The sequence below is a fragment of the Acinonyx jubatus genome, chromosome A1, assembly GCF_027475565.1.
Source record: "Acinonyx jubatus isolate Ajub_Pintada_27869175 chromosome A1, VMU_Ajub_asm_v1.0, whole genome shotgun sequence".
Classification (NCBI taxonomy): domain Eukaryota; kingdom Metazoa; phylum Chordata; class Mammalia; order Carnivora; family Felidae; genus Acinonyx; species Acinonyx jubatus.
In genome coordinates, this window is record NC_069380.1 from 153593384 (window position 1) to 153665472 (window position 72089).

General features: G+C 43.4%; 1 protein-coding gene and 1 pseudogene across 1 annotated transcript; one reads left to right on the forward strand and one right to left on the reverse strand.

Moving 5' to 3' along the window:
- Positions 1–371: 371 nt before the first annotated feature.
- LOC113593461 (ATP synthase subunit d, mitochondrial-like) lies at positions 372–39727 on the reverse strand (annotated as a pseudogene).
- Positions 39728–42596: 2869 nt separating this feature from the next.
- Positions 42597–52424, forward strand: NR2F1 (nuclear receptor subfamily 2 group F member 1). The gene is made up of 3 exons (XM_027038103.2): positions 42597–43328; positions 45754–46281; positions 51360–52424. Exons 1-3 carry the CDS (start codon positions 42866–42868, stop codon positions 51638–51640), a joined length of 1272 nt encoding a protein of 423 aa, XP_026893904.1. The 5' UTR covers positions 42597–42865; the 3' UTR covers positions 51641–52424.
- Positions 52425–72089: the final 19665 nt, after the last annotated feature.

Sequence of the window (72089 nt, forward strand, 5' to 3'; positions counted from 1 at the left end):
TTGACCAAGTCTCTGATTACCATTCTGGCCCAGTGAAGGAGACAAAATTAATCATCATGACGATCCAAAGACAGCAAGAACAGAGAGAAAAACAGAAAAGACATGTCAAATAGAAGATGTAAAGACAGCAAAGTCTACCATGTCAGTAAATACAATAAATGTAAACTTAAATTCTACTTAGAATCTGCTACATGTCTAAGAGAAAATATATTAATTCAATCCACTCCTTCACCAGCATCTACTCTGTGTTATCTATGTTTTAGGTACTTGGACACATCAATGAACAGAACAAAACAATCAGATTACACAATAATAAATAAATGTCTTACATTCGTTTTTGTCTATCTAGAATATTTAAAAGACTGTGGTGATTTAGAACTTAAGATATTTGTATATAACAGGTTAACTTAAAAGTAAAGGAAGAGCTCAGTAATTAAACGAACAAACCATAGGGCATGATTACATGCGGTACCACAGACAAGGAAATTACTGGAAGTATTATGAGCTTATGGGCAGCCAAAACAAAAAGGGCAAAAGTTACATAATTTTAATTATTTGGCAAAAGCTTCATACTCTATGGAAGACAGAAACCTTTATTAGCCCTAAATTACAATGAAAACTAACATGGATCCTTCTATATTAGGGGATACCTAAATATATAGGCTGTCCCAAAAGATCCAGTAGCCTTGCTAAGTTTCCTACAAAGACAAGCAGATTCAAAGAGAATCTAAATTAAGTCTGAATCCTGTTCCATCACTTACTGTTTGTACAACCACGGGCAAGTTCCTTAACCTCTCTGAACATGGGTTTCCTCATCTCTAAAATAGATCTATGATTGATGGAGTTAGAGAGAAGTTTCATAAAGTATCATGAAGTTTCATAAAGTAATTTTAAAAGAATTTTTGTTATTACTATGGCACATAATCAATAAACATAACAGCAATATAAACTGATACAGACTAGAGTTTCTGCTTCTAGATTATAAGACATGGTGCTTTATTTTTTGTTACCATATAATTATTTTTAATGTCCAGCATTTATAATATAAGGGTCAGAGTTTTCTTCGCAACTCAAGTTTATAAATTTTCGATTGTCTTGTGAGGCGAATAGGGATACTTCTTCTTGTCTAATCTGCTTTCTGGGAAGACTTCATTCAGGTCCTCAATGGTCATCTGATCAAATGCAATTGTGTTCTTCATCTTCTCCCGCTCTTTTTCATATTCCTCAATCCTGGCCTTTGAGAGAGACAAAAACTCAGCACAACTTTTCACATCTTCTTCTTCTTCAGCATCCACCTAAATGGTATATTTATCCTCTGGCACAGGTATCTTCAGAGCATTAAACTTCTTAAAATCATCTACCTACCCAGCCTTCACCACACTGGCCTTATAGTAAGCCCTGTTGAGAGCAGGTAGATTCTCAGGGAGAAGAGCCCACCTGGAGGTGAGGGTCTCATTCCAGGATGTCAGGGAGTTAACAATGGCCTTCGTGTCAGGGTATGATCTCCCCAAAACCTACTCAGTATATGGCTTTTAAAGCAAGTTTTTTCCCAGCCATCTTGAGATCCTTCACTGAACCCCATTGGCCCACCAAGACACAATGCTTTAAAAACAGTTCCACAGAACCAGTGAACTAAAATATGAAAAATTTCCAAAAGTGTTCTTAGAAATCTCTAAAAAAACAGTATCAAATATAAATTATTTAACTAAAGAGATAATTGACAATTTTAGATATTGAGATATAAGGTTTATGTACTAAAAATTTGCATAAGGCAAATTAGTAAAGTTGGGCTTTTGTTAAATAGGTTTGTCTTTGAGTTAACAACCACTTCGTCTCTTTCCTAAGCATCAACAATAATCATTATACGTGAAAGTAGAGTCCATTTGTGGTTTTGAATGCCATTCTTTTGCAATACTAGCACATAGAGAGCACTCAATTAATAATTCTTAATGAGCAAATGGCTATTGGCTATTATCTCTGGAATTAATAGTTTTCACTTCAAGGCAGTTGCCTAATATGTTCTGTGGTGACAGTTTGATAGCTTGACCCCAGGCATTTTTGTGACTTGTGACATAAATACTTTTTAAAAAGGCCAACTGTGATGATTAATTTTATTCATCAACTTGGTTATAATTTATGTAGTACCCAATTATTTAACAAAACACTAATCTATGTGTTGCTCTAAAAGTATTCTGTAGATGTCGCTACTATCTATAATCAGTTGACTTTAAAGAACGGGCATTATCCTCAATAATGTGGGTGGACCTCATCTGATAAGTTGAAGACTTTAAGAAGAAAAATTGATGATCCTAGACAAGAAGGTATTTTGCCTCCAGACTGCAGCATTATCTCCTCAGTTTCCAGCCTGCCAGCCTGCCCTAAAGATTTTAGACTTGCAGCCTGTACAAGTCTGTGAGCCACTTTCTTAAAATAAATCATAAACATATATGTGTATATGTATATGTTATATGTATCTTATCAGTTCTATTTCTCTGGGGAACCCTCAGTGATACACCAATAAAAGTGAATGATGTTTTTTAGGCTGTAAAGTACTACATAGACATCAAAAGTAGAACACACCAAATGATACTATATATTGGCTTCAACCTTTTATCTTAATTAAAACAAAATGTTTTTTCTTTGAAATCAATCCTAGATTACAGATACCAACCAGCATCTATCACCTTTAATATTCATGTCCCTTGAGTCTTCTTGCATAATAATAGTGATTTCTCAGAATCAAAACCATACATCATTAAATCCAATTAAAAGGAGATTCTAAAACAATTCTTTTAAAGATTATCCAACACATCAACAACACAGACAACTGAAATCATACAGAATGCATTTATACTATATCAGTATTCATGTAATAAAAAGATACCATAATTGTGTACCACATACCTATTAATCTGTAGTTCTACCCTTTAGCATACACCTAAGGAAGATAAATAAAGACCTTATCAAATCTAGGCCCATGAAGGATTAACCAAAAATACTCAGTACTATTTATTTATTTATTTGTTTGTTTGTTTGTTTATTTATTTATAAAGATTTTATTTTTAAGTAATCTCTACACCCAATATGGGGCTCAAACTCACAACCTCAAGATCAAGAGTCACATGCTCTACTGACTCAGCCTGCCAGGTACGCCCCGCCCAATGCTATTTAACAAGTCAGTTTATATCACCAAAATAGAAAATGTCACTTTTAACATAAAAACTAGAATAGGTACACCAACATAATGTTGATCTCGAGAAATGCAACATATTTAATTACATAATCTGAGACACTGGACCATGTTACAAAAGTGCACATTTTATTGTCTTGTACATTTTGTGGGATAAGGAAAGCAGAATAAATATCAAGGATTAAAGTATAAACTGGAACACAAGTCTTTGGCAGATTTTCTTTATACTGGACATCCTGACCCCCTTTATACTCTTACCAAGAAAGACAAATACCAGAAATTCCTTCTTGAATATTTTCTTTCAGTTTCCCTATAATCTCCAGATACTCCCATTCTCTCTCCCAATGATTGTCCTAATGCTAAATTATTCAAAGGAAGCAATTAATTGAAAAGCAATCATGTTGTACATCACAAAATGGAAACAATCTAGCAATCTATTTTATTTAATCAACATAAACAAATGATCAAAATAATTCAGCCCACTTCTGGGGCCTGAAAACATATTTTTTGTCTCCTCCTTTCCACCCCACTCTTCTTCTATTTCCAAGTCCTATGGCCAGGTCACAGCAGCAAAAGCCCACTTTATCATATACTGCTTACCTCAATCTACATGAAGAAGTACAATGATGCTGCTAGATTCCAAATGTACAGCTATGTCAAAGTAAAAACCATCAAACCAGGCTTGAAAATGGCAGTATTCTATTACCTCAGTGGAGCTTATGGTCATTCTACAAAATCTACTGAAGTTATAAAACACTTAAAGTTTTTTCTATAATTAATAAATTGATCCTCTGTCTCTCCATTTCTAATTCCTTAATTCCAATACCCAGATGGCTTATATTGTTAAAAACATCTATGGAGGATTAATCTTTTGGTCATAATTTTTAAATGGATGCAATAATTGATTATATATATAATTCACTGCCTAATCAGAAATAAAACTGTAATCTCATAAAAGATGTTTAATAGCAATTTTAACTACTAGGCACATAATTAATGGTTAGGGTATTAAAAATTAAACTTCAAGGTGGCTAAAGCATAAATTTAAAAACTTTAGACAATTTCAAAGAAAACAAAACATTAAAATAAAAAGTGCATAATTGTGTTTCTAAAAGTATGTGTAATAATACATTGCTATTCTACATTTTCATATAAATTAATAGTAGATAGATATTATTCACCAAAAAAATTTTGTAAAATATTTTTAAAGACAATGGAATAGCAATAAAACATTTTTTAAATAACTGAATAGCAATAAAACCATTTTTAGTTATAAAGAAATCTTACATATAAAAGAGAGCAAAGAAAGTAAGTTAAAGGCAATGGAATGCTGCAACACTAATTGCTCTGTTTTTATATAAGGGAAAATATGGCAGCACAATTGGGTGATTGTTATATATGCAAAGCTTCCACTAACGTTGATGATGTCGTCCTCATAAGAAATACACAACTACCTTACCATATGTAATTTTTTTTTATTAGTAAGGGGATCCATAACAACACCGTTACATAATTGGGGCCCTACATTCCCATGCCTGACAATTGTCAATGAACAAACCTCACTAAGGCAATGACTGAATTTTGTGCAAGATTCTCAAATTCTAAATATATCACATTAAGGAACACCCATTTTATTTTCAATTGCTTGAGTGGATGGGATTAAAGCAAATGCAGTTGTACTATAGGAATTTTCTGCCACTCAACTGCCAGTGAAGTAATGCATGAAGAATTCTTATTAAGTCAAAAGAGAAGAGAATGCATTTGAAAGCATAATTTACCCCCTTGATTAAGTTTTACGAATGGAAAGATTCAAGATTCAAGGCACTATGGACCCTTTTCCCAACTCAGAAAGAGACCCTTTTTATTAATAACCATTAAAATGCTCCACATTTTAAAGTATGCAACATCATGGCCTCATTACAAATTAGGTATTTAGGGAAAACCGCATTTCCTTCAAAGGAAAATGTTAACAACATACAATTCCTTCATCATGCATTTTTAAATACTAAGGAAAGTTATGCAACTGTTTTCACAACCAAGGCTCAGGCAACTGCCCAAGAAGCCTATAGAATTGATATCAATAGGAGTTTTATGCCTGATGGAAAACCAGTCTACAGATTTTTTTAATCTGAAAAATAATGTCATCACTGTGAATTCCACTTTGGAATACAAAAGCAAGGATTACACTGCGTTGTTAAAATGTTAACAACTGCATTTCATTCTTTGAAAAGGCTATATAATTTTCCTAAAATAAAGAGTTGATTGTATCTCTTATTACTGTTACAAGAATTTGATATATCACAAGGTTTAAGAGTTACAGCATGTGCCAACTATCAACCAGAAAAAATGAACCTGATTCATAATTCACTTTGAAATGTCTAGTTAGTCAATCAAGTGATTTGTAATCATGAAGACTGCCAGAAATGTAGTGAATAATGAGCTACAGTAAAATCCCTGGGTTTTTTTTAGTATTCTTTTTCATTATGTGACTTTTGTTGCCATTTTTGATCACTGTTTCTCAGCAGCACACATATTTACTTACAAGTTTTTGACTATTAAATAGGTTAAAGGATATACAAGTTGAATGACCAGAGTATTTAATGTCTTCCCACAAAATTAAAAGTCTTACTGTTTGGGGTGCCTGGGTGGCTCAGTCAGTTAAGTGTCCGACTCTTGGTTTTAGCTCAGGTCATGATCTCACGGCTCATGGGATCGAGCTTTGTTTCAGGCTCTTCACTGTCAGCATGGAGCTTGCTTCAGATTCTCTCTCTCCTACTCTCTCTGTCCCTCCCCCACACACTCTCTCTCACTAAATAAATAAACATTTTTTAAAAAGTCTTACTGTTTATAGCTTGAGCAAAGAAAATTACATTCCATCCAACTCCCTTCACGCACACCTCATTTTATTTATTTAGTGAATATGCTGTTTCAGCATAGCAAATTTTAATTCAGTACATTTTCATAAGTTGTTTCTATATAGCCTAAAACAAATAAAATCACTTAACATAATATAGTTAATATCAGAAGCCATAAGCTTCCTTTTACTATCTTCATTGTATAACATTCCCTTAGTTAAAACTAATGTAAGCTGATGGCCAAAGAACATTTAACCTCTAACTAATATAATCTTATTAAATTATAAATATACAAAATATAAATCAACCCAAAGTTCGGCATATAACTAAAAAGGTAATATGATAAATTAGTGTTTTTCTAAATGTAAAACTACTAACCTATGTTAGAATCTGTCATTCTGATAATACTGGCCATCATAACCATTTTAATCAGGATTACATGACATAAGAATTACAGTTTTAAAGCAAATAGAACTTTAGGGGTGCCTAGACAATGGCTCAGTCGGTTAAGTGTCCAACTCTTGATTCTGGCTCAGGTCATGATCTCACAGTTGGTGAGACGGAGCTCTGTACTGAGAGCACTAAGACCACTTGGGATTCTCTCGCTCTCTCTCTCTCTCTGTCTCTCTCTCTCTGCCATTCCCCCACTTGTGCGCTCGCTCACACTCTCTCTCAAAATAAATAAACATTTAAAAAAAAAAACCTCTGAAGCAAATGAAACTTTATTTTTTTAATGTTTATTTATTTTTTGAGAGAGACACACAGAATGTAAGCATGGGAGAGGTACAGAGAGGGAGACACAGAATCTGAAGCAGGCTCCAGGCTCTGAGCTGTCAGCACACAGCCCAACAAGGGGCTCAAACTCACAAATGGTGAGATCATGACCTGAGCCGAAGTCAGACACTTAATCGACTGAGCCACCCAGGCATCCCATGAAACTTTAAATGTGATAAAAAATAGGTTCATTCTTTCACTTATTTTTCATCATTTTCAAACAGAAGGATCCTTTTCCAACTTTAGACTGATCATTATACCAAAGCACATGTGGATCTCCTTAAGGGAATTAATAGAGTCCTTAAGTCAAGATGTATTACACTTATTATTAAAATATATTATTTCAGAAAAAATTCAACTATTGAAATTTTATGGGTAAATTTCCAATAAGTGGTTAGTTGTTCAAGATAACAAAATTGCAGACATACACTATACTGCCTCAAGGAAGCTAGTATGACTATGGTGAGACTTCAGGAACAATACTGTTTACAACACTGAATATCCCAGAAAAGTGTAGTAGCACTCCACCTTGGAATTCATTTTATCTCCATTATCACACCAACTGTGAGGAAAATCTTTTCTTTCCTTGTAGGTTACCCATCTGTTTAATTCATTCACTTAACAAATGCTTATTAAGCATCTATATGTACCAGGAATTGTACTAAACCCTGGGGATATAAAAATGAATTAAACACATAGCCTTTGCGCTTGCCATTAAGATATGTAACAGTCTAGGGGCGCCTGAGTAGTTCAGTTGATTAAGCTTCTGACGCTTGATTTTGGCTGAGGTCATGATGTCATGGTTCTGGAGTTTGGAGCTCTGTGCTGACAGTGCAGAGCCTGCTTGGGATTCGCTCTCTCTATCTCCCTCTCTCTGCCCTTCCCCTGCTTATGCGCTCTCTCTCTCTCTCTCGCTCTCTCTCAAAACAGATAAATAAATCAATAAATAATCCTTAAAAAAGAAAGAAATCTATAGTCTAGAGAGATATAATAAGTGCAATAAAATATAAAGGTATATAAATATAAAATATAAGGTTCTCGGTTTAACTGAGGTAGACATGTAAGGAGTATACATGACATGCGGGAGTAAGGAAGAGGGCTGCCGGAGGCAAGCTTGAGACAACATGGAATGGACCACTAACAGAAAACCTTGTATGTATGCTAAAGAGAACACAATCTGTACCTTAAAATCCTTCAATGGTTTCTCTTGTTTGTGGAGGGAAAAATCATGGGATCATAGGTTTCCAGAATGTCTATTCAATTTATGTAATATGGCTTTCCTCAACAATGGTCACACTAACATTTCATATTGCATTATACACCTGTTAGAGAACTAATATCACCATTTTAGCCTATCTGCTTTATATCAACATGTAAATAATCTCCCAGAACAAGGATCTCTAGCTCTAGCAAACTTGCAAATTAAACAACAATTTTACTACCTGAAGAGCGGGGCAGACACTAAAGTTATAGCAAGTTTTCCAAGAAAGCATTATCAAGAATCCATACATGTGATAACATGCACGCAGCATACGCACAACATGAAGTATACACAATATACTGGCAGACTGTCCAACACTGTGTCTACATAAAGTCACAGAAGCAAATGTTTCAGCCAGATACATTGTGGTATACCTCAGTCCGTCGTACAAAATCACTGTGAACTGGCCAGACTGTGCCTCAAAAGTGAAACAGCGCATTCTCAAGTTGCGTAAGTAAACCTTTCAAGCAGCTTAACACAGCACTTATAAATAGGAGCTCTGGGCAGAAGTTCTGAGGCCACATAGTTCAGGACTGAAATCCTTGGTCATTCACTGACCTTACGCAAATTATTGAACTCTGGCTCTAAGTTTTCTCGTCTATAAACCTGAGATAATTATTCCTACCCCACATAACTGTTGTAAAAATATAATAAAATATAAAAAGCGCTTAGAGTGGAACAAATTACATCAGTTTTAATAACAGTTATATAATTATAATTATTAATTATTCAAAAAGTAGTATCACATCACTACACCTGCAATAGAAATTATTCTAGTAAAGACAAACTCAAGTTTATACACTAAATAAGTTTAACTTCCACTATAATGTTAAAGAAATTTCCAAAGTCTAGTCCAACCGAAAATGTTTGAGCTAGGCCTAATGAGAAAACAATAATACTGAGACAATCGTCTTAAAATAATGCTTTCAAGAAATGAGACTTTTGAAAACGCAATGAGTTATACTTAATAACTACTTATAAGGCATGGGAAGGGAAAGCCCAATCTTCCTACAAAAATATTGAGTGCCTTTTTGAGGAAAAGAAAACTATGCAATCAAACCTTTTCTCCAAATATAGTGCCATGTTATTCCTTTTTATATTTTGTGGCCTTTTACAAGCCATTTAATATAGATGATAAGGCTGGTTATAATCATGGAACATCATGTACCTGTAAAGATCCTCTCCCTACAGAGAGACCTGTTTTTTGAAGTCAGTGAACATCAGTCCTACCAGTCTTTGATTTGGGATTTGTTTATATCCCAAAAGAAGAAAAATTAAAAGGGAACAGTGACAACAAAAAAGATAGAATAGTACTAAAGCAGAACTGTAAAAGAAAATTTACTCTGACAACCTGACATTGGTGATGATTCAAGTGAAAACAACTTGAGTAAAGAGGGCCAAAGCAACATCGGTAACTGTCATCAAGTTACTTACATACAATGTTACACACATGCAGACACACACACAAACATCATGGTTAGGAAGGATTAGGTCAAATCACAAATGTAATTCGTAAAGTGAAGTAATGATTAATGAATACGCATTAAATAATAATGACCTGAATTACAGATTGCTATTAGATACACTACTACCGCTTGTAATATTAAACATATATGGTCATCCACTGTATATCTAGGAAAGAAAGCCTGTGGCAAGCATCAACAATGGCTACCAGTTGAAAGACCAAATAATGTATTTGAAAACAGACGAGAATCTTTACATTGATACTGCAGTTATCTGAAATTTCCTGAAATTAGTAATATATTTTATTTTTTATATAAATTTTTTAATGTTTATTTATTCTTAAGAGAGCAGAAAGAGACAGAGCATGAGTTGGGGGAGGGCCAGAGAGAGAGGAAGACACAAAATTCAAAGCAGCCTCCAGGCTCCAAGCTGTCAGCACAGAGCCCAATGCGGGGTTCAAACCCACAAACCACAAGATCATGACCTGAGCCGAAGTTGGATGCTTAACCAACTGAGCCACCCAGGAGCCCCTGAAATCAGTAATATATTTTAAAATAAATAAGTAACATATGTGATTCTGTTCTAGCCAATATTCATTCAAATAAAAGTCAAGAATTATAAGTTAGCTAGCATGTGTTATATGGAAATAAGAATGGAGGTGAGAAAGAGTACTCAAATTGGGGCACCTGGCTGGCTCACTTGGGAGCATGTGACTCTTGATCTTGAGGTCAAGTTCGAGCCCCACACTGGACATGGAGATTATCCTTAAAAATAAATAAACTTTAAAAAATAAAAGAAAGAAAAGAAAGAGTACCCCTACTACTTTTAGGTATATTCATAAACACCAAACTGTCACTTCCACCCCTTTTCATTGTCAGGTTGTTTTCTGTGTGAATCTTCACTACACTCTAGTAATAAAGCATGATGGTTTAACATCCCATAAAATAAAGTTTAAACCAAACTATCGCTTGATAATGCTGAAAACATCAAATAACACTAGTGTGATCTTTCCTGTGTGAAGATGACACTGACTCACCTTCAACAGAGATGAGCTTCAAGTTGTTTTTCCCCAAGGGAGATGAACTCGCTGATCTGGCCAATTCTCTTGCCAAAGCTCCCTGGTGAACAACAGCTTATATCTGCAAGATGAGTGTTACCAGTGGTCACAGAAAATAACAAAATAAAATTATTAACATAGAAATGAAACCTATGCCTTGGTCCCAAACCACTATGTTTTAATGAACTAAAAACAAAGTCAGAGAAATACATATATTTTATAATACTTACATACAAAATTGTACATGTATTTACTCTCATTCATTTTATTTGATCTTTCCCTGACCTAAAAATACAAACAGTCAAAGGCTGACCTCTATTCCTGAGTAAAAATGTTCTCAGCTGTCTTACCTAAAACAAAGATTGCTTCTGACATGTAAAATCAAAAGTGTATAATGAAAATGCTCAAAACATGAAAGCATGCCAACTTTACATCCCTCATCACCAGTAGCAATAACTGAGGAAATTACAGAATATTTTTGTTAATGTTAGCAACATTTTCAATAGCATTAAATTCAGTATGACTACAGCCAAAATTACTGTGACATTTCCTAAAATCCTGAAAAATACTTCCATTTTTTATGAAGAAAAAATACTTTCATTACTAGCTATAGTGTTTATTCATGTTAAAACAGAAGTTTGTAATTAAATATTCCTGATATGGAATTTTATTAGTTACCAGATGAATCTCCTTCATAAGAGTTAAGAAGTTGGTTCAACATTACCTGAAGACATAGTTTTTAAGTATAAGTAAAGTTGATGTTATGTGCTTCTTTATTATTGAAAGGAATAAAAATTAGATTAGCATCTGTTAATAATCAATAAGGAGCTACTTACAACTAGATACAATTCAAACAAAAATACAATGCTAAGCATCTACAATGAGCAAGGCACTCACTATTTGGGGTTTCTGTGAACAGGTATAAGAATAACAAAGCATAATACACAACCTCAAGGAAATCACAATATCAGTATTATTAAAACATTCCACTTCCAGTTCTACATAACTGTTTGCAATAACAAACAGCGAGAACATAAAGGGTGAAATAGAAAGCACAGCATCATACCAGAGAATGGTAGCTACCACAGGGATGAGGCTCCTGGGCTCCTCTTGCAAGTGGATATAAGGAAGTCTCAATAGAAATGTTGAGAACATCTGCTACAACCTGTGATGCAGGCCCAATGCCACCTGTAACCAAATAAACTTTGTTAATTTAAAGTCACTGTACAACCGTTTCCACTCACAATTCTATTTCAGTGGGTCGGTCCCCTTAACCAGTCTTCACTGTATTTCTTACCATGATTCCCCACCCACTCACCAAAACTGAAGTTCTCCACTAGGCTGCAAACTCTTAAAGTTCTTCTTCATTATATTTTTTTTTCATTTTTTTAACATTTATTCATTTTCGAGAGATGGAGAGAAACAGAGTGTCAGTGGGGGAGGGGCAGAAAGAGAGGGAGACACAGATCTGAAGCAGGCTCCAGGCTCTGAGCTATCAACACAGAGCCCCATGCAGGGCTCAAACTCATGAACTGTGAAATCATGACCTGAGCCGAGGTCGGACACCCAACTCAATGAGCCACCCAGGTGCCCCTAAAATTCTCCTTCACTTTAGTTTCCCATTTCCACAATGCCCAGCAGAATTCCTCACAAACTGTAAATGCCTAATAATTGCTTGATAACTTGAAATGAACTAGTCATCTTATTCCCTTATCAAAATACCACTTATTCTGGCTATAGTTCTATTCCTGGCAAGGCAGTATTAGATGAAAACACAAGATTGTTTACTTATTCAGCAAACATTTTGCTCCTACTAGGTACAATGCTAAGTGCTATATATACTAACATAACTAGCACATGACTCTTGCTCTTAAGTAATTCAGTCTAGTAAAAAAGATAAAGATGGTAGACTCTGAAAACTATAAAAACACTGATTAAAGAAATTAAAGATGATGGGTGGCTCAGTTGGTTAAGCGCCTGACTCTTGATCTCAGTTCAGGTCATGATCTCATGGTTCGTAAGTTCAAGCCCTGAGTCAGGCTCTGCGCTGACAGTGCAGAGCTTGCTTGGCATTCTCTCTCTCCCCTCTCTCTCTCTGCCCCCAACCCGCTTGCTCTCTCTCAAAATAAATAAACTTTAAAAATATTTAACAAATATTGTTAAAATGTCTATACTACCCAAAGCAATCTACACATTTAATGCAGCCACCAAAATAATAACAGCATTTTTCACAGAGCTAGAACAAACAATCCTGAAATTTGTATGGAACCACAAAAGACCCAAATAGCCAAAGCAATCTTGAAAAAGAAAAAGCAAAGTTGGAACCATCACAATTCCAGACTTCAAGGTATATTACAAAGCTGTAATCATCAAGACTGTATGGTACTGGCATAAAAACAGACACACAGATCAACAGAACAGAATAGAAAACCCAGAAATGGACCCACAACTATATTCTCAACTAATCTTTGACAAAGCAGGAAAGAATATCCAAAGGAAAAAAGTCTCTTCAACAAATGGTGTTGAGAAAACTGGACAGCGACATGCAAAGAATGAAACTGGACCACTTTCTTACACCCTACACAAAAATAAATTCAAAAGGGATGAAAGACCTAAATGTGAGACATGAAACTATAAAAATCATAGAGGAGAACACAGGTGGCAACTTCTTTGACATTAGCCACAGCAACTTCTTACTAGATATGTCTCCTGAGGCAAAAGAAACAAAAGCAAACATGAACTAAAGGGACTTCATCAAGATAAAAAGCTTCTGCACAGCAAGGGAAACAATCAACAAAACTGAAAGACAACGTTCAGAATGGCAGAAGATAATTGCAAATGACACATCTAATAGATCCAAAATCTATAAAGAACTTATTAGTAAACTCAACACCCAAAAAAAAAAACAAATAATTCAATGAAGAAATGGGCAGAAGACATGAATAGGCATTTTCCAAAGAAGACATTCAGATGGTTAACGGACACATGAAAAGATGCTCAACATCACTCATCATCAGAGAAATGCAAATCAAAACTACAATGAGATATCACTTCACACCTGTAAAATGGCTAAAATTAATAACAAAGGAAACTACAGATGTTGGCAAGGATGCAGAGAAAGGGGAACCCTCTTACATGGTTGGTGGGAATGCAAACTGGTGTAGCCACTCTGGAAAACAGTGTGGAGGTTCCTCAAAAAAGTAAAAATAGAACTACACTATGATCCAGCAGTTGCACTACTAGGTATTTACCCAAAGGATACAAAAATACTGATTTGAAGGAACACACCCAACTCGATGTTTAAAGCAGCATCATCAACAATAGCCAAATTATGGAAACAGCCCAAATGTCCATCGACTGATGAATGGATAAAGAAGTTGTGGTGCATATATACAATAGAATATTACTCACCATCAAAAAGGATGACATCTTGCCATTTGCAATGATGTGGATGAAGCTAGAATGTATTATGCTAAATGAAATATGTCAGAGAAAGACAAATACTATATGATTTCACTCATATGTGGAATTTACAAAACCAAACAGATGAACATGGGTCGGGGAGGTGGTGGGAGAGGCAAACCATAAAACAGACTCCTAACCATAGAAAACAAACTGAGGGTTGCTGAAGGTGAAGTGGGTGATGGAATGGGTTAAAAGGGCGATGAATATTAAGGAAGGCACTTGCTGTGATGAGTGCTGGGTGTCATATGTAAGTGATGAATCACTAAATCCTTTTCCTGAAACGAACACTGGAACTTAAAGCCTGTAACACTGTAACTAGTATTTAAGGCTTGAAACTAAAAAAAGAAAAAAGATGTGGTATACACACACACACACACACAATGGAATATTAGTCATGAAAAATAAATGAAATCTTGCCATTTACAACAACATGGATAGAATAGAGGATTATGCTAAGCAAAATAAGTCAGTCAGCAAAAGACAAATACCATATGATTTCACTCATATGTGGAATTTAATTAAAAAAACAAACAAGCAAAGGAGAAAATGAGAGAGAAGCAAACCAAGAAACATACCCTTACCTACAGAAAACAAGTTGATGGTTACCAGAGGGGGAGATGGGAGGGGGGATAGGTGAAATAGGTGATGGGGATTAAGGAGTGCACAAGTTTTGATGAACACCAGGTATTGTATGGAAGTGCTGAATCACTATACTGTACACCCGAAACTAATATTACACTCTGTTAACAACTAGAATTTAAATTAAACTTTCTTTAAAAAGAAAAAAATAAGAAAGATAAAGAAGGAAATTAGTCACTATGATACCCTGTCATCAGTTTATAGCCACTTTTCTAGAAAGTGCTACAGATACTAAAAGAAAACTGGCTTAGAATAAAGGCTTTAGAGAAGAAATGTCATGTGAAATGAGTATTTAAAAAATAACAGCCATTGAACAGAGGGACAAAAAGAAAGAAGACATTCTTAGTGCAGGGGAGAGGTGAAAAATTATAGAGGTGCAAAAGGGTACACAATATTCTGAGAAATTCTAAAAGCTTTTTGGAAAGTATAAAATGAGAAGAAAAAGGCATGAAAAAGATCACAGAGATGCCTATTATGCTAAATAGCTGGACCTCGGTCTGACTAAAGGAGGTAAGCCAGAGGAGTGATGTAATCATTAAAAAGATCTTGGCAGTAGTGTGAAAGACAGGAGGAAGGACAACAGGACAAGGCAAAGGACTAAATCACATGAGACAAAACTGTCTTGACCTAATGGTTTATGGAATTATGGTGACCCGATTCATCATCAGTGGTCATTAGGTCTGTTCCCCAACGGGTCTCAAATTCAGATACATATTTAGAAACAGGCGTTGATTTATTTTAGTAAACTATTTAGGTGGTATAATCTCAATCAAAAAGCATGGCAAGAATTTCATAAGAATTGTATCAAGATGCCAAAATGTTAATAACAACTAGCACTGGGTAGTAGAGATATAGGTCATGTTTTTCTTGTTAATGATATATTTCAAATTGTCTACACAGTAAAATTAAAAATAAATCCTACAGGAATTTCTTGAAACTTAAAAATTAAAATTGGCCTTAACTCTAAAGGGCCAGAGCCAGGATTCCTTCACAATATAACTGGCCCAAAGCCTCCCTTTATCACCATGGCCCACTCTACATAAAATACACATTCCTACAACAGAACCTCAACCCATAACCTCTCTGTTTCTATAGCATCCTCTTGCTCTGAATATCTGTCTAAATCCCAACTTCATCATACCACCAGCTATACTGATTTTGTACTTGAATTTCCAAAAGCTCATTATCTGCTCCATACACTGTGACATTCCATCGTATCATTTATTGAAATCCTTCCTAAATACTTCTCCAGTCTGTTCTTCCTACAGTGTTTTAAGAATACTACGGTAAAATCAGTCCTATTCCAAAATGAATATTCAGACCTGACTCACTTATGGGCAGACATGCATATAATTATACCAATGAATTGATAAACTGCAAACATTGATCACTATTAAAGAGTTTTCAAATCTATTATCTCAGAAAAAGTTGCCTACTGTTATGAGTTGAATGGTGTCCCCCCAAAAATATGTTGAAGTCCTAACCCTCAGTACCTGTGAATGTGACCTTATTTGGTAATAAGGTCTTTGCAGATTATCAAGTTAAATGAGGTCATTAGGATAGGCTCTAATCCATTATGACTGGTGTCTTTATAAATAAGGAAACTTTGGACATAAAGACAGAAACATACACAGGGAGGTCACCACATGAAGATGACGACAGGGATCAGGATGACGCATCTATAAACCAAAGTATACCAAAGATTACCAACAAACCACCACAAGCTAGGAGAGAGGCATGTAATCGATTATCTTTCTCACAGCCATTGGAAGGAATTACCTTGACAACACCTTGATCTTGGACTTCTAGCCTCAAGAACCAGGCAACAATAAATTTCTGTTGCTTAAGCTACCCCTTTTGTGGTACAATGCTACACAGCCCAAGCAAAATAATATACCTAATAAGGGAAACTGATTTGTCCCCCTGGAAGTCACTAAAGACAAAAACATTCTGAAGATTGCAAACCAGTAATAATAAATTTTCTTGCTATTCATTTTTCAACCTCTAGCAAAGGTGGTATTTAATAGCTAAGTCAACCTAGTACCAAATGACTCTAAGGAAAGAGTTTCATCTATAAAGTACCATTTATAAAGCACATAATCAGAGAGAATATTATCCTATAGCTATTGGGACATAAAAATAACATGAAATTATATAGATTTTCCTTTGTTTTATAAAAGAGTTGCTCTATGCACTTTTATGTGCCTGTGAGAATACAATTTGACCTATAATCCAAAGATAATACAATGAGTTACTTGATGAGAAGCAGGAAAATCAGCATAGATCAGGAATGGGCTCTAAAGGGACACATACTTCAAATCCTTGCTATGTTACTCATCAGCTATGTGACTTGAGCAAATTACTTAACCACGGTTGAGCCTCAAATTCTTCACCAGTAAAATGGGAATTTTACAGTTTATATAAACAGATTAAACAATATATGAAATATGCTTAGCATATAATGATAAGAAGGTTTTACAATGTATATAAAAAGGAAAATTCATAATTAAGCATTTTTTTATACTTCTCTTGGGTAGGACAACTATTAAGCAAGTTTACGTAAGAACAAAACTCTTCATCATACACACTGTATATAAAAATATAGTCTTTGGCTAGTTCCCTACTATAAAATGCAGAAGTTTCAGAATTTTAAACCTATTGGTCAAAACTCAAAACACATTTAAACTGATTAATATTGGAACTGAAATACAAACAGGATCTTGGTGACTTTTGGCTCTGTCACAGACATCAGTTGGTATGCTGCTTTCGAAGCTCTGTAATACCACTCCCTTATTCCTTCAGATCACTAAGCTCTAGCCAGTCCAAACAACAACCCATATGTTGTCAAACTAGACTGACATGAGTCTGAGCCTAATAGTATAGTACAATCCACTGGAACCTTCTACCGAATATTACTGTTTTTTTTTTGCCTTTTTAAAAATATCTTATAAAATACACATCTCAAAACTGTAGCTAAATAAAAAGGGACTTATTTTGGAATGTGTATATTTGTTGTGGGGTTTTTTTTAATGTTTATTTATTTCTGAATGAGAGAGAGACAAAGCGCAGGTGAGGGAGGGGCAGAGAGGGGGAAATGCAGAATCCAAAGCAGGCTCCAGGCACCAAACTGTCAGCACAGAGCGACACAGAGCTAGAACCCACAAAGTGCAAGATCATGACCTGAGCTGAAGCCTGACAAAACCAATTGAGCCACTCAGGCGCCCCAAGAATGTGTATATTTGTTTTGAGAAATGTATAAATAATGCAAAACCTTATCGATCACTAAAATTCAAAAGGACCGTATTTTCTCACTCTACACAAAATATAAATTATACTTTGACTGTTTATTGTAATACTTGTAAATTGAAACTTACACCTACATCCACATATAAACAGATAGAAAAACTACAAGATTAAATCCAAAAAGACTTTATTATAGGGGTAGGGGTATTTTTGTTAAACTTTTTTATCAAAAACAGCTATCTACCTAGGTCAGATCTATTGGCAAATAAATCAACAACTCATTTTTTGTGTGACAGCCAAATAGTAACCGTTCTTAGCATCCTTTAATAAACTTTGGTGAACTATAAAAACATGTTCATTTGTAATGCTATAAAAACATGTGCAGGGGCACCTAGGTGGCTCAGTAGTTTGAGCGTCCGACTGTTGATTTCAGCTCAGGTCATGGACTGAGACGCACATAGGGCCCCACACTAAGAATGGAGCCTGCTTGGGATTCTCTCCCTCTCCCTCTGCCCCTCTGCCCTGCTCACAGTCCCTTGCTCTCTCTCTCGCTCTCTCTCGCTCTCTCTAAAAAAGAAAACAGAAACATGTTCAATGCGAAAATTCAGTATTTCCATTGACGCTAATGGGAAGTCAAAACCAAACACAGGTATTTTTCTAAATATCTATGAAAATATGTTTTGACTTCATACTTAGTGTAGTTCCCAACTTTAATTTAAATATACTGTTAGTTGAGGTTTTTTTTAAATTTACATTGAAGTTAGTTAGCATATAGTAACAATGATTTCAGAAGAAGATTCCTTAATGCCCCTTACCCATTTAGCCCTTCCCTCCTCCCACAACCCCTCCAGTACGGAACCCTCTGTTCTCCATATTTAAGAATCTCTTATGTTTTGTCCCCCTCCCTGTTTTTATATTATTTTTGCTTCACTTCCCTTGCGTTCATCTGTTCTGTGTCTTAAAGTCCTCATATAAGTGAAGTCATATGATATTTGTCTTTCTCTAATTTCGCTTAGCATAATTTCCTCTACTTCCATCCACGTAGTTACAAATGGCAAGATTTTCTTTTTTTTTTTTTTTTTTGAGCTTTGAAAAAAATGAACCTGCTTCTTGCTAAAGCAGTAGCACAAAGGGTGCTTTTCAGAAACATTGTTAGGCAATTGTTTTTTATTTACAGAGAGATATTGTTAGGCAATTATTTTTTATTTACAGAGAGATAATTAGATTAGTATACTTAAACAAAATAGGGTATCAGGAAAAATTCTTAGATCTTATATTCTTTAAAAAAACTGATTTAAAGTTAGCAAATGCCACATCCTATTTGTTCAAGATACTATATTAATATCATTTTGGCTGATCCCAAATTATAACTCTAACAATTTTTCAAAAGGCAAAGAACAGCAATGGAAACCTAAATGTATTTTCTTTTTCTCTTAAAGTCTTCATGTAGTAATATTAATAAAATCACAAATACATTATATTAAGAAAATATAATCTGTTAAATTATTGGCAAAAGACCATATCAATAATTATCCCCTGAAGAGCAATGACTTTGCTTTTATCTATCTCACATGCAGTAAGCATGACAAGAATTCAATAAATAGGTGTTAACTGTCTATATCTCAAGAACAATAAGCACAACAGCAGCATAATTCTCCTAAGAATCAAATAGTGAGAAAATCCTAAAGATCTGGGATTTTGAAACAGGCCATGAACAAAATTTTACAACATGCAAATCTAACGTTAGTAGAAGAAAACTCTACCCTTTACCCACAGAAAAATTCTGCGATCACATCTGAAAACTGTGTGTTGGCTGTGTCAATAGAAAATACACAGCCAATGCTAGTTTTGAAATAATCTCAACTTGGTCTAAAGTACAGTCATTAAGAACTGAGTACAAAAAGCGCAGATATTTAAGCACCTATAATCCTGATAGTATATATGGCAAAAAATATACATAATATATAATCATATAAATATATACATACATAAAAATATACACTTTTTTTTCCAAATTCAGAGGTTTCTGTAAACAATACATCACCTTTCTTCAAAGAGCTATATAACTAAAATAGTAAAATAATATAAGTGGACTATACATTGTTGTGTCTCACCGTGGTTTCTCTAGTGTTAGCACTGCTGGCTTGGTGATTAAGATTCCATATTCTCACCACTACTGTCCAGATTCATATTATGGTCAAGGAGAAACAAGTTAGCAAGGGGCTAGTTTCCTCTACTCACATTTTTTCTGCTGAGTTTCACCTACCTGATAGAGCAACAATGGAGAACTTTAATGAGTGTAGAAAAGTCTTTATATTACCCATTACAGACGTTCACCAGAACTTTCAACTAGACAAATGCCTTGCAAATATTTACAGACAGACATACACACACAGACACACACAGACACACACACACACACAGCTTTCTCTCCAGACAGAAATGTTACAGATATGAAAGAAATAATATTTAGTATGAGCAAATAAAGCAATATGCTTCATAAAAAGCAATATGCATTTATAAATGCTAAATAAAAGGAGTACTGAATGTTGACATCTGATTACATTGGATCTCTCCTCCCCAAACTAATATGCTAGGGAATATTTCCTACTAGCAGCTGCTGAACACATAAGATAATTGATCTAAAATAGAGAAAAATGTGTTACCTGCCTTGCTTGTTAAAACACAACTACCTTGAGAATATTTATAGCACTGACAAAGCTACAATTAGTAGCTTCATCTTCCCTAAAAAGAATGATTGCTACGATTACAAGTTTCCTAGTATGTATTTATAGAACCAAATAATTTATTAAACCAAGTTTTTGGTCTTAAAGCAACAGATTTGGGAACAGATAGTCTTATAATAGGATACATTAACTCCATCTCTAGTTATATTGAAATTTTTTCATAGGAAAGGCACGGCACTGTGAATATTATGACTCAAGCTTACTCATCTCAACTAAGAATGAATTAAATTCGATAGAGTAAAAACCTGAAAGAACGTACATGCATGGAATTCTAGGTTGCCATTTTTAGAATAGGGTTTTTCTCCAAAGAGATTTTAAAAATGTGTTTCAAAATTATTCTATTTGTGCTACTCTCACTTTAGTGCTCTGATAAGTTGGTTGCTAAATAGAAACAAGAAACAAACTCATTTTCAAATAGAAAGTCATTTGTGATTTGACCACAACATAAGCTACAAAAAAAAAAAAGAAAGAAAGAAGCAATTTGTCAAAGTCCTGACTGCCAAAATATATTGAAAAATAGATATATGTACATGTAAAGAGACACTTATATTTGTGCCCATTCCTATGTTCCTGGTCCAGTTACCATGAAGAGATCAGAAAACTGACCACACAGTAAGACAACTATCGAAAGCTTCATTGTACCCAAACTACCATTTTTTCCAGGAAAGTCCAGAAAATAAAGAAGAAAACCGCAGCCTCTACAGGAGGCTACACATTCAGTCTTCTCCTTCTATAGGTAGCTTACAGGCTGATAATGGCTTCAATGTTTTCCCCTACAGGAAAAATACTCTTAGAGAAAAACCTTTTCTGCATACACAATCACAAAATTATAAAAGCCTACAGACAGTCTTTAACCACAGGATACCACAGTGGTCAGTTAGCCAGTACCCAAAGCAGACAATGTGAACTGAAGAGAAGAGTGCTTTGAATGGAAGTCAGGAGAACTAAGTTTCATTCCTGGCTCTGGATTTACTATATGGTCTTCAGTAAGTTACTTAAATTTCTCTGGGCCTTTTCCTTTTGTTTTATTTCATATGGAAAATAAGAGGTAATCAAAAAACTTTAATTATGCCTAGGAGGACATCAAAGAACATGTGGATCTGTCCACAACTTCACAGATGAAATATGATCACTCACAGGTGATTAGACGAAAAAGGTTCCAACAGCTTTCACAGCTTCAACATCTTAAAATTAATTCATTTAAAAGGACAAGTCACTTACAACAAATCTTTAGACATGTCAAGAAAAATACTTAAGAGGCAAAAAAGATAATGATCAAATTTAGGATGATGATTATCTCTTCAAGAAGCCATCAGGGAGTAAGATCAGGAACAGCTTCAATTGTACAGGTAACACTTTACTTCTCAAACAGTTTGGAGCACATGTCTGTTTTTCTTGATATGCCACATTTTGTCTGAAATACTTTCTAACCATTTTTTTTTTTTTTAAGTAACCACCAAAACATCTTTAACCAAAAGCTGAATGAAATAAATGAAAACACTTCCCTGGAATATTAAAGGTCAATGGAAATAGTGTGTCAGTTTCAAACATTCTCCTCATGAGCTTAAAAGGCAAGTATCGGGGCGCCTGGGTGGTGCAGTCGGTTAAGCATCCGACTTCAGCCAGGTCACGATCTCATGGTCCGTGAGTTCGAGCCCCGCGTCAGGCTCTGGGCTGATGGCTCAGAGCCTGGAGCCTGTTTCCGATTCTGTGTCTCCCTCTCTTTCTGCCCCTCCCCTGTTCATGCTCTGTCTCTCTCTGTCCCAAAAATAAATAAACGTTGAAAAAAAAATTAAAAAAAAAAAAGGCAAGTATCACTATGATCCCCTAATATGTGGGGGAAAAGAGTGCTGGGCTATAAAAAAAAAAAAAAAAAAAGGAGGGGGCGTTGCCTGGGTGTCTCAGATGATTAAGGGACCACCTGACTCTTGATTTTAGCTCAGGTCATGATCTCATAATTCGCGGCATCAAGCGCCACTTCAGGCTCTGGGCAGATAGCTAGGACACTGCTACGGATTCTCTCTCCTCTCTTCTGCCCTCCCCCGCTCACATGTGTGTGCACTGTGTGCAGCGTGCACGCACTCTCTCTCAAAATAAATAAACATTTTAAAATATATTTCAAAAATATGTACATAAAACTATTTCCAATTTCCAGCTTAGTAAAATATTAAAAGAACACACACAGCGCAAAACACAAAACGAACTGTATTATTAGCACCATGATTGAATCACTTAAGAATACTCAGATAGCTAATAACTTTTACTCTAAACATCTGCCTAAGAAAAATACATTCAAGAGTCACATCCGATAGCCTAGTGTTTAATCTTCAGGGTTGTTTTTACCGAGATTGCAATGATTCGCCTAAACTAATCAAAGGCCTGTCTAAACCTCTACATGGAACCTACCTGTAAAAACTAAATGCCTCTGCAATTTCTGAAATTTTCCAACAAGAAAGTACAGGTCATTCAGCAAAATATATTTACTGTATACTACCATAATAGCTATTTAATTGTTATCATTATGATGCAGATATATAATGGAAACAGATGTTGCTTTTTCCTTTCAGCAAAGCACAGGAAAAGCATAAACTTGCTGATATTGCATGGACTACTATCATAGCACAATAGAGGGGGAAAAAACATTAGCACATGACAATATTAGTTTTTACTACACAACTAATTGCATAAAAAGTATAACTTGAGATCATTAAATCAATGATCTACAGAAGGGAAACAAATAGATTTGTATAACCAGCCTATTTCACATCTGCAGTTGAGAAAATACTTCTGAGAGACTAAGTGTATGCAAAATGCTACCAGTGCTTTCAGAAGACAAAGAAAGAATGTTGTTCTATTTTCTTTGCTCATGTAACATAGATTACAATGCTGCCTCTACAGAGAAATTTTTTTCAATAGTACCAGTATAAAATGGAAGAACTTTTCTGGAAAACAATTTGGCCATCAATATCAAGAACCTTAAAAAAAGTCTATACCCTCATCCAAGTGAATTCTTTTGTAATAATATATTGTAAGGAAATAGCCAGAGGGATGAATAAGATTTATTTAAAAAGCCATTTATCATAACTTTATTTATAATTATGGAAAATTAAAAATTTAACTCTCCAATACAACAATTAATAATTATACATGCTGAAACATTAAACAGTCAACATAAATGACTTTAATAATTTTAATTACACAGGAAATTTTCTACTATTTAATGCCAACTGAATAAAGCAAGATACAAAGTGGTGTCTATCTATATATAAATAAAACATATAAATGCTTGGAGAAAGGCTTAGGGAAATATACAAAATGTCATTTTTAACTTTTGCAAATTATTATGAGCAAATACTAACTAGCTTTTTAATCACAAAAAGTTGTATTTTCTTTAAATAATTAATTCTATATCTGTGCTCTAATACTCTGTGTCCTTGTCCAAAGTTTCTAAAAATTCTTTGCACCAAATAGCCCTATAAGTATTTATAAGTAAATTTACCTAAATTTATGTTGACAAGTTACTTGATCCTAAAATTTTACATATAAAGAAAAGTGTTTGTCAATCACATAGACAACACATTTTTTTCCTGAGTTAAATAGGATGCTTACAAATTAGAGAAAATTTTTATGGGACAAATATTATAAATGCTTACTTACAAACTACCAATATGATGTGTTTTAAGTCACCAAGTCAAAGACATTTTTCAAATAAAACTATTTCTAAGCCAGATAAAGTAGCCTATTAATTGTTCTCTCCAATATGCCAATAAAAAGTTTGCCATAGCTTTCATTAGGATTCCTGGTTTCATGATTCTATTTTTACAAAAAGGAGCTGATTTGTCTTAGGCTATTACTGTCTATTACTTCTAGAAGTCTTGAGGAAAGGTGGGAAGCAGCAAATTCTGGCAATCTGCCTAAAGAGAAATCAATGAAACAAATTAATCCTTCGCAGGCTGCAATGACACAGTAATCCATCATTCAGAGCTGCTTTTATATACCAAATCAGAGAGCAGAGGAAAGAGCCCTGGGGGACATCACAGACAACAACTTACACCAACACTGGGAAAATACTGAGGAATCAGTTTATTTAAAGAGGATAGATTTCAGTTGATTGCCTATTTCGTCAAATAAAGATTTTTTCTTTCACAGTGTAGTGAACCCAAGGCCCAATGACTTTATCTTCAGAATTCACTACCAAATACGCTGGCCGACATCAATAGGGGATGAATGTTTTTAAATAATTAGCATCATTAATCAGTATAAACAAATATCTGGCTGAAGTAATATTACTTTTTCCATTAAAACTCCAGGTGTTAAACACATTCCTTGTTTTCAGTACAGACTAATTCTAAATTCACCTACTAATCTCCAACTTAACTGACCAATTTCTGGTAAACCACATTGAAGTATTTCTTTCACACACAAAATGTAGCCATTTACAATATGGGTAATTTTCTAAGTACTGTGTCCAGTTTAAGGACTTGAAAATTTTAATTTCATCTCTTGCCATTTAAGATTCAACAGCAAATCAGATTATAAATAACTTCTTTCACAATAATAAATAGTTCTTTAGCTTTTAATATCATTGGCAATGCTGAAAGATAAAATTAAACATGGTTTCTTTTTTAAAAATAAACATATCAATGTATGGCAGTACATTCACATTGAGTATATTTATTTACACATATACAAGAACATATGCATCTAAATTTATTCATGCTTATGTAGAAACTTATGCACCTGGGTACATCTTACTCTAGTAAGATGTACTGAGTGGGATTATATTTCCTAGATGAAAACTAATGACAAGAACAATACAGTCACAGCAATATTACTATTCCTAAATACAAATGCATCATTCTTGTGGCTGAACGTGAGAAGTGAAAGAAAAGAATTTCCAAGAAATAAACAAAAACAACAAAAACCTGTCACGATGGTCTCTGAAATGTTAAAACCCAGAGCATCTAATCATAGATGCAAAATAGAAAAAGGTTAAATAAATGCTAACTAGTCAATTTGTGAGTGGCATCTTCGATTCTGTGGTCCATGGCCATATGATTGCAATTCCTGGCCATGCTGATACATTTTTAATTCAATACATGGATCTAGTATTTATTGATTTAATAAGGTTAGGGTATTACATTGTGGCTGCTACTGATGAACTGTCAGCAGTTCTATCTAGTAAAATGTTACAGAGGAGTATCTATTTTAGGGGAGAGAGAAAGAACAGCTACGTAAACGTAACCCCTTCACTACTTGACAGTGGCAAGAGTAAGGTCCCTTCTTTCCTAGACTGCTTTGAGCTCCACACATCTTCTACGACTGAAGATGTTGGCTGCCAACTGACCGCGGTGACCGTGAAGAGACTGCAGCAAAGCCTTCCAGGTACACCTTCAAAATGAGGGAAAGCAGTGATTTACATCCCCATCTCCACCCTCTGGCCTCTCCTCATAGGTTGTGAAGCCCATACACACGCAAGGACATTACACATGCGCGGACACACCCAAAGACCTGAGCCCTTACCTTGTCACCTAACAGAGTTTAAAGGAGCCTTCAGTGACTTCTCTCTCTGGACCCTAATATCGTCCACTGCTTCGTTAGCATGCAGGCAGACATAATGGTGTTATGAAGGAGGTGATAAGATATTCTACTCGTTCTACCGAATATCACTGAGTGTCTGCCAGTGAGATTTAATGCTCAAGTCACCGGAATAGGGGCAACTCAAGAACTCGGCAAAAGTGTGTGTGTGAGGCTGTTTATGTTTCCGCATCCGAATATCACACTTTGTGAGAGGGTCGCACACTAATTGTTTTGCTAGAAGCGGCACATGTTGTGTGATTGGAGGTCAAGTCTATGTCGTTGCTCGGTGTGAATAACAATTTGAGAGAAGATAAGCGCTCGATGCTGAGATTAAATCTTTCCCAAAGGGATGTTAAGAACAAAGGTAGGAGCTATTAGTTTCATACAGCCTGTTGCATACTCTCGAGGTCAGAGAGATATGGGACACCTCAGACACAACACTGGTAATCTTCAGATACTTTACTACGTTACCAGAATGTCAACTCTGTGTACCTACCACGTTACCTGATCTCACTCACTCTGTCTCAGAGGACTCCTAAGTGGCAACATCTATCTGGCAACTTTGCAACAAAGTTTTCCCCTGCTAATCTGTCCTCCCCTGCACAAGTAGTTGGCCTGGAAGAACGCGCTTCCACGGTGGGTATCTTCCTGTATGCTCCTATGCGCACTGTCTGAGAGTGAAAGACTACCGCTTAGTCAGTTGACTACCCCAGGTGGCGACCTCACGTTAACATAACTACACGCTCGTAAATGTTGCCATGATTATTACCAACAGACATCTCTCGATGAAGAAAACTCATCCAGATTACTCTTTCGTTCACCCTCTCAAAACATTTTTGATGATACTGACACTGGCTCAGCGTGTTCTCTCCCACTGCTTGCCTGTTCCCGCTCTATGCTAGAGAGTTGTACGCACAAAACACTTGCCACACCTCTATAAGGACAACAGAATAAGTTTAAGAGAATCTCACACCAACTGACTTTGCTCGGCTCTTCTGTATTATAGTTGCAACGAAAACTAAGAAAAAATCGGAAGTTTTGTTTACGATTGAAGATTTATAAGGCACCGCAGCACTCTCAGGCCTTTGCTGCTCTACCCGCTAAGTCCCAAAACCTACCGCACTAGAACAGGGGAAACTTATAGGCTGCATCAGGCGGGTCAACACCTGCACGTCTTATCGTCAGAATAAGCCCCGGAAAGACTAATCCCGCTCACGCAAAGGCTCTACAGAGCCGGTCTGTCACTCGTAAGGGAAAGGGGCAATGACTGACAAAGGCACTGGTACTGTCATTTCGCCGTCTGGTGACTCCTACCTGACACTTGCCAACGTTTGCGGTAGAAGTATGTGCTATCATTCACACAAGCTCACCCGGGACACATTTCCCAGGCACCAAGCTGGTCACTGCGCCGGACCAACGGGAACACAAAATTCCTTGCACCTCACAGGCGATGACGACCTCTCAGCGTGGGGCCTGGGGTCTCCTCGCTCTGCATAGCGTAGCGACCACTCGCCTCGGTCTCGAGCAGTCTTTCTCTTAACCTTCAAGCACGCTCCGCAACCAGGTACGCAGCTTCGCGGGCCGGGGGACCCACCTCAGCGCACTCTCACACGCATCAACCATACCTCGACCCGCAAATGGTTTTCACAATATCCACCCTAGAGCGACGACTCCCTGTCCCTCCTCTCCGACGCAGGCTCACCCTCGGACGCTATTTATACGTCTCGCAAGGATTTCCCATGCGTGGCCACTGGGCACCCATCATCCGCAGACACGCATGCGACACACTTGCGTCTCGCGCAGAAACCCAAGCCTCGAATCGTATCAGCCTCATACTCTCCAACGACCCTAGCTGCTCGACTATGGCTGTATCCTATCGTTGCCACGGGATGTCAGGGACCTCTCTGCTTCCGGGAAACTGCCTCCACACGCCCCTGGCCGATGATGTCTACGAGGGATGAGTCCCAGGGCACTCATCACGACACGGAATGGTACGTGATAAGGTGACACCCCGGCACTGGAGAACCCGATCTATCCTGGAGCCCTGAAGTTCACGTCACAAGAAGTGCAGAATAGATATTCGTCTCGCAAGGGAGTGCCATCTGTGGCGATTAGTAAATCAGAGAACCATAGTTTTCTACCGTTCCGGACCAAACACGGGTGTAAAGGCACCTCACGACATGAGCCCTGGGACGTTATGACGAGGGCAATCGCCGAACCAGGTGCCACGCCCTCTCAGGCCGCCCTCGTACAGGGTTCCCATACGCTGATCCGACGGGCTAACAACATAGGCGCAGATCAATCGTTCTTGAGGGCCTGCACACAGAGGGCTTGCTCTGGACCTGGACCAGGCCCTCAAAAGGCGGTGAAACATCGTCTCTACGTTTCGAAGAAGATCTCAGGGACCTGCCGCACCCCAGGATACTCAACGGACCGGCTTTCAAAAAGCTTGGGACTGGGGATAGCTCCTCGCAGCCTAGAAGAGGTCGACTTGTACCAGGCAGTCTCGTGCACTACTGCACCATGGGACCGCCGCTGCCCCCCTGAACTAACTCCGAAGTCCGCACCTCCTCAGAGAACACTTTGAATTGACCCCGCAGGCTAGTCAGATGGACGTTTCTCCAACTCTGCAGGGAGGACACAAGATGAATTCGGAACCCGTGGCATCGTGACGGGTGGTAGGGTTGGCAGCCTAGTGGACAGCGAACGGCACAACTCAGTGAGACTTAGAACTTCCTAGACTCATCAGTGAGGGACAGCATACGTAAACAGACTAGATGCGGTTTAGGACAGTGACGGTCGGACAAAGGTCGACAGAAAACACCATACCGGAACAGGCATCAACTCACTGCGGTAGTTGGAACTACTTAAATTCATTTTCATTATCACAATCTTTGAGACCCGCCAAAGCTTCGCAACCGCTACTGACCAAAACAGTTTGCCTTCTCCGCAAGAGGGTTTGGGGTAAATTAAGTTTCCTGAGATTTACCTTCTGTATAACTTCTCTCTATGGTATGTGGTGCACCTCACAGAGGAAAGCAGACAACTATAGCAGCCGCACTCACCGAAAAGCACTACCTGCTCGATCTTCCTCATTCATATACTAATAATAATCGGGCCGACGGTAATTGGAGTTGTTTTCCTACTATTACGCACGAGCTCTTCAAGAGGGATGCTCAATCTCCTGATGCATCAGAATGGTTATACAACCCTCCTCCAAAGGAACGTTAATAACCAGCTGATACTCGCTCATAAGTCTGTCTAGGACCAAAAACAACTCCCGCTCGCAAACTAAAAGGTGGGTATTTTTTCCCCCTCCACAATTGGGCAATAAAAAAAACAAAGGGAAATGGCTCTCAAGATCTGGATTTTATGTTGTTTTGGTTTTTGTCAATTTTCAAGGCATATTGTGTGGCACTGTACCGTTGGGAGGCACTTGCTTTCAGTGTGTCTCTCATCGGTTACACTTACCACTTTGACACTCGATACACTACTCCAGAAACCTGCGCAAAAGAGTAATCAGGCAGGAGGGACATATAGGGAAAGATGCGAGAAGACACTCGAGCAGTGACCTGGTCTACCAGACCACGTTTGGGAAGAATGATGGTGGGGCATAAAGAGAGACATCTGAGCACGGCACCGACGGGGTCCCACTTGAGCGCCGATCTTCCCAACACACCAAACCCCTCCCTCTCCCCCACCCACCCACACTCCCTCCCTCTCCTCTCTCTCTCTCACTCATCGCAAAACTCCTGGACCATCCCTCGGCCAACTAAGGGCCTATGGTGACTCAAATCACTAGGCTAAGTAAATTAGAACTGGCCAACTGTGCTAATTCGGTTTATTGCGCTTCATGGGGGCCCACTCTCATCAACTCACTGACACTCAACACTAACTCTCAGCGACACGTCACGCATCTTTTCTATCGCCTAGGATCGCACTGATCCTAACCAGGTCACACGCACGCCGGTTAGTTGAGACACGTCGTCTAAACCCCCAGCTGACAGACGTCTCCTGCCGCCCTCTCCCACTAAGGAGTCTTCACGGCCACTCTTGGCAACCGACTTCGCTACATGGCTGGATTGATGCGGTTAGCTCATATTAGCGTAACAAACCTAAAACACCCTCAGTCATCCATCCAAACAGATGGGCAGAAAGAAACGTCTTAGCTGTGTGACGGGGATTCCAGCCCCATTGTCAAGCGGGAGACAGCGGCTAAGTAGAGGCAATAGAGTTCCGGGTTGGGGCTACCTGGCTCATCACACCACCTCGGCTACCGGGGCTAGTCCATCTCCACCTCGCAGCCAAATTTCAGTGCACCACGGGATACAAATTGTCCACTCCTGAGCTCTCCCGGTCCTCGTCAGGCCCCCCCGCCCCCCCGCTCTCCGGCGACACCACGCGACTAACCCCCGACAGCCCGAGTTGCGCGCCCCTGGTGGCCCCCAGGTGCCCCCAGCCCTGACCAGCCAGTGCTCACCCCTCACTGAAGCCTCTAGATACAAACGGCACAAGCGCTGCTTTTCCTGCCTCCAGATCCGCGTCGTATCCTCCCACCTATCAATGACTCGCCGAGGTTTGGGGTGGTGGTGGTTCTTTTAAAAGTATATTAAAGGATCATTGGCGTCTCCCCGTCAAGTCATTACGCCTTTATCCCCATCAATTAACCACACCTCAGAGGGCTGCTATTAAGAGCTAAATTGAGCTGCAAAAGTAGGTATCCCGTTTCAGGCAGATGTTGTCATCTCCCGCAGAGCTAAGCAGCCGGCGGGGCCAGACCCGCAGCTTCAGCAGCTGCCCGGGCGGCGCTGGACCAGGTTAAGGACTAGGAAGTGCGGGACCAGAAAGGCGGTCCCCGTCCTCCGTTGTGCTGGTGTGCTAGGAGCCTGGTAGAGCGGGGAGGGCCCTAGCTCCCGGACTTCAAGCGTCGTGCGTGTCAGAGGCAAGAGTCTCCAGAGTTGTGCCAGGGAAAACGCCAAAAACGAGCCGTGCGTTTTTGCGCAGAGAAGTAGAGTGGAGAATGTTCGCAAAGCCGGAGCTCCCCTCCAGAAGAGGGGCGTGGAAGAAAAGAGGGCAAAGTAATGAGTTTGGTTGGCAGCCTTACCCCAGCAAACCTCACCTCCTCTTCCCGCCACCTTTAGCCTCCTTTTTCCCTGGTAGCAGGCCCCCAGAACCTCAGACCCCCTGGTGGAAGAAGGCGCAGTGTTGTACAGGGATGCTAGCTATACATGGAACTAGGGAATCTGGGACAGAAAGGTGGCATTTAGGACAAAGGGGTTCCCTAGGAACCGCCGCGGACTTCTATACGGGTGTGTCTTTTTACTCTTCCTCACCCCCAGTCACTCCCTAGGTCTTGGGGCAAGGCTGTCCCACGAAACTGGGAGGCCCCAGAGGCTAAGGGAAAGAGGGAATAGGGGACGTGGCCCTCGCTGCAGTTACAGGGCTTTCCTCCCGACAGTGACCACAATAAATTTAGCCAAGACTAAAGGAGATTAATTTCCCAGCATAATCCAATTAAAAGATTTCTAAAGTAATCTTTTGCGAAAATGAAAAAAAAAAAGTGCGCAGCGAAAGAGGGAACTGGTTTTGATGACAGTGATTTATAACCTCCGCACAGCTGCGCTGGTCCCTCGCTCTCATGCACGCGATTTGACCAAAGCATCCCGTCGGTGCCTCCAGTCGAAACCCTCGCCTTTCTGAAAGACAGCCATCCATCACGCCAACCTGGGCTAGGGTTGCTTACAAGCACCATAGACTTTTTTAAGTGCTATTAGATTTATGGTCTCTTTTTCGACGCCCATCCAGAGTAATTAGCACATATGTTCTAAATAGATGATAGTTTTGTGAGCAATAAAGCAATTACCCATCGTTGGAGCTGACAGTTCCTCCAACTAAACTCCAACCAGCAGCTAATTGGAAAAGTCATTTCAGCTCCATTGTCTGCAATTAGTCCTGCTAAACTACTACACCCCAACTAGCTGGTTTGAGGTTAATTTATTCAGTGTTGTATTTGCAGGAACAGACACCGGCACGAAGGGACTTGCCTTTTGCCCCTCCAGACTGCGCCCTGCAACTAGAGGAGCAGGTGGGTGTGAGAGGCCAATATTTTGGGGGTTGGTATGATTCTCAGGGGAGGTAGTGCCTGGCCTCCTCAGCTTCAAGGTCAGTGTCCAGCTCGCTGAACACAGCAAACAGAAAAAGCTATTGTTTCTCCTACTGGGCAGTAACTGAAGGAAACTGCTCAGTTTGTGCTACAAAACCTTGGTTAAAAATAAGCATAAAAGAGAGGGGAACATAAGCATAGTAGAGGTGACAGGGTTCTGAGTTCACCTTTCCTCTCGCATACCCAGTCCTGACCCTGCCACCAAACTGCCCCCTAAAGAATAAACGTGGACTCAGACCCACACAAAACAGCAAAACCCTGTGCCCTCATTGGGGAAAGACGGCGTTCAATTCTTGGAGTAGCTCAGGGGAAGAAAAGACTAGAAAAGTCAGGAAGCCCTGCTTCTGCCTTCAGCCTTTCTGAACTCAAAGTCACTTTATCCTTGAAACTGGGGGTTCTCCTTGACTTTTTTCCTTTTTTTTCTTCCTATTTTCCTTCCTTCTTATCTTTTTTCCTCTTTCCTTTCTAAAGTTAAGCCCAATGAATCCAATATTTGTGCACAGTGAGTGGAAAAAAAGTGTTAAACGTCAGTTTGACACCCCACCGGAGCTTCCAAATATCCAGCGTCTGGGATTCTTCTACTTAATTTAATCTTTATTAGAAAGGGCGGCTCCTACCCTCCTATTCACCAAGAAACCCCGGGAAACAGATCTGTTGGGGTTCAGAATTGAGGACGGCAAGGAGAGGAGTTAAAGAAGGATTAATCCTCTCCCATCCAACCTCGAACTTTGGAACTTCGATCTCCAGTAGGCTGGGGGACGGGGGAGGGGTTCAAGGTCCCAGCCCTGACAGCCAAGGGTCTCTGCAATCTGGAGCAGGGGGGCAGGGAGGCTGGCAGGTTGAGATGGGAACTTGTAGCCCTGGTAACCAAGTATTCTTCTAAAGGAATTTACAGCAAAGTGTCCCAGGCTCTGGGAGCAATGCGAATCTTATTTAAAAGAACATTGCGGGGGAGGGGAAGCATTTCTTAGGAGGTAAAGCCCAGTGCTTTTCAGTCCTAGAAATCAAATGTCCTTTTCTGGATAGTCATTTATACTTCACCTGAGGGCTGTTTCTCCTTTTTAAAGTAAATGTGATGCTTAAGGAAGACAACTTAGGTGGTATTTTAGTTAGCATATGAGACTTACTAGAATAATTCTAATTTCAAATTTCAAAACAAATTGTAACCAATTTCTCACCTTCAAAGGTTTGGAGTTATGTATCTATAGCAAGAAAAACTTTTAAATTGCCTAATGTCAGGCTCTTGTTTTCCACTTATTTATTGTGTTTTAACCAATTTAATTCCAAGAAAGACCGAAAAGAAAAAATACTGGGGAGAAAATGGAAAGCAATGGTCTCATGTTACCCTATCACCTCTCTCTCACCTGTCACACAGTCTCCACCCTCTGAAAAGAAATCCTCCTGTCAGTGTGACTTCCAGTTGAAAATGGAAAAGAAATGAGATGTTTTCACTAAAAGGCTGTCCATCGTGCTCTCAATTATTTGTTGTTTTTTTTTTTTTAACTAATATGACATCCCGCAGAGTGAGGACAAGAAAGAACTGAAGGAAAAGTGGCTCCAAGTATCACCTAGGCTTGGTAGAGAATCTTCATGTGGGTGTGTGCATATTCATGTGTAAAGGCAAAATAAGCAACCCAATCCGACCCTGCCCCCAGAGTGTATAGGAAACATTTACATACATATCCATGTACTCCGAAAAATCTCTAAGCACATGTGTGCAGAAATGTAGTCCTACGCAAGCTCAGCTTGCACACACAAGCCCCACACACATGTATTCACTTCTGGACTAAAGGCATTTCATTGCTCCCATAGTTTCTTTCCAATAAGAGCGATTAGATAATGTCCATTCAAAGTTGCTGATCCAGAGAGAAAATAAGAGTAGATAAAAGGAGATTTCAAGTGACCTCCTCGTCCCTTTCACACCAACCTGAGCCCTAGAATAGCCAAGGATCAACTCACACAAAAGCCCTTTCCTTTTGCTTTTCAGCTTCAGAAGATTTCATGCAAAGGGTTAAACAATAAAACAGAACTATCCTCAAGTTTTGTTAGATCATGCTTTTGGAATACTTTATTAACTCCTCCCATGGTTGAGCTAGGTTTATTATTCACCTCTGAAACGAGTAAATAAAATATACATAGCATAACAGAAGGCATAATTATTTATTGCTCCATGTGGTTTATATCAGTGGTATAGCATGCTCATTCTTTTTCATTTAAACTTTACCTAATCCCCCTCTCTCCTTGGTGATGGAGGACACTGTGATAAACATATCTTTCCACTGACAGTTTAGAAGGAAATGTCAGCTTTATTATTTAGATCAACCTTCTGATAGGTAAATACTATTGTAATATGACCATAGTTACCAATAGATCTGCTGGCTTTGTGAGTCAATACTTTTTCACCAGTTTCTTTTATAGGCAGTTAAGAAAGTGACATTAAAGAATTAAACATATTCGAGCAGAATTTAATCAGCGAATGTCCAACTCCGATCTACTCTGATGGGCTAATCCTGCGGTAAAAAAAAATAGGTGTTCTGACAGGTAACTATTAAAAGAAATTATTATATGTGCAGTTGATTTATTGTCAGGGTACTTTAACAAGCTTCAAACTCATTTCAAAATTCCAACTTTTCATCCAGACCCAAATCATTTACCCCAGGAAAAAGAACCACGCGGTTATTCTTCACTCTAGTCTCCATTTGAAATTTAAAAATACATTCTGTAACACAGAAGTCTCTAGTTCTTTCTTTCTTTTTGCATAAATGCATTTAGATAGCTAAGGCTTGATTTCTACAAAAAGTAAATATTTGTCCCTGGCTTCTCTAGTGTACTAGGAATGATTGTCACTTTTCCTCCGATAAAAGGCTTGATTTGCATCCAAAGGTCAGCACTTGCTCCCCTGCCACCCTCCCATGGCTACTCCTGGCCCTCTAACGGGAGGCCCAAGCAGAAAGCGGAAGTGCTTCCTTTATCTCTCTTTCCAAAACACATGCTTTAAATGGCTGGTTTGTGATAGAAAACTAAACCGTTTTCTAAGGTAAAGCACTTATCTCTGGACATTCTGACCCAAAGGTGACAAAGAAGAAATGCTCAGACTACCAGAGTGATAGTGAATATGCAAGCCTGCTCATCCGTGGTTCAACCACAAGGGCAGGCTAAGAGCAGCCAGTCCAACAGAAGTTCGGCTCCCAATTTGGCCTTCCCATCTTTGTTTTCATTTTGACAGAGGCAGAAGTTTTTACAACTGGGCAGCCACAATACAGACTGAGTTCAGTCTTGTGAGGGGGTTTTCCTGACTTAGGCAGGGGCTTTTGCTTATTTGTTTGGGTTTTGGTTTTGGCTTTTTAATAATCACAAAACATTAGGCAGGCATTCCTGTGCCTCTCTCTATCCTTCAAAGTATCATTCTAAAGACAATTTTAAATATATCTTCTTCAACTGTGTTCCTCCCAACCTTAATCTCATGCCAAGGGAGACTAATTGATTTGCACCTTTAAAACAAGCTCTTTGGGAAAGGTCTGCAGTAAGAGCAGTAGAACTGACCTTTCTCCCAACAATTGCAGGCATACTCATTTCTCCAGATGGGCTTGATAAAACAGGATTATTTCCTTCAAGGAAAGAAAGATTTGGGATAGCAGGGTGTTAATCAACTAGAAAGTCTGCTTAGATCCAGACTCTGGGGCCTGGAATGCAAGTCAGCACAGTATATGCCACCACCAATCTCTGCTTCTCTCCTTCTCCCCAGCAGGTCATACTGTTTACCAGCGATCTGGCTGGGAGAGATCAAGTGTTGGGTGGAAGATATTTTAAAAAGTGATTCAGGCTGAGCCATAATGCTAGCAACCCACAAGGGAAATTGCAAGCTTACAACCTGATTCCTCTTTCCCAAGCAGAGAGGTAACTTCTCATCATCTCTTGGAACCACACTGGAGACTTTATGCGCATTGAATGGGCCTGTGGGGACTACATGGCCAGAGAAAGACTTGAAAAGGGAAACTGGGAATCCCAGACCCTGGCGAGCTTTTCCCCATCCCTAGACCAGCCTCACCAGGTGAGAGAGACCTTGGAGAGGACCGAGTATATATGGTCACTGGGCTGGCAGTCTCAAGTAGGGTACTGAGGCAAGGGCCACAGTGGGTCTAGGTCCAAGAGCTACCTCTATATGCTTAGACTTAAAGGCAACCAAGGTGGAGGACTTCGTTGAAAAAGGAGAGAGAGAGAGAGAGATCTGGAGAAGAGGCCTAAAATAAAGGTGGAAATTGCAACTGTGTTTTCCTCTCCTGCAGTTGAGTAGGCCTGGACACTTGCGGGGAATTTCAGTTTGTGGACCTACCTACTCCCACAAAATATGATTATTTTTATGTCCTCATGGGGCGCATAAGGCCCCAGGACCAGTGTGCCAAGTTGAACCAAGAACAAAGGAGAGCTTCTCAGAGAGAAAGCAGAGCTGCCCAGGACCTGAGCTGACCCCTCAGTCCCTCCATGGAAGCCATTTTGCTGGGGCTGAGGCTGTGAGCACAAGAGGAGGCACACCCACACAGTGTGCAAACGCGATACGGAACACAAGGTCCGTAAGAAGAATTGAGCCCTGAGTGTCGCTCGGGCTGTACAAGTCCCAGAGGGGGACAGCACCTTTCTTCCAAAAAGCTCGGGTTTCTTCCTGCCCCCTGGCAAGACAGAAATTTGGCACATAGGGCCGGCAGAAGAGCGATCTCTCCACTGCTCTGAAAAGCCGAGATTTTCCACAGCTACGGTCACCACCGCCAACAGCCCCCATCTTTTGGATTATGGCCGGTTACTACATCCCTTTTTCCCTTCCTCCTGGAGGAGGGGGTGGCTTCGCCTGAAGCTTCGAGGGCCCCAATTCTCCCCATGCCCAGGGTCATGCCGGATCCCAGGGGCCTCTTTCATGTTTGGAAGCTCAGGGTGGGGGCTAGCGGAAAGAGCCCACGGTGAGGGTGAACGGGCGCCACCACTCTCAGGAAGTCTCAGCTCGTCTTAGCGCCACGCCTTGTCCCTAGCCTGCGTGGCGGGACCGAGGCCAACCCAGTCCGGCTGGCTGAACCTCTAGCCCATGCAGCCCCGGGGCGCGGCCCGCGGCGTCGACTCCCCCCGCCCCCTGCGCCCGCCCTGCGCGCCCTCTGACGCAAACGCGCGCCCCTGCCCAGCGCAGAGGAAAGCGCTCTTGTAGGTTTTAATTGAGGCTCTTCCTTTCACGCACACCCCCTCAGTCCCCACCCCTGGGAGGTGACCCCTCCCCGCCCCCAGCCTTCGTGCTGCCGCGCGAGGAGCCAGGCTGGGCTGCGGGGCTAGGGATCTGATGCTCGGTCGCCGCCGCCGCCGCGGGTTCTCCACTCGGGAGAGCGGCTTGGTGTCCCTTTTAATCCGCTGACACTATCGTCCACATCAAAGAGGCAGCCATCGATCGCGTTACGTTAGGGGATCCCATTACAAACGGCGCCCGCAGGTGGGCGGCGGGAGCAGAGCTCGTCAGGCTCTAGCCATAGCCAGGCAAGGCGCGGGCAACCGGGCCAGCCCAGCCGGACCCCGCAGCCGGTTCCACCACAGCTCCGGCTCTGCACTGGCGGCACGGATGCTAAACGCCACCCCCCTCCTCAGCCACCGCGCTGGAGGCCCGGCAGCGGTTGCCCACTGGTGGGGGGGGGGGGGGAGCGGGGGGGGGGGTAGGATGATGGGGGTGGGGAGACCTGTTTTGAATTTGGACTGAAGCTCGGCTGGCAGGATCCTCAGCTGCAGAAGGGCGCGACGGCCGCGGTCCCTGTCCTCGCGCTTTGGCGGGACAGAGGCTGGGTGAGGATGGCTCCTGAGCAGGCCCCGCGGAAAGTTCTCCTCATCCCGCCCTGGCTGCCTGGACTCCGGCCCCCGGCCTGCCGAGGCCAAGAGAGTCAACTCCTCCTCCCGGCCTGTCCGCGTTGCCAGCCCCGAGTTCAAAAGAAACAATTATCATTGCGTTACTTGCCTGGTGGAGAAGGACTTGGCGAAGTCTCGCTTCTGGTGCCCACGACTCACGGTCCAGGGTCCGAGGGTGGCTGGGCCCGCAGACCCGGCGTCCAGCGGGCCTCCGGTTCCCTGGAGCTCGCTTTCGCCGCCTCTTCCACTCGCTCTCTCTCCACGTTCTCTTTCCTTCTCCTTGTCTCCCTCTCTTCTGCCTGCTTCCTCTACCCTCGACTGCCTTTCTCTGTACTAGATGGGGAGTAAAATTTAGAATTTGGATATAAAAAGCTTGTCCTTTCTTTTTTCTCTCTTTTTAATCTTCTCGTCTTTTCTTTCTTCCTTTTCCTTTTTTTTCCTTTCTTTCCTTTTTTCTTTTTTTGTCTTTTAATCGTGTTCGTTTCACCTTTTAATTGACCAGGAGACGTGAGAGCGTTTATTTGGGGGAGAAGGCCGAGGACAAGGAGCTCCTGCCTGCCCCATTCGCCTCCTCTCCGTCAGCTGCGTACAATGGGCCGCCGCTTGCAGAGTGCATTGACTATCTCTCCATTATTCAAGCTGGAGGGGCTGTGGGGCAGGCACGGAAAAGGCTTTATTCTGCTCTTTAAAATCATCGCTAGTCACTAAGCGGTCGCTGACTCCCGACTTGGAGGCTGGAGTGACCGGGAAGCGCAAAACGCACCGCGAACACGCAGCGTTTCCCAAACCCCTCCCTGGTGAAATTTAAAGTGAGAACGAGTATTAAAAAACAAACCCTACCTCTGTCAATACAGCGTGGCCATTTGCTCCCACCTTTACCTGAGGGCGTGTTGAGGATCGGGATGCTGGAGCTGAGACAAACTTTTACGCTCTCCCGAGTCGAAGGGCGGGCAGGCGAGCGCGGCTCCCACCCCCAGCGGCTGCCGCGGCGGCTTTGTCACTCCGCACAGCTCCGCACCCGCCTGAGCCTGCCTAGGGAGCGATCTCAAAACGAGGGGGGTGCGAGTGTGCTATTGGAGAATATGTAACTAATAGAAGTATCATTTTCCCCAGTACGATCTTTCAAGGAAAAAAATCCATTGAAAGAATTTTCAAAGTGCTGTCTCCGTTTGGAGAAAAGGCGCAGGCTGCCTGCGGGGAGGGGAGGAGAGACCCGGCTGTGCGCCTCCCGGGCGCGGCTCCCGTCCGCTAGGTGGCAGCCAGAGCCAGCGATTCCTGCAGGCCCCGCGGCGGGACCCGCTCCTCCCTCCCGCCCCTCCTCCCACGACCAATCGCCTTCGGGAATCGGGGTCTCTCTCTCTCTCTCTCTCTCTCTCTCTCTCTCTCTCTCTCTCTCTCTCTCTCTCTCTCTCTCTCTCTCCCTCCCTCCCTCTCCTTGCTCTCGCTCTCTCGCTCTCTCCTCTCTCCCCATCCCTCCCTCCTCGGTCTCTCTCTCTCTCACTCTCTCCCCCTCCTTCCCCCTCTCCCCTCTGTCCTCTCTCGCGCGCTCTGTCTCTGTCTCTCTTTCCCTCGCCTTCCCTCCCTCCCGCTCTCCTCCCTCTCCCCTGCAGCTCCCCCCTCGTCCTCTCCCCACTCCCCTCTCCCCCACCTCTCCCCATCTCCCATTTTCCCTTGTCGGTCGCTCTCCCCTTTCCTCTTTTCCTAGGACTCTGACTTAACCGCACTAACCGCCCCCCCATGAGGACTTACTACTGTTTTATTAATAATTATTTAAGCGTTGTTTGAAGTTTGGAACTGCCTGAGAATACCAAAGAGGAGAAAAGAAAGGAAAAACCAGACTGATTGTAAAGTTTATTTTTAAAATCATCATGGGATGAATAGGAACCGTTGATTCAGATTGATTTTGTGGCAATAGCTGCATATTCCAGGAGTGTGTTTTGTCATAATTAAACCTTTAAAACCATTATATACTTTGGGCCAAAAAATAGGAAGTCCTTACTTTGTTTCTTAAAACGATATAAAATGAGCAGAATCCACACTTGGATTATGCTTATATATGCGAACGAAGAAAACAATTCAAACCCAGTATATTTCATGAATCATTAAAATGGTGAGAGTTTAATTCCCATTAAAAATTTCCCTAACATATTCAACGACACTGTCTTCACGCTCATAAAACCTAATTTTAAAAACTTTTCAGAAGAAATCAAAATAATGTCCTTCTAATTCTCTTTTACCCATTACAAGGCTTTCTCCCCCTCGCCATCCCTTCCCCCTCTAGTGTTCGTGTGCGTATGTGTGTATGTGTGTGTGACCATAGACGACCCATACTAATCAGGTCTCAGAGTAAATAGCAGCGCAGGGCGATCTCAATGTAAATTGCGCTTGTCAGAAGCACACCCCCCCCCCCACTTTCCCTCCTCCTCCTCCTCCCCTCACCATCCCCGTCAGTAGGTAGCTAAGAGGGAGGGGGAAAAAAAAAAGAAAGAAAGAAAAAGAGGAGGGGGGGGAGGGGCTCTCCAACCAATAGCGTGCGGGAGGCTTGGCTAACCTTAGACTCCCATTTTCTCTCCCCCCCGATTCAGGGCTCTGACCAGTCAGTCGCCTTTGATTATCAGTTGCCAGCAGCCCTTCTCTTGGCTCCTTGACACGAGCTCCATATAAGGCAGCGATCTCCATAGAAACGTGTCAGTTTCAATAGTAGTGTCAAAGTTCACTATATACAGACATTCGCGCAGATCCCCCTTTCGGAAACATTGCTCTGCGAGTCCTCCCGTTTAAACGCATTCAATTTTGGGGTCTCTCTCTCTCTCTCCTCTCTCTCTCTCTCTCTCTCCTCTCTCTCTTCTCTCTCTCTTCTCCTCCTCCGCCTCTCTCTCAATCTCTCTCAATCTCTTTCTCTCTTTTCTTCCCTCTCCTCTCTCCCTTTTCTTTTCTTACATATTCTATTAGTTGTTTCCCTTGCATTCTTCTTCTTTCTCTTTTTCTCCCTCCTCCTTGTCTTTTACTCCATTCCTGCAGAAGAGAGAGGGCTAAACTTTAAAAAAAAAAAAGGAGGAGGAGGCACCCCCTTCGTATTCTTCTTATCGTTATTTTATACATATATGATTTTTTTTTGGAGGGAGGGTGTTGGTTCCCGGCTGAAGAGCACTTATTTAAAATACTAAAAAAAGAACATTTTTGGGCGATCTCCAGGGTTTTTTTAACTAGCTCTGTGTGTTATAGCAGAAGAAGCAGAAGAAGGAGCAAGAAAGAGGAAAAGAAGAGGATTATTTATTCGACCTACTTTGGATGTCTCTCGCTTTTTTTTTTTAATTGAAATTCTTTTTCTTCTGATTTTTATTTTTTCGATTTTGCTGTGAATTCCTCGCCGGCGTGAATTATCTCGTATTTTTCTCCCTCTCCGTCACCTCCCGAAAGAAGAAGGCAGCGAGAACCCGGCGCCACCGGCACAACAAAAAGAGCAAAGTGTGTGATCCTCCTCGCCGGCTGCCTCCCTCTCTCCAGCGCTGCCTTCCTGAATGGCTGGCTGCGTCCAGCCCTGGACCTGGCCCCCCGACACCAACGCGCCCTGATCGCCGCCTGCAGCCTCGCCCCGCGCCCTGCTCGGCTCACCGCGCTCCCCTCAATCCCGAGCCCAGCGAGGGCTCCCGCCGGGACAGCCGCGGCGGCGCGGGCGGCCCCGACCCGGGCTCGCGCTCCGGCTGCGGCCCCGACTCCAGCTCGGACTCCGGCCCGGGCCCCGGCTCCTCCAGCGGCGCTCGCCGCTGCAGCTGAGGCGGCGACTCCAGCGGCGCCTGCAGCCGCGACCTCCTCCTCCTCCTCCTCCTCCGCCTCCTCCTCCTCCGCCGCCGCCGCCGCCGCCCTCGCCGGCTTCCTCTATGTCGCCTCAGCCGGCGCGCAGCGTGTAGCCCGAGCGGCCGGCGGGCGGGCGGGCGCCCGGCGCGGGTGAGCGAGTGTGTGTGAGAGTGTGTGTGTGCGCGGGGGTGCGGGCGAGGCGGAGGGCGAGTGTGTGCGCGCGCCGTGGCCCATGCCCGCCGCCCCCGGCGCTGCGCCCCGCGCCGCTCCCGGCTGCCGCCTGTGCCATTTCTGATTTTGCAACTTGGGGAAGAAGAAAAAAGCGAGAGAAGGGAGCTTGCTCCGTGGGGGGGGGTGGGGAGGGGGGGGAAAGGAGAGCGTGGCCCCCCCAGGATCGGAGCGCGGGGGGAGCGGGCGAGGGGAGCAGGGGTGTTGGGGGGGGGAGCCTGAGAGCCTGGGGGGGCTGCAAAAAGAGAGAAAGAAAACAGCAGGAACCACAACAAAACGCCAGCAGGGCGGGCGGGCGCGCAGCAGCAGCGGGGCGGCCGAGGCAGTAGCGGCGGCAGCGGCGGCGGCGGCGGAGGCAGCGGCCGGTGCCCGGCTCGGGCTCGGCTCCCGCGACCCCGGGGCGCCCGGCGGGCCCCCCGCCCCCTCCCCCTCCCCCCTTCCCCTTCCCCTTCCCCTCCCAGCGCGCCCGCGCGCCCCGCGGCCCTCGGCGAGCAGCTCGGCTCCCCCCAGCGCTCCCCGGGCCCAAAGATATGGCAATGGTAGTTAGCAGCTGGCGAGATCCGCAGGACGACGTGGCCGGGGGCAACCCCGGCGGCCCCAACCCCGCAGCGCAAGCGGCCCGCGGCGGCGGCGGCGGCGGTGGCGAGCAGCAGCAGCAGGCGGGCTCGGGCGCGCCGCACACGCCGCAGACCCCGGGCCAGCCCGGAGCGCCCGCCACCCCCGGCACGGCAGGGGACAAGGGCCAGGGCCCGCCCGGCTCGGGCCAGAGCCAGCAGCACATCGAGTGCGTGGTGTGCGGGGACAAGTCGAGCGGCAAGCACTACGGCCAATTCACCTGCGAGGGCTGCAAAAGTTTCTTCAAGAGGAGCGTCCGCAGGAACTTAACTTACACATGCCGTGCCAACAGGAACTGTCCCATCGACCAGCACCACCGCAACCAGTGCCAATACTGCCGCCTCAAGAAGTGCCTCAAAGTGGGCATGAGGCGGGAAGGTGAATATTTCTTCTCTGCTTCTTTCCCTGAGCTTCGCCCGCCTCCCCGGCCCTCTTTCTTTCTCTCGCGGGGGTGGCTGCTGTATGGGACTGGAGCTCCTGCGGTCCCTGCCCCGTCCCAGCTTCCCCTGTCCCCGCTGCCTTCCACCCCCGGCGTCACCCCCCCCCCCCACCAAGCTCGCTGCCGCTGCCTCCCCCTCCCGGCCTGCGCTCCCCTCTCCGGCTCCTCCACCCCTCCCGCTGCCTGCTCAGGATTGTGTCCCTGGGATCGTGAGCTGTGGCTGAAAATCCCCTTCCTTCCTCTGTCTTGGATGTGCTTGGTGTGTGTCCCTTTCCCGCGTGTGCGTGAGGGTGCTTGGGGGCTGTGCTGGCATGAACTTGGGCAGGGGGTGCTTATTTCCCCCAGAAAACTCTTTTCTGTGTTTTTCATTCCACTTTCCCCTCCACCTCTTCATACCCTTTATTTAAAATTGGGGAGGGCTGGGGACTGGAGTACCCAGAACCATAGATTCACTGCTGCATCATCCTTTTGGAAGCTTAGCTTGGAAAAAGAGGAGTGAGATTTATTGCACTTGTAGGTCTAATTAGGGGGGAAGGGGGGGCTTCTGGCCTGTTCACTGGTTCCCTCTCCTCTTCACGGAGCTGGGGCCGCCTCCTCCAGAGCTGTGGCCTTGTTTTCACCCCTCTACTTTGAAAGGAAAGTTTGTGACTGAACCGTCCTTTCATAGTTGTGTCATTTTTTTTAAAGCATGATACTCGTTTTATTTCTTCATCAAACTCCACCCTCTGCTTAAATACTGCATACAAATTACAATTTACAACGGCATTTACCGATCCTTCTGATTTGGCTATAATGCATAGACTGCAGCTGGCATGAGCTTCCCCTTCATTTAATCCCTGTGTTGTATGGGTTTGGTTTCTTTTAACACAACTTTTGATGTTGTATTTAGATATGCTTCATGTTCATGTGGCAGGAGATGCAGCACTTTTCTTATAAATATACTTAGCCGTTTACAGTTAAAGTTTATCTCCTGACAATCATTAAAGATGTCTTATAGTCAAATTAGCGAACCAGTCAATTTTGCAGAATGAAGATTACTCCTTCTTGTAATTGACTTTAAAATTATATTTTATATGCCACAAGAAAAGAAATTGAATTCCTTCAGATCTCAAGGAGCAGGCAAATATGACGACTTCATTTCCAGCTCCAGGGAGATTTTGTAGGCATCTGAAAAAAAAAAACTGAATTGTGCTCTCATTTAATTGAAAAATAACTGCCAAGTTCAAAACTATAATTAGAAAAAAGTATTCTAGCTGTTATGTTTCAAGAGCTTAAATTGCATTGGGGCTTGCATTAAAATTAGAATCAAAGCAAACTTAAGAAAATAGTGCACAACTTGAAATAAGACAGCTATGTGTACATGGACATATCTATATTAATTTGTTGGGGGGAGAGTTCAGTAGCCCTAACTTTTCCTAAAGTTGTCTTTGTTTACATGGCAATTTAAAGCGCTGGCACTGTTGAAGTAAAACATACACATTAAAAAAAAAAAAAAAAAACTTTGGTCAGCTTTAAGAACTCAAAGCATGCTTACGTTTTGCATTCAGATGGTTAATGAATCCAGTGTTTTTGCAGTTGCAAGCTCGTGCATTCACTGGGCAAAAGCTGGCTGCAGGTTGCAGTGGCACCTCACAGGACAGACATTAATTCTATTTCCCACTTTTTTCAATAATGTTTGGCTACTGTAAGTTCAACTTTTTTCTTGAAAATTTTCAATTTTCTGTTGCTTTTAAGAGTGAACTTTGTGTGGGGCGAAGGGGAGGAGGGGACAGGGGAGGGGTGCAGGATACTTGTTTTCTATTCAAAAGTTGTAAGTGGTTATGTAACTTGTATCTATTTTAAGGATAATTCTATAGCATTTGGGGAGAATATGGAAACATTTTGAGCAAAACACTGCTTGCTTGCAAATGAAGAGGCGGCTAGGCATTTGCCTAGAACCACAACCTTTCTCTGGTGTTCGCCTGTTCTTTTTTGTTTGTTTTTGCTTTATTGTGATTTGTTTCATTCTGGAGGGGTGAGTGGTATTTCATTAACCTGAGTGTTACACCTTGGTGGTGAAGGGGTTGGGTGCGCTTTCTTGACCATGCCGGGCTGGGGGCCCTGAGGTCAGGCCTAGTTCTGGCAGGGTTGGGGTGGCCAGGGGCTCAGGCGATGGCTGGGCAAATTGAGCCGCGGAGCTGGAGGCCCTCACCCCAGATTTCCTCCGGGTGTGGGCTGTGAGTGAGAGCGAGCGCGAGAGAAGATGCACCGGGCGCCTGTGGCTGCAGAAAGAGCCTCCGCATTGTGTCGGGTGCGCTGCGGCACGCCGATGTTCGCAAGCCCCCTGGATGCACATTGCCTCTTTTCTCTCTTTCTTTTTGTCAGCGGTTCAGCGAGGAAGAATGCCTCCAACCCAACCCAATCCAGGCCAGTACGCACTCACCAACGGGGACCCCCTCAACGGCCACTGCTACCTGTCCGGCTACATCTCGCTGCTGCTGCGCGCGGAACCCTACCCCACGTCGCGCTACGGCAGCCAATGCATGCAGCCCAACAACATCATGGGCATCGAGAACATCTGCGAGCTGGCCGCGCGCCTGCTCTTCAGCGCCGTCGAGTGGGCCCGAAACATCCCCTTCTTCCCGGATCTGCAGATCACCGACCAAGTGTCCCTGCTGCGCCTCACCTGGAGCGAGCTGTTCGTGCTCAACGCGGCCCAGTGCTCCATGCCGCTGCACGTGGCGCCGCTGCTGGCCGCCGCCGGCCTGCACGCCTCGCCCATGTCCGCCGACCGCGTCGTGGCCTTCATGGACCACATCCGCATCTTCCAGGAGCAGGTGGAGAAGCTCAAAGCGCTGCACGTCGACTCAGCCGAGTACAGCTGCCTCAAAGCCATCGTGCTGTTCACGTCAGGTGAGGCTGTGGCCGCTGGGCGGGCAGGCCGCGCCGGGAGCGACAGTAGGCCGCGCTCCGCGGGGCCCGGCCTCCTACGCCGCGTCGCCGCGCGGGCCTGGCCGGCCCTCGCCCGACCTTGGGCCCGGCCGGGACTTGCGGCCCCCGCGCCCGGACGCGGCCCGCGGCGCCGCTGCCATCTTGGGAACGCGGCGGTGCGGGAGCCGAGGCGGCTGGGATGCGGGCGGCGGGAGGCCCGGCCTGGGGGCCTGGACCCCCACGAGGGGCGGCGGCGGCGGCGGCGGCGGCGGGTGCGCGTCTCGTGTGTGCGTGGGGGGTGTTGGATCTGTCTGGCTGCGCGAGTGTGCGGTGTGTATGTGTGTGCGATGAGCGTGTGCGTGTGTGTGCGCCAGCGCTTAGTGTTTCTGGGGGAGGAGAGGGAAGGAAGAGAACGTGGGAATGTGGCTTTCTCCTCTGTGTGGCAAGCTCCCTGGATGAGTTTCCCGACACAGAGAGACACACACAGAGGTGGAAAGAGAAGAATACGCGCAAATAAATCATAAATAATCCCGCTTTATTGCTGCCTGATTTTCCCTTATCGGAAACCATTCATGTTTGCAGTTGCTGAGGTTATTGAGGGTCGTAAAAAACGGTTTCAATCTAAACAAGAAAGATAAAAAACAAAAGGAACACTGTAGATCCCGCAAGTATGGGAGGATTCCCGCCCCAGAGATAAATCTCATAGCCATGCAAAACACATGAACATTGGAAATTTAACAGAGTGCCTTAAAAATATCAAATTAAATGTAGGTGGTGGTAACATGCATGTTAACAATTTCTCTTATGATAGATGGTTCAAATTAACTTCCAGGAAAGTGCATTAACGTTGCCTTTGAAGGCTCTAGTCTGAGCCTCTGAGAACACTGCCCGCTTTTTATTATTGTAACCTGCAAGAGGGAAACATATAAACACCCGGGACAGCAGGTAATGGGGGGAAATATAAACAAAGCCAGAAAGGAGGCTGGTGGGGAACAGAGCTGCTCAGATTGGGTCTCCGGCCTTGCCCACTGCAAGTAGGGTTAGCTGCAGCTTTACCCCCATTATTGGCACTATTGTTTTTAATTTCTCCATTCAGAGAACAAATAAACCATCCTAATAAATCTATCCTAGAGCCAGGACCTCCAAAGGCCAAATTAAAACCATTCCTGAGCAGAGATGGCAAAACCCCTTTCCCAAGGCCTTGTTGAACAGTAAGCAATGGTATAATCTATCAATATTTCCTGGCTTTCATGCGTGAAGAATCGTATTTACATTGTATTAAAATGACTCTTAAATTTGCACAATATTGTAATGTAGCAAATGTAGTATTAATATCGATCTGAACAGCAGATAATTTATTTAGACAAGAGCATCTCATTTGTATGCAGGGTGGCCAGAGCCATGGACTTGGACTGCCCCCCTTTTACTTTCAGTGCAAATGCAGGTCTGCTAGTGGGAGAGGGAGTTATTCTTTGCAAGAGGATAAAGTGCAAACCTTAAAACAAATGGAAGATTTATTGAATAGCCTCCTCAGTGTTTGAATGCATTTTATCTTAATAAGTCTTCTTGATGGAAACGTGTTTTTCAAAAGTGACAAAGAGCCTGGGAAGCAGCAACCGGGCTGCTTTAGCTCTGGCAGGCCTGGGGCCTGGCTGGCTCTCTACTACCCAGCTCTTTAGCCAAATTAATCAGGAAGCAAGCCAGTGTCGGGGAAGCTGGGGTTTTAAAAATCTCATCCAGTGAGGTGTCTTGAAGCAGAAATGTGACTTGGAGCTGGACAGAGGTCTTCTCAGGAAAGATCTTTCCTCCCTTTCCCTTGTCCCCTACTAAGGTTCTTTGAACTCCCTTGACTTTTCTGATCTCCTGCCCTTTCCCAGAGAGAGGCAAGGACCGTGCTGGCTGCAGGGAGGATTGTGGAATTATTCATGCTTTTCTTTCAACTTGCCATCCTAAAACATCCCCGTGAAAAGTGTTCCTTTTTAAAAAGTTTTCCCGAAGAAGTTACTTGAACAAAGTCTTCAAGGTGCAAAGGAGGCTGAGAAGCGAACAATAACATTATTTTGTTGGAAATTGCAAGCAGAATATCTGAAAATGGAAATGGAGCTGTCAGTAGTAATTCACCCCCCTCCTCCATACAACACATTTCCACTTTTGACTAAACTTGTTTTGATTGCTAGCCAGAAGGGAATTCATGGGAAGCCTTCTCAAAGTCATCCAACTTTTAAGCAAACTTTGAATGATGGAAAAGACAGTTTTAGACATATTGTCCAACGAGGTTTGCTCCGGCTAAGTATTTGAAGCTGGCACGGGGGTTCCCTGTGGTGGTTTTCACATTTGGCCTCCGGATGGTATGCTTAATCCTTAATATTCTGGACAGCATCCAAGGACTAGGTCATGACCTGAACTTACTTTTTTAAAAAATTCATTAATTCATACACCTAAATGTTCCCCCAAATAAATGGGACCTCCTCTGAAAGGAGCCATCTAGTTAACATAAATACAATAAATCCATTTTCACCACAATAATAACTTTGATTTCTAGTTATGGCAGCTGATTACATCTATATTTCCTGAACACTAAACTCTTCTGAATGCACAACATGAAATACATTCTCTGCACTACAAAGGCTAAGCCGGGAGGGCCTGAGCAGTTATGGTTATTTATTTACATAATTTCTTTCCCATATACTTTAGGAGAAATATTGACACTACCATATAAAAAGTGAGACATTGATTTTGTACGTTTCTACCCCCTTTTCTTATCTTGGGTATATCTCCTGGGGTCTAAGTATGTACTGCGTTACACCCCCTGCTCACCTAGCTTTGCTACCACAACCACCCAATCGATCTGAGAGCTCACACTATCTATCCATAGTTGGGGGGGATCCTGTTGCAGGAATATCCAGAGAGGGAATGAATATCTAGAGTGGGAATCCAGGCCTGAAGTAGGACTTCTGCTGGAGAGAGGCCACAGAGCTGGCCGGCTGGCACCTGGCAGCCAGGCCCAGCTACAGGCATTCTGCCTTCAGAGGAGGAAAGAAATCCAAGCAGCCAGCACAGGGCCCAAGTAAGCCTTTCCTGGGCTTCTTTCTTTTGGAGTGACATAGCTGGGAGAAGAGTAGTGTCCTTGCACTCTGGGGGCCCTAATTGTAAATATCAGATAAATATTTTACAGACCTGAGGGAATGCCATATGGATGATTAAAAGAAAAAAAATCTGCTGGGGTATCAGTGGGTCTTTTTCATCCTGCATTGTCTGAGGCTGAAAGGGATCCTGTGGCATAATGGGCAGATAATGCATGTAAAGCAAGATATATGTAAATATGAGTCTGCATAGTGGCCTTTCAGCAGGGCCAGGTTAGCAATCAGGACCAAGGGCAGACCTCAGGGTCCCCTCTCTAAGCAGTGAAGCCCCAAAGTGCTTCTGCCCTCGCCCTTCTAGCCATAAAAATCTCACTGGCTTCCCCAGTCAGGCCAGTGTGGATGCACCCAAGTGGCTGGCTGGAGTAATTAGACATCTGAGAGGAACCCATTCTGGATCTGGGGTCAGAGGGGACCTGCCTTAGAAGTTCTTGAATTAGCACTGGTTTTATTTGTATTTTTGCTCAAGGCCATTGCCTTGTAGATGAAGGTGTTAGAATGCTTTGTACATTCCAAATCTTGAAATATAAAGACATAAAGCTGAGGAACTCAGCAGACACGGGTTTCACTTTGAATCATTTGGTGTGACTTCTTAGGGTCACATTTACCCATTCACAATAACGTCCTTTTGGGGGCATTGCCATGCATGAGTTTCTTCCCAGATCTATATATTAGCAAACTCTGCCTTTGATCTCTAGTCAACCTCCTGACTGGCTAAGGGCTCCTCTGTGATCTTCCTGTTTTTAAAATATTTATTATTAATACAAGAAATAGCATGGGTGTTTGAACTCAGAGAGGAAGCTTTCACTTCATTCCTCTAATTCCCCCTTCTCTTCCATTTCTTCGCCTTTAGTTAGTTAGTTGATATAGTATAAACTGCTGTCTTGAAATATTTTTAGGAGACCGTGAGGAGCCTTGGTTGATATGAGATAAACAAACACACAGGTTTTAAGATGCTATCATTGTGTGCAAGTGCCTTTTTCCCCTTGGTCCTGCAACAGGAAGCCCATCTCCCCAAATCCCCCCTAAACTCCCCAGCTCCCAGTTTGGAAACAGCAACAGCAGCTGCCTCTAGCCCAGCTTTGTGTCTGATCGCTGAAGATGTCTCCTTCCTGCAGCCTGGAGTAACTGAGCCATATTCCTCCTGATTATTATACAGCTTACAGAGATGTGACCAATTTTCAATTACTTGATCTAAAGCACAGATAGAAGTATACACCCTCACCAAGGATTTGCTGCAGAGTTCTTGCTTGCATAGATAGTGGATCTCAAATCCTATAGTGCTAAAGCATGGGCTTGATCTGATTCCATGCAATGCCAGCCCATGACTCCTTCCCCCTCCCATGCGTTTGTTCACTATACAATCTAGGTTCTCCTTGAAGATTTTGGTTGGGGTCATTTGGGTTTGAGAGGGAGGACTCCAAGAAGCCTGTAAGAACTACCTCCAGGCTACATATTTCTTCAGGGCTTCTGAACACCCTGAAATCAGGGGCAAAAGGGGCAAAAGTCCTCACTTTAATGAGCACAGCGGAAAGATGCACCCCTGCAGGCGGAGGACAGGTTGCTACGCACAGCAAACATGGCTCCAGCATCGTACATTATTTAATCCAAAGGTGAAAGAGGAAAAACAAAGAGACTAGAGAGATTGCTGCCTCTGCATGTGTGTGCTTCTGTCTCCAGCTCCCCTAGGCTTGGTGGGGGTTTGATTTATTTTTATTTGTACTGGGGTCTGAGTGGGGGGAATGGTGAGGAAGGATTGGGGAGGTATGGAGAGGAAGATTTTTTTTTCTTTTCCCTTCTCTTTCTTTTTCCCTCTTTTACCAACTTAAAAAAAAATGGAATGGCTTGTTTGTGCCTTTGCTGTTCACTAACCTGTGTATCCTCTCCCCTTGTGTCTCCTTCTTGTGGCTGCTTGGGCAGATGCCTGTGGCCTGTCGGATGCCGCCCATATCGAGAGCCTGCAAGAGAAGTCGCAGTGTGCACTGGAGGAGTATGTGAGGAGCCAGTACCCTAACCAGCCCAGCCGCTTCGGCAAACTCCTACTGCGACTGCCCTCCCTGCGTACCGTGTCCTCCTCGGTCATCGAGCAGCTCTTCTTCGTCCGTTTGGTAGGTAAAACCCCCATCGAAACTCTCATCCGGGATATGTTACTGTCTGGGAGCAGCTTCAACTGGCCTTACATGTCCATCCAGTGCTCCTAGACCTTGGGCGCTTCCCACCTGCCCCCACCCCCCTAGAGACTCAGAGGACCGGCGGGGGCCATGGACTCCAAAGCTTCGGGGACATCAGGTGGCTGTTGCAGGGTGCAGCCAGGCAGGGGGGAGGTGGGCTGGGCCAACAGGAGCAGCCCACCCTGCAGGAATGCAACCCGAGCTGCAAACCAGGAGAAAAAGAGACTCTCTTTAGGATCAGATCTGTGAACAAGTTGGAAAGGAAAGAAAAAGGACCTTGTGTCTGGTGAGAAAAGGAAAAAAAAATTTGAAGAGAGGACCATGAGAATTTTAATAAAACAGAAGGAGACTAATGGACCTTCCAGGATTTATTGTGGACGAATGTGGATATATTCTGTACAGAAAAACAACACACATGGAAGTGGACTGAATTCTATGTAGAAACACACACACACGCACACACACAAACACACATACACACCCCAAACATTGTTATTCATTTTGTAAAATACTAGTCTTTATTTTCATTTTTTTGTAAAATTTAAACATCGTATGCACATAAAAAAAGGAAACAAGAATTAGGGGAAAATAACATTTTCCAAATAATTATAAAAAAATTGTCCTGTGTCTATGTATCTATATCTGTTTTGTATTTTTTTCTGGTTCCAAACCAGATTTCCTGTGATTCTATACTAATAATTTTTGATATAACCCTTTGCTTCTTATAATGAGTGCGATATATGTTGTCGAGGCTGTTCTTCAAGAATTAAAATTGAAGTGAAAATTTAAACAAAAATAAAAGAATTTAGCAAAACCCATGTGTCTGGTTACTTGACAGATGTCATAAGTGCAAGAGAACCCTCCAATTAATTTTCACTGCAATTATTATTAGAATGGGGAGGTGAGGTGGAAACTTTTAAGGTCCATTACAAAGTTGTCTAGATTTATTTCCTAAACCCAAGACGCTGCCTTGGTTTTGTAAATGCAGGGGATCAGGCTCTGCATGGGCTGGGGTGGGCAGGGAGAGGGCAGGGCACCTTGGTTGCCCCCAGCAGCTCATGTCACCTCTCGGGTGGCCGGTGCTCCTCATGGAGCTAAGCAGGCAGCTGGGGTAGGCTCGGCTCGGCCCCAAGTGGAGGCCTAGTCTCGGTAGCCACCAGCTACAGTGACTGCAGGTGGGAACGTGCCTGGCTGGAGAGGCTGTGAAGAGAGGCATGGAGAGCTGACTGTGGGGGTCTAGGGAGGAGAGGGCCGCTCAGAAGCCTCTCAGAAGACCATTGGCCTCTCCTCAGCTCTGGGAGACAGAGTTAGGGCCTCAGCGCTGCCAAACCTAGCTTTGCTCCCCCTTTGGTCTGGAGCACAGCAGGCTAGGGTTTACCCTTCACTCCAGACCCTGTGACAGGGGTTCCCTGGAGGGCTCTCAAGCTCAGTTGAGCGAACAGAAAGGCCCTCCTGTGGCACTTAGGGACGTGGACCTGGAACCTGGGAGTTGGTGAGCTAGGTAGGCTAGATTACACTATTTACAGAAGCAGCGTTTGGGCCCTAGTGGAGCATTCAGGGCAGAAACCTAACGCTGAGGCCTCACTTTGGGTGTGCAGGGGGCGAAGGTGGGGGGGGGGGTGCTGCTCTCTGTTACAGCTTTTGGAGCATGAATGTTTTATAGGATTCTAGTCGGTGTTGCGAGAACACATACTACCAAGGGAGCTTTTTCCTAACGTATTAATAAAGCCCGATCTTTTGAAATAACACCTCTCACCTCCTCTCCCGCCCCTCACCCCAAACAGGCCTTGGATGAGGCAAGTGCTTCACTTTCAGAAGTCATTGACAAAAGTTTTGCTTTCCTTTGCTGCCTGGGAATCTCCAGGTTCCCCCACTCTTTAAAAAATGTATTAACAAGCTCTAAGCCGCCCGAAGTCTTCCTGTTCTAGGTGCAGTGCAGCCTGGGCAATGCTGGGCTCTGTGTGGAGAAACCCCCGCAGGTGGCCCGCTGCCCGGCCTGAGACTTTGGGAGACTGGGCGGGTACCACGTGTGGTATGTGGGGCCGCCAGAGGCTGTCCCACCGTCCCATGGGTCCCCACCTGCCTTGGGCCTCAGCCTTTGCACTACACCCAGGGGTAGTGTCTTTGGGCCTAGGCTGACTTCCCTGCACAGTGAGCACCCAAGGCAGGAGGGGCGAGGGAAGAGCTCCTATTTAACCCCTGACCGCCTCCCAGAAAATCTCCGAGAGCCCTCCTGGGCTGCGGGATCAGGGAATGTGGGAATTGGGGTGGGGTAGGCAGCAGCCGGGCGCGGAGGGGGAGGGGAATCGAGCTGCCTCCAAACGCTCACGGATCTTTGCTGCCTTTCTTGAAATGAGATGTAAATATATTCATTACAGTGTGATCCCTCTGATGAAAACAGATAAACATTTTTGTAGGTCGGAAACGCATTTTTCAATTAATTTCAATATGGAGGCCCAAGCACAAAGTGCCCAGTGTGGGGACTGGCCCGCAAGCCGAGGCCGGGGTTTACGAGGCACTTGCTGTGGGGTCCAGAGGTGACAGCGGTAACCTGCCTCTTGCCTGACGCGGCTGGAAGCGCTGCCCATGGCCTGAGGGATCCGGCGACCCTCCTCAGCCTGGGTCCAAGACCCGGGCTGGCCAAGCACGGTGTAGGAAGCAGAGCAGGCCTTCCTACGTATGGCTTCACAGACCCCTTCGCAGACTCAGTCCAGGAACCAGGACACTTGGGGCCGAGCGGAAGAGAGAGGGAAAAGGTGGTCGGCTCCCATTCTTGGCGGGGCCGGTCTAGGGACCCGCAGGCAGAGGGTTTCTCCTGTGCTGTCTCCCTGGTACATACGGAAAGGCAGTTGTCTTCAGAGGTCTCTGTGTGTCCTGTGGGCGACCCCGCGGTACAAGACCGGCTGCCTGCGTTCCGTGGTTTTTCACTCTCAGAGCGCGCAGTCGGGACCCACAAATCTGATCCTGCTAAGGCACGTTTTGGAGCCGAGACTGCAGCGTTTAAGCCATGGGTTAAACCTTCCGACCACGAGAAAGCGTCCTCTCTGCTCCCAGGGCGTTTAAAGGCTCCTTGGCGGGGCTGACCAGTGTCCGTGGCCCAAGAGCTGGGGGGCTCTAGTGGCCCCGGGGCCTCCTTGCTGTGCGAAGGGCAGCCCCAGTAGGGGTCGGGCCGCTTCCGTTCAAGGTCCTGTGCCCCCTCAGATCCTGGAAGCCAGTGGGCAAAAAGAGACATGGAGCAGGTGGGAGTCTTCTCTGCCTGGGTGGCCGCCGGGAGGCCCCTGAGCGATGAGCCCGCTTTCGAAACGAGCGCCAGGGGGAGCAGTGGAACTTGGGTGTGAGGCCACAGGCAGGTGTAGGTCCGACGGTCACCTTGGGGCTCACAGTCATGCCTCGGCCTACGGAGGCTTAGCAGCCCTAAGGAGTTGGGAGAGTAGGATTGGGCTAACCGGGTGGGATATGACTGACTGGGTCCCCAGGACCAGAGGAAATACAGCTTAACAGTTGGAGAGCGGCCCACACAAGGTGACTTCCCTCTCAAAATTACCTGTGACACATGAAAGTCAAACACTCCCTCTTCTAACCCAAACGCTTGCTGGGCGACTGAGAAATTTAGGGGCTTTGAAGTCGGTTTAAACTACTTTAGCCACAAGCTTTTCTGAAAGCATCAAAAAAAAAAAAAAAAGCCATCTTAGGACGCGCTATCCTCTAGGACTCTCTAGGGTACCAGGCTGCGGCTCCTCCGCCGCCTGGGGACAAAGAATGGCGCAAGGGAGTTAAGATGCGACCTCTGCCCCCACAGGCACACCCCACCCTGCGACCAGGCCTGGGGGAAGCCCAGGGGTGGGAATGGGCCTCCCTTCTGGCCACCGGAACAACCTTGGTCTGCCGGGACTCTGCCCCTTACGTTGGTTCAGGCCCTCGGTCTCTGGCTGTCGGAAAGGGTCTCACAGGGCTCCCGGAGGCCCACCGACCAGCTTTGAGCTCAGGGGCACTAGGGATATGGAGCTCCCTCGATCCAAACCCACCTGAGCTCGGCTGCTTGGTGAGTGCAAAAAGTTTTCTTTAAAAAAAAAAAAATCCTCCTCTTCAGCGTATAGGCAGTCCTTGTATCTCCTACAGTGCCAGAATCACCTCCTGTAAGCTACTCGATTCTTCAGAACAAATCACCTGAATGTTTCTACAAATGGAAAACCATGGAGAGCGGGGAGGGTAGGCTGGGAGACACAAGTGGAAACTAATAAAACTCTTGTTAGAGGGCCTGCTCAGGATTCGTGGCGTCACTGGGCCTTTTACTTGGAAAGCCAAAGAGTTGTATTCCTAAATGAGTTAAAGACCCATTTACCTCTGTCGTGTTCTATTCATCAAGCCACAAGTTGAGAGTTCCTAACATGAAACTATTTGTTTGCTTACACAACCAGCTGGGCGCAATTTCACGTCTGAGATATCTATCTGAAAGCGCCTCTCATTTATTATCTCTCCTTGTCAGCGAATCCATTTTCCAGCTCCCCCTCCCCCCTTTGGAGTTTATTTATTTATTTATTTTTGGTGGGACTTCTTTGCCTGGGAGGGCCTGGTTCTGGAATGCTCCCCAGGGAGCAGCCGCTCCCTGCGGGGTTCCTGCCGCGCCCAGGACGCGTGGACCAGGGCGCAGCCTAGGCGAGCTCGCCGCCACCGCTGACCCCCCGCGGGCGGGCAGAAGGGCCTGGGTGAGGGGCGGGCAGAGGGTAGGCCGGGCGGGACACTGCGAAGCTGCCTTTCTCCCAGGATGTCCTTCCTGCTAGCTCTCCCAGAGTGAGCCGCAACCACCTGTGCGAGGAGGGGGTGGGAGGAGGCCCCGGAGGGGAGTCCAGGAGCCTCTCTCCCAGATGGAGGCCCGAGATACGGATTTGAGAGATGCTTTTACAAAGCCTCACCTAATCCCATGGGGCCAATTTCTTCTCCCGGGCTGGGCCGAAGCGCAGAGTGAGTAACCAAGATGTAAATAGTTGTGTGATGGGTTGGGGGAGGGGGCAGAGCATTTATTGTGTGTGCGGAGGGAAGAAGGCTGCACGTGGTTTCAATTTTGAAGCACAAAGAAATAACATGCAATGCAGAAAATAGGTTTATGAATGTAATTGAGAGGAAAGAAAACAATTAACACGGTGCAAGGTTGCACACTCGATTCTCCACCCCTCGCCTTCTCTTCTACCCCAATTTTGAGAAATCCGGGTCTTGTGAATAGAGTGGGTCTAGGCACTTGGATCCGGCTCACAAGGGAACCCCTGATGGAGATCACAGTGATGGGTGGATAATGGTGTCTATCCATCTCTTAGTCTGCTGAGGCCTCCTCCAACCAAGCTGAAAGCGAGGGATCAAATCCCCAAGTCCAGCGTATAAAATATCCCTAGTTGTAAAGGTAGAAAGGAGAAGGGGTGTCTGTAAGGGAGGGGAGAGGGAGAACGAGAAAGAAAGATAGCGAGGGATTTCTTTAAGACAGACCAGGCTGGTCTCTGCAAGCTATCCTATTGTGTTGATTTAGGAGGACATTTGCTGTATATAACGTTTAAGGCTGATAATATCATTGCGCAGCCAGATAAATAAAGCATTGGCCCAACAGTGGGGTCAGCGATCGATCTCTGGGCTCAGAGGAAAAAGGAGAGAGACAGGATCGAGCACGAGGCTCTGTCTGTGTGCTTGTCAGTCGGCATGCAGGAGCCCGAGTGTGTGTGTGAGCGTCAGGGTGTGCGAGAGAGAACCTAGTCTTCAGCTGGCCAAGAGGCTCATTAGCATTCCTAACCCATGGACCTGCACTGACAACTAACAGAGATATCCCGCTCACCACCAGGCCTCCTCTCCTTTTGTCTTCAGATCTGGAGGAGAAAAAGATTTCTCGGTGGAAGCTGGAGCCTGAACTTCCATGTGGTTGATGGAGATTCAGGGTATAAAGAGACGTTTCGGGATCTTGCCTGATCGTTCACTCTGCTTTTTAAAACTTCCCTCCTAAAGAAGGAACTTTTTTTTTGCTTTTCTCTCTTAAAGTGTAATATGTTTGTTGAAACTCCAGGCTTAAACGAGAGAGAAAATTCTCTGAAAATATTTTGCCATTTCTCCTTGTTGACATGCAGAGAGGTGGATGTTTATATGTTTGGCTCACATGCACATATAAAGCTGGTAAAGATTTCTAGAACATAGCAACCAGGGGTTGTTTGAGATTTTTGTTTCTCTTCTTTCTTCTGCTTGGCTTTGTTTTTGTTATGATAAAATTCTTCTGATTTTCTATAATAAATGTTCTGCTTATTACTTTATCAGTCCGTTGTTTGAATAAAGCACATCTTTCAAAATTAAATAGGGTTTGATTTTGTGTTAACTATCAGAAATGTGCAATTTTAGAGGCCTCCACTATTCTAAGAAACATTTTTAAATTATACTCATTCATGCAGTTTTAATCACCTTACACCTATTTTGGGAAAAGTGTCTTAGTTAACTACATGTCACAGGGATAAATACTTATGTACTGCTCTCCTAGATCCTGTGCCTTGAACTCCATCAAATGAGGCAGATAGTTTTACATCGGAGTGTACAAATTATCCCATGTTGACAGATGTTTGTCACTTAGTAACTTCTTTCCAAGTTTTCCCCCCTCCCCTAAGCCTTCTTTCTTGCTTGCTTTGTTGTTTTAAAATATGCATGTCTCTCACTGGAATGCCAGTCACGAGTGCAAACTTTGTGTCCAACCTCCCACATGAAATGATCCTTTTAGAGGGAACTCGATATGTCTCAATCTGCACTTCACTCAAAGCCTGTGGGTACGGACCACTCACTCACTGGTCCTGGCTCCAAAATAACTCAGCAGAAACGAGTTTCCAACTAAAAATCCCCTCGAATGTCTCCCAGGGAAGAAATATAGCTCCTATAATTAAAGGAGGCAACGGCCAGAGGGGGAATGCAGCCGGCAGCCAAAAAAAAAAAGTAAGAGTTTTATTTATTTGCTGATTGAACTTGGGTTGTCACGACCAGCAGGTTTATCCACACTGGAAGTGCCGGAGGTTTGTCCTGTGTGCGCACAAGAGGGAGAGGTGGGCAGAGAAGAAGGGGAAGGGGACGGAAGGGGAGGATGACATGGAATAGGGAGAATGAATGAGGCGAGGACAACTTTGGGAGACAGAAAATGATCTCTGTGGGACAATGTGAGGAAATTTCCTAGCACTGGGTTTGTGTAAAAACCTGTAGCTGAGGGATATGGGAGGGGGGGACCTCAGAGGAGATGAGGGGGTAATTAGAGTAAACTCTTAAATGTGGGGTATCGGCAGGAAAAGGAGGACTCTGATTTCCCTAGAAAAGTAATGTGACAGCAGGAAAATTATTAGCTGTGCTGTGTGTGGCGGTTTCGGTGTGTGGGGGGTGGAATTATGAAGACAGGAACCGGAGAGTAGGGAAGAAGTTCCAGGACTCAAAGCAGAAGTACCAAGGAGCCAGAAGCCCTCCACCCTCCTTGGCAAAAGTTGCCTAGTAGGTGTGGATGTGAAGTCTCTAGAAGACATCATCTTTACTTTAATTAGTTTCATCCATTTGAACTGATTCTGGCATTAGAACCACTTATAGGATGATTCAGCTCCAGGGATGAAGAACACCTCCCAATCTCTTTGACCACCTCTCCAAACCCCCCCTCCCCCCCAAAAAAACCGCTTCAGAACAGAAGGAGTACTCAGGCTGGGCAGCTCATTTCTATTAAAAAGGCAAAACTTTAGCACTGATGAAAAACAGATGAATTTTTTCTCTCTCTCTCTGAAACAGTTACTCTTTTACTGATGTGAAGTGACGTCAGCAATGCCTGTCCTATCCCCTTGGAGAGAAGGGAGGGAGGAGGAGGGGATGGAAGGAGGGAGCTGGGAGAAAGAGCTAGAGAAAAAGAGAAAGAGCGAGCTGAGAGAAGAGGGGAAAGGGAGGGGGCGGGAGGGAAAAATTGAGAATGAATATTCTACACTTTTTGACCAAAATTCCACAAAGAGTGGGCAAAACAATGCTTCAGAAGCCCGCAATTGATGGGACACCTTTCTCTGCTCTCCCCCGATCTACATATTCTAACATATGGAAAGCTTACAGGCCCTGTGCACTTATAGAAGCCGATAATGCATTAGCTCTCAGCAATATTTACAGCACCACTTTTAATACACACCAGATGGTTCGCGACTGTGCCGCCTCAGCCAGCTCACTCCTCGATTTTACTCGGCGGCACTTTGTTGCAATTACGCTCCATGCTGAGACCAATTTTATTGGTGACCTATTTTTCATATTTGCAGCATTTTATGTTAAAAACCTCCTCCCTGGCCTCTTTGTAAAGGGCAGCGCTCGGGAAGGGAGAGCTTAGGAGGACGGTGGAGCTGTCTAGGTGGATATTAATATTTATCATGATGTTATACCTCAGGTTTAAGCGAGTAAACCGGATAGACATAAATACTCTGGTCATTACGTTTGTTCACTCACCTCCTGTTTGCCAGACCCCCACGGACTGTCTACACGGCGCGCTTGCCTCAGAGTCAATACATCGGACCATAAATATTGTATTCCATTAATTATCACGCCACTGGCTTATCCTGGGCGCCGGCGTCCTCGAGCGACGCAGGGCAAATGAGGACGCTTCCTGAGCATATTTCTAGGCTGGGAACCCCGCTGAAATTTCCGCCGTGCCTGGGAATTCCTAGAGCCTGAGCGCCTGGCTCAACTCGGGCTGGGCCTGGGGCTGGCTCGCGGGGGAGGGGGGTGCGGCGGGCAAAGGCCCGACGCCGCCAGGAGCGCTCAGTACCTGTTATCTAGCGACGCAGAAGGCCACAGGGAGAATCCCATTTGGCACGCCAGGAAAGGCTTTCAACTTTATCTCCCGCCATGTAAATATCCCCGAGTGCCCAACTGAGGGACTTTGTTTCGCACCGAACAATATAAATATCCTATTTGCTACAACGCAGGTGTGCCCTTCCTACCCAAACTCTTTTCCCCCCTCATTTATAGTAACTCTTTATACACCCTTTCCTGGTTAAAAAAAAACAAAACCCACAGATGTTTACTTTATTGATATAACCTATACCATGGTTAGGCTGAGAATAATATGCTTCAACTAACAGTCATTTAGCAAATAATAGAGGCGTTCTGGATGCTTTCCAACGTTACACATGTACTTGGTCATAAAATGATACGTGAAAAAATTAACATCTGCTTTCCTAAAATAAAGTGTGCCAAGTAGCTTTTTATGAATGCTTCCCTCATTTTAAAAAGAAATATGGAGAGATAAACTGGCACGCAGATGTATAGCATATTTATAATGGTTTTAGGATTTAAAGGTAGCTATTCATTGCACAAACCATTTAAAAACTGACGGTTTAAAAGCTACTTAACCCCAGACATCTTCGAATCCTGAAGAGTCTTCTCAATTTTATTATTTAGAGAGGAATTTACTGTAATTTAATTGTGTACCAAAGCAGAACTATGTGCAAGTCGGGGCACTGCAGCCTGAGCGAGCTCAACAGAAATTCCAGCCCGCCTTTTATTTACCTAATTTCTCAGCAAGGTTCCCAGGCCCTTAAGAAAGCAGAGCTGGAAAGTTTAGTTGGGCTCTTTTTTGTTGTTGTTTAATTCCACTATTAGGAAATGAGGCCTACCTTTGAATTATTTCATTAGGATTTGGCCTTTTGGGGGAAGGGGTGGGAACCATAATCATTAGTGGCTTTTTATTATTTCTACAATAAATGGCTAGATTCTTTGTTGAATAAGCTGCTTGAATGTTTTGCAGATGTTCCACTTAGTCCAAATCTGACCCCCTATTTCCTCCCAAATAAGTCGCTTAAACTCTCCCACCAGTGCATTTACTCGAGAGCATACTCCCCCATCCTGGCAAGTTTATAAGTGGAGAGCATATTCTTATGAAATTTCCACCTAAGTGCACACACGCACACGCACATTTACACACACACACACTCCCACCCACCGAGCCTCTGAGCGTGGCAGAGGATAAGAGAAGAGGGAAAAAAAAAAAAAAAAAAGGAGAAACTGGTGAGGCGGAATGGAAAGGAGGAGGGAAGTCAGTCCAGTGGTTACTCCCCTGTGCGGAGGCGCGCCCTCCTCGGGCCTCTCACCCCCCTTTGTGCCTTTGGTTTGAAACATAGGGGGTGGCCCGGATCCGTTTCCCCCAAAGTGCGGGGGATCTGGTTCCGCAAAGTGCTGGCGGGGGCGGGGGCGGGGGCGGGGGGCGGGCGTCCGCCCTAGGTGTTTCAGGGCTGTCCGAAAGGGCGGCGGCGGAGCCGGGCCGTTGCCCCGCGGTCATCCCGGAGCATCCGTGCGGCGGCACCGCCCAGCCGCTGCGGCCGCGCGTGGGGACCGAGGGGCTAACAAAGGGCTCTGTGGGGCGCGGGGCGCGGGCACGTGACGGCTCGAGCGCCGCGACGCGGGGCCGCCGCAGGGAGGGGCGGTCAGCCCAGGGTGCCTGGTGGCTTCTTGACATAAAAAGCGGTGCCCGCCTCGGGCCGGCCGCGCTCTGCCGGGGACAGAAGTACTTGTCTGGCTCTGCGTTGGAGAAGCCGCACCTCTCCTCTCCAGCTTTCACTTGAAAAGCACTTGGAGGAAACTGTGTGTGCGGGGAGGGCCGCGGGGTGGGCCGGGGCCAGGCTGTGAGGCTGAGGGGGGCCGACTTGTGGGTGGATGGGGAGGAGGTGGAAGAAACAGCTCCTTTCTGAGTGACAGGACTCCTTTTCAAAGGGCAAACAGGGAAAGGGGTGGGGGGGGGGGAACCTCCTAATATGAATAGGAGAATTTTCAAGGTTTCACAGTTACTCTCCCTCCTCCCCTTTTTAAGCCGGAGATCTTTCTATGTTTCTTTTTCTTCCCTTTCCCATTCCTTTCTTTCTCTTCTTAGGTGGCAAGTGAGTGTGCAAACGTGTGTGGGTGTGTTTCAGGAGGAAGAATGCTCTATTAACTTTCAGACATCTTTTGGGACTGGTAAAAATTACTGAAACATTTTCCCATGTTTTTGTGGACTCACTGACCAGGCTGGATAAGGCGGTCGATGAGGCACGCTCTCAGACGAGGTCTTCAGTTAAGGACGCTGTATTTGTGACGCAGAGAAAGGGAGTATCTTACAAAGTTCTCCCTCACCCTAGGAGCAAAACCTGCCACATCTTTACTTTCTACTAGAAAAGAGAGAGTTTCCTTATTTGAACACTTCTGAGTTGATTATTAGATGCCTCTGTGAAAAATCAGGTTGGGAGAGGACAGCTCATCACACACACACACACACACACACACACACACACGGATTTTAAAGCCTGCCTGTATTTATAATTTAATCTTAGAAACACTTTTATTATCTCCATTCTCAACCCTAGCTTTTTTTTTTTTTAATTGTTGAAGGACCATGCCTTATAGAGGAGAAAACTTTCTTTTCAAAAAAGATTTCAACCCACAGTACCAGTTGTTTGTTGTTGTTATCATGATTATGATGGTTATTATGTCATCCCTCCTTTTTGCACTTGATCTGATGAGAGAACTTTTTAAAAGAGTGTGAAATGAAGGACACAAAGACAGTATATCAATGAAAAGAAGAAAGTGGCCCTTTTAATGAGAACTAAAGAAAACCCAAATGTAGATGAAGTGTACCGTAAAAGCTGCTTCAAAGTCCATCTTAATTCCCTTGGGCTCAGCCATCACGAACTTGTGGTAATTGGGAGTTCTTCACGGAGGTAAGGCGGCCATGGGTGGGAAGTCATGCGGATGTACCCCCCTGCCCTATAATTCCTAATACATTTTAACCAAGAACTTGGAGATTTTACAGAACTCAGATTTGACTACTTCACTTTCAAATGCTACCTGCCCATTAAAGTAATTTGTTTTCTTCCTGAGTAGCTGTACTCACTAAGGGAGCTTCAACCTTCTGCACCCCCCAACCCCCAGCAGGTTGGTATATGCTGGGCCATATTCTAGGTTTTTACTATTATTTTGTGATCAACTCTGTTTAATTTTCTATTTATTTTTGGACCTCAGCCTTTCTGGATCACAAAAGTCCCCACAAGCAACACAGCAATAAATCCAAGCAAAAATAAGACAGATTTCCTCATCGATGTGTAATAAAGTTAAAGGACATTGTTTTGTCAGACAAGCGCTAAGTAGAAAATAAATCTCAGAGTCTGGGGAAACAAAACGGAGCGCTGCTGGCATGTGTGTAAATTTACTTTTAAAAGCAATAAATCAATGTTAAATTAAACAGCTGGGTACCCTGTCTAAGGGAAGGTTCAGTGTTTAAGAAGACCTTGATGGAGAAATGTGCTATTTAACAAGACACCAAAAAAAAAAGTTAAATTTTTATTGTGATCTGAGGCAAGACTGGCCTGGGAACTTCTCTGAACTTCATAGAGGAAGAGAAGGCAGTGTGAATTGTATCTATTTGCCATCCTGAGATCTTTACATATGTTTTCAGGCATCAGGAAGCAATGAGGGTTCGTGGAAATGCTTTAGATGTTTTGGAAATTGTCGATTAAGCTCTGAGATCCTGTCTTTATTGGCTTAGGTTTGTTGGAGGAGGGGTTATGGTTTTTGTGTGATTTTTTTTTTCTGTGAATACTATAACCTGTGGAGATATTTTAATGAGCACATTGAACATATCAAATGGTTCTTTTATTCTCACTGTGGCTATTTTGCACAGTAAATAGCATAGGAGAAAATAAAGAGATCTGTTATTTCATATCTATTATGCCTGTTTTGGTTGAGAAGCAAAACCTGGGAGTGGAGTAGTATTTAAAACTCAACTGGAATATTGTAATAGTCATTTTCTAAGGGTGTGTGTGTGTGTGTGTGCACGTGCTTGGTTGGTTGTTGTTATGGTTGTTGTTTTTTACAAAATACTTCACAGGAAAAACTGTATGTGTGGGGTTGGGCAGGGGCCAGAACAATAGAAATACAAAGCTCTGGCTTTGTATTCTAAGAACAATGTGAATCAATGAGTTATTACAAAGGCAATCATCAATAGCAAGACATTAGGATAGTTTAAGGCTAGTATATATGTACATTGGGTTTCTGCCCCCACCCCTCCCAACCTTAAAGTGAAATTCTGGAAAGGCTGAACAGAGAAGTACTTTAGAAAGCAGACATATTATTGAGATGAGCCCTCTTGGTTTTTCAAATTCAGATCGACTGGTTTAAAAGACAACTATGGGGTTGTTGCCTATACAGAAACTAGTAGATTATTCTTTACTTTTCTTCATATCACAATCTCAGAAGCTTTCTTTTGTTAGCCCAGTTGCACAGAATATTCATATAATTAGGTAACATCATTTAAACCTAAAAAATGGGATAGGTGCTGTGTTTCCCCTCAAGCTACAAACTAACAGGCGTTGTTTGGCAGCGTCCTAGCTACCTTTGACTTTTCTCCAGCCAAAGGAGCTATCAAAGACCCGGTTGCCTGGAGAAGACTGAAGTTATACTATTTATATTTCGAAGGCAGCATTCAGTTTCCCTGACCATCCGTGGCATGTTAAGTAAATCTGTGTCTTATGCCACTCAGAGATAGCTCGGATTGCCTGACAGGAGACGTCTGGGCAGCCCTGTAAACTCAGAATGACTTCTCAAATCCTGCTAGGTTTTCCCAGCGATGTGCTTTCCTCTGCGCTGAAGCCCTGGGAGTCAAGTCAGCCCAAGGTGAGCCTTTCAGGCGCTGCTCTTTGTCCCCATCTGGATAGGAAGGTGCAGAATTAGCTAGACGCTGGGCTGGTTTTGGGGGCGGGGGGAGGTGGGAATGGAAAGGCCGCTTGTTCTAATTAAAGACAATAAGCAACCCTGTGAGGAGCTGTCCTTTAGCCTTAGCTTGAGGCGGAAAGGGTCTGTCTCACCTCAGTGGTCAAGTTTGTTTGAACTGGCTGGTGGGGTGAAGAGTAGAAAACTGCAGGTAGAGCCGGGCTCAGGTGACACGGGGCTGGTGGTTAAGTCACAGCAAGTACGTCCTGAAGTCCCTCTCTGCCTCCCAGTCCTCTGGTGTCTGTGCTCTGTGCTGGACTCAGGAGCACTTTGATTCTAACTTTGCTTGCTAGATGGCGCTCGGTGTCTCAGGACCTTCCATTTCAGAATTAAAGCGGCTTTTTAGCACCGTTGTTCTCAACTAGTTGTGGATATTTGATTAGCACAGTGCTAGCAATGTTATTATTGCCCTTGCTTTTGTCACCCTTGTTCACTTTTTGATTAAAGTAGCGCTCAGGTGGGAGTTACTCATCTTAATCTGGGTGATAATAAAATTCAGTGAAACTCTGCACCTGAATTTAGGGCACATTTACGGCTCAATTACTCTTTGTGATGCATTTCAAAAAGCACTTTAGTAACTTTTCCTCCAGTAATCGGATTGAGGTTTTCAGGAAGAAGATAAATCAGCAGGTCCGGATGGATATTTACAATCCTTGAGGTTTACCACCAGAGTGCACCTCCCACTTTACCATTGCTAACCCATTCCCATTTTAAGGTGAATTAAACTGATCTTAGGGAACTTATTACTTTCATTTATCATTTGTGGTATGCCATTAATTGATTTTACAGGTATCATAATTTGTTTACAACCCAAATACTGAAATTCATACCCACAGAAGATGTGTTTTAATATTGGTGGTAAAAGCCTACACAAAGCTTGTTTCATGGGAAGGGTGGTTTGTGGATTCTAATGTATATTTATTTCAAACACTCATGATTCTTCTCAGATATTCAAAACACTTCTTAAAACTCCTTTGTGTTGAAGCACAAAGAGACAGAAAATCAATAGTTCTAAGTTTCTGATGGAAAAAAAAAAATTAAGATGAGCCAGAAAGAATTGTATATTGTTTTCTCGAATGAAGATGTCACTTTCACAGCAACCACCGCTCTCCTACAATTGTGTGTCCCTTTTAGACAAGGATGCAGGTGAGGAAGGGTAATGGGAAAAAAAAGCCCACACCTCTATATAGACATTTTGCAAACACTTTGACAAAAGAGAGTTAAACTTGTTACTTGCTTTTAGGATTTAGAGAACTAACTTATATGGAAATGTTCCACCTTTGGGAAAATCAATAACACTCAGAGCTGTGTGGTTTGGAAACCTTTTATCAAACCTTGGCTGCTCTGGTGAAGAACCCCGCAAAGTCTCTCTCTAGGTGTTAGGCTGAAACTAGCAGGCGCTGAAAACCTAAAGCGGAAAATTTACAACTTGATCAGCCCCAGCCACACACCAAAAACCTGCTACTGCTGCAAACATATGTTCCAGATTAAGTTAAGCAAATGGCTCTTGTTTCTCAGGGTTGAAAGTTGATCATGAAAATTCAAATTTGAGTGAGTTGTGCTTCCAGTGGATCACCGGATCTTCAAATGCTTATAAATCCCTCCCAACTGTTTACTCAAGAGATTTCATATACTCTCTTATCTTCTTGAGAGCTTAATTTAGAATCTCCTGCAAATTTAATCCAATCAGGTATTACTTTCCTGGAACACTTATAGTTTTAAAAGTTGGCTGAGTTGAAAACTAGGTGTATTCTTCCTTCTAATGTTAAACTGCCAGATAGCGAATGTGTAACTCAGTTGTTTTTAATGCTCGATTTCCTTGCATACATACTAACTTTAATAAGCAGAAATTAAACGGTCAGTTTATTTTAAAGTTCCTTGAAAGTGTCATTCGCCAGAGGAGTAGGTGATTTTTTTTTTTTTTTAACAGCATGGGACAAAATGAAGGAGTGTTATCAAAGCCTTTAATTATGTCAGGAAAGACTGAAATAATGGTGTTTCTTTTAATGGGGGGTAACTGTATTTTGGAACCTCCCTGTGGTCATCCAGCCATCTCCTAGCTAAATTATTTGAAGACCGGTCTGGCTACTAAGGTGTCTTGTAAGGAAATTTAGGATTAACTCCCGACTCTTCAAGGGGTCTAGTTCCTTGGGTGAGTTGGACAGCATGAAGACAGGCATCAGATGCCTCGGGCACCTTCCTAAATAATCCCGGGGGCCCCAAATCGTTCCCTCCTACCTCCCCGCATTCAAATGATTGTCCTGCAGATTTTAACCGATATTGTCATGTTGAAGTTTGGTACTTACTGTTTACATTTCTCCCTTCCCCACGGGGTCTTGGCAAGTGTTTAAGAGATTATTGATTTCCAAGAAACCAAATAAAGAAGGCTGTTCTTTTATAACATATGAAATACACACTTTTCTTTAACTAAATAGGCAGTGTATATTTGACATTGACAAATGGACAAGAAACAAGAAAACTTATTTTGAAAGATTTTGAAAGGGGTAAAATGGACAGGACAGCAGCAGTACTACAGAAGAGGAGGATTGGAATTAAGGGGAAAGCTTGGATAAAAGTGGGGGGACGGCTGTCTGTGCTGTAAAATAGTTTCAAGTTTCCCCGAACACACACAGGTGGTAAGCAAACATCGTTGGGGAAGCTCCTTTTAGGGGGACCTAATCAGTAGCAGTTTTTATTTATTTATTTTTAAAATGGACTTCCTGCACTTCTTTTCTCCACATTTTTCTCTGGAAATGTGGTACTGAATCAATTACCCGGGTTTGGGAGTTTCTGATTAACCTAGAATAACCCTGAAAAGCCATTCTGAAGCTGTGTCAAGAATACATTAGTTTTTTAAAAAAGTGGTAAATACCTGATAAACAGAGATCTTAGTTTCCCATCCCTCAAGTCATAAGGGAAATACCCAGTGAAGGAAGGAGATTCCCAAAAAGCCAGATTGAGGGAACAAATGTAGGCACCCAGGAGTTCAGTATTATATATTCCACCCCAAATCTCCACAAGTCCCTTGTACTAACAAAGGAAAGCCCCATGTCCTGCCCTGCATCTTGTTCTCCGTTCTTGCTCCTGAAACTTAGGAAGCTGAGAATGAAATATTTCATTCATTCAAAGATGGAAGCTCAGTTTATGGGATGAGCTCCCCCAAAACATACAGGCAAAGGCATGCAAATATTATGGAGATATTTCATTTGCAGGTTCAGATCTAGAATTTGCGAGTCTCAGGGTCACTGTTATTCAACAGGTCCCCTTTGCTACCCTGCACACTTCAGCTGACAGACTTCACCAACCAAAATTCTCCCCAGTTTTCGTAGGAGGGTCATTTAAATAGCTCTCGGCATGGCCGAGTTTCTCTGAGACAAGTAGCGCAGACTTGTCTTAGTATTTAGGCAAAACGACTCTTGAGATTGCAAGAATAACCAAACTTTGAGGGGAAATTATCTTTGGGGAGAACTCAGCAGTGATTTTGCACACTAAAAAGTGGGGGGGGGGGAAGCAGCGCCCTTTGAGAAAACAGTCTGAATTGTTAACCTGTGAAGCGTTTAATAAAATATTTATATGTTTTAAGGGATATAAAAATAGAGTGTTTTGAAGCTAAATTGCTACTACACTGAGGAGTTCAAGGAAGTTTTTCAATGTAATAGCATGCCAAAAGAGAATAATTGTCTCCTGAAATGTATTGGAATCGTGCTACTCTACAAAAGCAATTTTGAAAGCGGTTTATTGAGGCTAGTTTTATAGGGGGGGAAACCCACTTAAAATATAAGGGTCCTCTCCTCTTTTCTTTGTTGGCCCTTTCTGGTAAAGTATGGATTAACTTGGTTTGAAACCAACTTGGTTTGTACAATCAATATTTAATAGAAGTTTGCTTTTGGTTGTCTCACCTGCTCTAAATGTATTATTTTCATCCTCAAAGTCGGTTCAAGAGAGTAGGTGACTAAAATGGGGTTCCAGGGGAAGGGAAGAGATTTTACTCAAAGCCCAACAAGTGAGGCGAGTTTCAATAAAACAAGGTGCAATTTGAAATCTTCAAAAACTAGTTTTTTCTTAGGAGTGGTGACTTAAGTGTTGCTAGGGAGACCATGAAATGAAAAGACACCACACGGAAGTGCTCTTCAGTTCTTGTACTTTGCTTAACGCGATAGGAAAAAAAAGCCAGACAAGAAGACATGCAGAAATTTGGAACTTGGAGTTGAGGTCTGCAAGTAGGAGAAGAGGTAGTGATGGGTACTGAGGCAGGCGCGCCCCCTTTTTAGTGCTGTCAAGTAAGTTGCTGTCAGGCTCTTTAGCGCGCCGCGGGCCGGGCGCCCCGCGGCACAGCCACCTCCCCCGGGGCGGTAATTAACCAGTACCTGGGCGCACGCGACGATCCGACAGCATCAGCCACAGGCAGAGCCGTGCGGACAACGGCCCGTGGGTCTGGATGTACATTTTCCCGATCTCTCGTGTCTGAGATCACCAGCCTAGGGAGAATGTGCTCATACTACAGAGCTCTTGAACTGGAGCCGCTTTGGATCTGGCCCGCTTAGGGGTGGTGGTGAAAAGTTAGGCAGAGAATAGTTGTGGGGGTAAGGCTTCTACCACCAAAATGACTGAGAGTGGCGCTGCTTTCATCGTAAAGTAGATGCAAATTCGGGGAGCAGGCAAAATGGTGTATCAACTCTGGGGCACTCTAACTGATTAACACCGGGCATGCAGCAAGCAAGATTCTCCACCCACAAACTGTATACTTTTCAAACTCATTGTCGCTTTGGGCTCAGATCCTAAGATTTCAAGAGCCAGTTTCCTATGGTGAGGGAGTGGTCGGAGGGAAGCATCAGGCGAGGGCCGGAACTTCGGGGTTCTGGCGGAGGGGAAAGGGAAGAGGGCGCGCTGGGCGCTGTCCATGGTGCTGGGAAGAAAGCGGCTTCACTTCGCTGTACCCAAACCAAGATCAGGTGTAAAAGGGGGACGATAAACCAACTCTTGCGGCAGGGGATTTTTTAATTCCGGCGAATGTGAAAAATACGCATGTGGCTGCAGTTTAAACAGTACTCTAGGAGTGCTCTGCTCTATCTCCCAGTCTTTAGTGTTTAGTCAGACAACAGCGTTAACTGGTCATTATAGGAAGGTTTTCTCCTTAAAATGTTCCATATTTCAAAGTAATGTAATCATCAATTTTTGATGTACAATGTAAAGAGGAAGGCGGAAAGACAAAGGGTGATTTGAAACTTTAAACGTATCCAAAGACACCTAGCTATTTCCAGATTTGGTAGTATATAAAAGCAGAGCATGACTTAGCCTGTCAGATAACATGGATTTATCGAGAAAGTATTAAAACTGTATTGATCTAATTTCATTTAAATATCCTCTGAACTCTACGCTGGCCCAACGCTGCAGTTATATTTTTGCCAACAAGAATAACAAGAGCGATTTACCTATTGTAGTGTGTATGTGTGTACATTTGAAATGGCTAAGATTTCATTCTGAGTTCTAAAATGGTACTCTAACAACCGCATGCTCTTAAAACAAATTTGGTTTCTTAAAAGACAGGTGGCCAGAAAGAAAATAGGATGCAGATAGAAATTATTTCAAAATGGGGATGAAGAACTAAATGGAAACATGACTACCTAGTAGGTGACTCACACTTTTGTAAATACACAGTCACACACATTCACATATACACCTTTAAATATATATACTGTTACACACGTGTATAAAATACATGTCTTCAAACACAGAAATGTGTATATCTATCTATATATACATATTTGAAATTGGGTAACAAAATTTCAGATAAACTATTAATCATGTTTGCTCAAACCAGAAATGTGAAACACAGGAAAAGAATTTATCTTAATTGTGTTAACCATGAAAATCTTACTTTGCCTCAACTGCTTGAATCCATGTGATAATAAAGGAAAAGGACAAAAATTCAAACAGCTGACACAATGATCAGCAGCAACTGACAGCATCTCATTTGATATTTGATATCAAGCACTAGATCAATATTTGTGAGATCAATGCAATTTTAATGGTTTTCTTTCGAAACTGTATGAAAGCCAAATTGTGACTCTGTGCTAGCGTTATTTTTAGAGCTGGTTATTCCAGGGGATGATATTAAGTAATTTACTGACGCAAAGGAACAGGGGAAAAAAAAAAGCAACTAACCCCCCCCCCAAAAAAAAAACCCAAAAAGAAAAAAAACAAAAACAAAACCACCACAACAAACCATCAATATTTCTTCAGTTGGTGAATCCTGATTATCTAAGTACCTAGAGAAGGTGTGAACATTTATTGGAAAAAAGCCATTTATTTAATTATGGTTTAAAAAAAAAACAAAGAAGAAAGTAAGCCAGATGAACTAGATCAGAAATACTTTTTTCAAACACAATAAGATTAGGTGGTAGTTGAGCAAAAAGAAATGAAAATGATAAAAAGAAAACACCTAGGATTTTCACCTAAAGAGTTCATCCCTTCATCTGTGGAATTCAGTGTGAAATTAGAGATTTTTCTGTGTCCCAGGCAGAGTAGAAAACTGAGAGCCCTATCTGAAACTCATACACAGCAAGGTTCCTACAAAAGTCAAATAGAGGGGAAAAAAAGGTAATTAGGTATATAGTATCGTCTTTTATTTTCCTTTGAAGAGTTTATACCTTAAAAAATGAAATGCAAATTAATCTAACTCAGAGGCATGTAGGTCCTCAACCTATCTTTAAACAGTAATCTAGGA

What these genes read in the sequence shown, in the direction of transcription:
- NR2F1 (XM_027038103.2), top strand. Translation starts at nt 42,866, where the DNA reads ATGGCAATGGTAGTTAGCAGCTGGCGAGATCCGCAGGACGACGTGGCC. An exon ending in AGTGGGCATGAGGCGGGAAG is followed by an intron (nt 43,329 to 45,753) that starts GTGAATATTTCT and finishes TCTTTTTGTCAG; the next exon opens with CGGTTCAGCGAGGAAGAATG. An exon ending in CATCGTGCTGTTCACGTCAG is followed by an intron (nt 46,282 to 51,359) that starts GTGAGGCTGTGG and finishes CTGCTTGGGCAG; the next exon opens with ATGCCTGTGGCCTGTCGGAT.